This window comes from Phocoena sinus, chromosome 18 (genome assembly GCF_008692025.1).
Source record: "Phocoena sinus isolate mPhoSin1 chromosome 18, mPhoSin1.pri, whole genome shotgun sequence".
In the NCBI taxonomy this organism is placed as follows: Eukaryota; Metazoa; Chordata; class Mammalia; order Artiodactyla; family Phocoenidae; genus Phocoena; species Phocoena sinus.
In genome coordinates this window covers 71,554,044-71,626,132 of record NC_045780.1, presented here as the reverse complement: position 1 = coordinate 71,626,132, position 72,089 = coordinate 71,554,044, and the positions used below count along the sequence as shown (strand labels likewise).

At 40.8% G+C, this 72,089-nt stretch overlaps 1 protein-coding gene across 1 annotated transcript; it reads left to right on the top strand.

Annotated features, from left to right (window-relative positions):
* Positions 1-35,969: 35,969 nt before the first annotated feature.
* SLC10A2 (solute carrier family 10 member 2) lies at positions 35,970-54,604 on the top strand. Its single transcript, XM_032610908.1, has 6 exons — positions 35,970-36,346; positions 43,020-43,138; positions 47,578-47,666; positions 48,863-49,038; positions 51,746-51,903; positions 54,447-54,604. The coding sequence occupies exons 1-6, from the start codon at positions 35,970-35,972 to the stop codon at positions 54,602-54,604; spliced, it is 1,077 nt and encodes a 358-aa protein (XP_032466799.1).
* The last annotated feature ends 17,485 nt before the right edge of the window (positions 54,605-72,089 follow it).

The following is a 72,089-nucleotide window of genomic DNA, read 5'->3' as shown; positions in this document are numbered from 1 at the left end:
CATAGGGTTTCCAGAAGAAGAAGAGAAAAAGAAAGGGACTGAGAAAATATTTGAAGAGATTATAGTTGAAAACTTCCCTAATATGGGAAAGAAAATAGTTAATCAAGTCCAGGAAGCACAGAGAGTCCCATACAGGATAAATCCAAGGAGAAATATGCCAAGACACATGCGGCGAGCCGCTTCTGACCAGCAGAATGACGAATCACCACACGCTAGATTCTTCTCGCATCACACTTTATTGGAGTACAGCTTGGTTTCGGGCGGATGGAAGGAAGACCCCGTACGCTCGAGCCTGTCTGCTTATATAAGGGCTTAAGGACTCGTGTAAGTCCCTGATTCGTCCGTATGGTTATCGCATTTCGCAAGCCGGACTTTGGATAGGCCACTGCTTCAAAACCTGATTAGCATATTAGGTGCATACGCCCTAGCGGCATACTTAGTGCATGCGTAATGGCTATCCGGCCGCGCCCTACATCTCCCCCTTTTTTCTTTTCGACCATTGCAGCGGACATTGACCTGTACCAGTGCTCATACCGGGGTATGTACACGGTGTACCGGTAGTTTCCGCTTGCATTCGCAGACACCCTCCTGCGTGCAATGCTCGCAATCGAACTGCAGGGTGCAAGGGCTGTCTTCACGTGGCATGGGCTCCTCATGGAGGTGCAATGGTAACGAGACCTCTCCGTGCAGAGGCAGCCCCTAGGGCCGATCCCCTATAGAGGTGCAATGGCGGCAAGGCCCCTCTGTGCAAGGGCGATCATATGTTTTTTAGGGTGGAGAGCCAGGCTGCGGGGGACTCGCCTTCACTGATGGCCACAAGCGCCTGAGTGAGCATTATCCTATCTCGCCGGGTTCGAATGCGAATACGACAGACCAACCAGAGACACAACACTATCCCAAACAAACAGCAGGCTGCGAACAGTCCCACACCCACCCATTCCTTAAAAAAGGAAAATGCTCTAGCTAGCCATGCAGTAAATTCTCCAAGAGTCACTGGATCCACTCTGGTTGCATTCAGCTGCAGGATATTCAACTTCTGCTTAAATATCATCTTCTCCGCCTCGCGGGACCAATTTCCCTTTAGGAATTCTCCTATCTGCTTGCTCTTATTCAGAGCATCCAATCTGTGCTTAGTGGCCTAGCACAAGCCGTATTCATCTCACAGCTAGTGGAATACAATACTGGGAGAATGGTACTTTGAGAATGAACGGGGATGGGGACTGGCCAGGTTCGGCTAATTCCCCAAAACGTCTTGATCTCCGCCTTGAGCAGGGGGAAGCTCATCAACAGTATCCAGTCCAGTGTCACTCCTTGAGCGCTCCACATCATTCTTGGGATTATCTTCCACGACTCTTGTTAACCTTGTCGGGACCCAAATCGGATCTTGATCCTGTGGAAAAACACAAAGAGATCCCCTGGATCGCGTGACAACGCGATCCGGGCCCTTCCATTGATTGGACAACACATCTTTCCACATCACTCTGCCGTAATCCTTTTGTTCACGTATCATATGGCGTTCAGCAGAAGTTTCTTTCTCATCATGTAAATTCAAAAAATTAATAGTAAATAAGGCAAGCGACAATTTCTGCTTCAGGGTGCAATTCTCCGCTATTCCCCCTTTTTGTTTTAAAAGCAATTCTTTAAGTGTGCGATTAGTTCGCTCTATTATACCTTGGCCTTGTGGATTGTAAGGCAGGCCCGTAACATGTTCTAGCAATAGCATCAAGGTATAATTAGCAGTAACCCCATATCCCCTGGCAGCCTCTGCAAGATCCTTAAGTATTTTATGATCCACCATCTCATAATATCTTTGACGCGTGGCTGGGTCTTCAAACACCGGAAAAGCTGTGGGTACCTGAGACCAGACTTCTCTGGGTATGAATGTACACTTTGGCAGTTCCCGAACCGCAGCGCCGGGGGGGCGCTAGCAATAAAAGCGGAAGTCTGAGTACATGTTAAAGCTTTTGATTTAGCAGAAGCACAAAATGGCGGACGAGCACCCGCAGAGGCACAAAATGGCGGACGAGCACATGGGGAACTGCCATATCGTCCTCTTTCATATTCGGCAGCTGCTTCTTCCAGATCCGCCTCCTCCTTGGGATTCAACTCATCCTGAGACAAATAAAGCGCTTTAAATTCATCTAAAAGTGGATACAATCCTGGCGTTGCATCCGATTTTTCTATTTGTTTTTCTCTCCTTTTCCTAGGATTCTTAGGCCTATCTACCGTAGTCCCTATATTTTCACTTTCTGACGCACTATCTTGATGTATGCTAAGAGCTTTACGGCCCATCTGTACAATATCTTCGCATTTCCCTTCTCTTAAGCACGAATGTAAACGTGCCTCGAGAGAGCTCCCCCATTTTGTGACGATCAGCCAAGTCCTTCCCCAGTTTTTCCCAAGATGGAACAGTCAGGCTTCCAGACACCGCAAACCATGGGGCGGCACCATCAATATCCTGCAACAGTTTACTAATAGTTTTATGTGAAATCTTAAGTCCTCGATCGTTCAGAAGGGCTTGGATGGGCTCATGGAATCCAACGGTTGGTTCCGCGGATGAACTATTCCCCACAGTTCACTCTCATATATGAACAACTTGCTAAAGCGGGAAGATCTCTGACCTATCTAATGGCCAGGGGAGACACACTCGGTCGGGCTGATGGCACCGTAGCCACACGCAGACAAAAAGTGCGACAGCTACGAAGAGAACGAAAGCGAAAATAAAAATCTCGGGCTCTATTGCAGCAAAAAACATACCTAAACTGGACTACTTAACGGCGGTTCACTCCGTGTGTCGAGTTCTGAATCGGTCCTCCATGCGGGGCGCGCAGATTCCCGGGTTTCGGCACCACTTGCGGCGAGCCGCTTCTGACCAGCAGAATGACGAATCACCACACGCTAGATTCTTCTCGCATCACACTTTATTGGAGTACAGCTTGGTTTCGGGCGGATGGAAGGAAGACCCCGTACGCTCGAGCCTGTCTGCTTATATAAGGACTTAAGGACTCGTGTAAGTCCCTGATTCGTCCGTATGGTTATCGCATTTCGCAAGCCGGACTTTGGATAGGCCACTGCTTCAAAACCTGATTAGCATATTAGGTGCATACGCCCTAGCGGCATACTTAGTGCATGCGTAATGGCTATCCGGCCGCGCCCTACAGACACATATTAATCAAACAGCCAAAAATTAAATACAAAGAAAACATATTAAAAGCAGCAAGGGAAAAACAACAAACAAGGGAATCCCCATAAGGTTAAGAGCTTATCTTTCAGCAGAAACTCTGCAAGCCAGAAGGGACTGGCAGGACATATTTAAAGTGATGAAGGAGAAAAGCCTGCAACCAAGATTACTCTACCCAGCAAGGATGTCATTCAAATTTGTTGGAGAAATTAAAACCTTTACAGACAAGCAAAAGCTGAGAGAGTTCAGCACCACCAAACCAGCTTTACAACAACTGCTAAAGGAACTTCTCTAGGCAAGAAACACAAGAGAAGGAAAAGACCTACAATAACGAACCCAAAACAATTAAGAAAATGGGAATAGGAACAAACATATCGATAATTACTTAAATGTAAATGGACTAAATGCTCCCACCAAAAGACACAGATTGGCTGAATGGATACAAAAACAAGACCCATATATTTGCTGTCTACAAGAGATCCACTTCAGACCTAGAGACACATACAGACTGAAAGTAAGGGGATGGAAAAAGATATTTCATGCAAATGGAAACCAAAAGAAACCTGGAGTAGCAATTCTCATATCAGACAAAATAGACTTTAAAATAAAGTCTATTAGAAGAGACAAAGAAGGACACTACATAATGATCAAGGGATCAATCCAACAAGAAGATTTAACAATTGTAAATATTTATGTACCAAACATAGGAGCACCTCAATACATAAGGCAAATACTAAAAGCCATAAAAGGGGAAATGAACAGTAACACATTCATAGTAGGGGACTTTAACACCCCACTTTCACCAATGGACAGATCATCCAAAAGGAAAATAAATAAGGAGACACAAGCTTTAAATCATACAGTAAACAAAATGGACTTAACTGATATTTATAGGACATTCCATCCAAAAACAACAGAATACACATTCTTCTCAAGTGCTCATGGAACATTCTCCAGGATAGATCATATCTTGGGTCACAAATCAAGCCTTGGTAAATTTAAGAAAATGGAAATTGTATCAAGTATCTTTTCCGACCACAACGCTATGAGACTAGATATCAATTACAGGAAAAGATCTGTAAAAAGTACAAACACATGGACGCTAAACAATACACTACTTAATAACGAAGTGATCACTGAAGAAATCAAAGAGGAAATCAAAAAATACCTAGAAAAAAATGACAATGGAGACACAATGACCCAAAATCTATGGGATGCAGCAAAAGCAGTTCTAAGAGGGAAGTTTAGAGCAATTCAATCCTACCTTAAGAAACAGGAAACATCTCGAATAAACAACCTAACCTTGCACTTCAAGCAATTAGAGAAAGAAGAACAAAAAAACCCCAAAGTTAGCAGAAGGAAAGAAATCATAAACATCAGATCAGAAATAAATGAAAAAGAAATGAACGAAATGATAGCAAAGATCAATAAAACTAAAAGCTGGTTCTTGGAGAAGATAAACAAAATTGATAAACCATCAGCCAGACTCATCAAGAAAAAAAGGGAGAAGACTTCAAATCAATAGAATTAGAAATGAAAAAGGAGAAGTAACAACTGACACTGCAGAAATACAAAAGATCATGAGAGATTACTACAAGCAACTCTATGCCAATAAAACGGACAACCTGGAAGAAATGGACAAATTCTTAGAAATGCACAACCTGCCAAGAATGAATCAGGAAGAAATAGAAAATATGAACACACCAATCACAAGCACTGAAATTGAAACTGTGATTAAAAATCTTCCAACAAACAAAAGCCCAGGACCAGATGGCTTCACAGGCGAATTCTATCAAACATTTAGAGAAGAGCTAACACTTATCCTTCTCAAACTCTTCCAAAATATAGCAGAGGGAGGAACACTCACAAACTCATTCTACGAGGCCACCATCAACCTGATACCAAAACCAGACAAGGATGTCACAAAGAAAGAAAACTACAGGCCAATATCACTGATGAACATAGATGCAAAAATCCTCAACAAAATACTAGCAAACAGAATCCAACAGCACATTAAACGGATCATACACCATGATCAAGTGGGGTTTATTCCAGGAATGCAAGGGTTTTTCAATATACGCAAATCAATCAACGTGATACACCATATTAATATATTGAAGGAGAAAAACCATATGATCATCTCAATAGATGCAGAGAAAGCTTTTGACAAAATTCAACACCCATTTATGATAAAAACCCTGCAGAAAGTAGGCACAGAGGGAACTTTCCTCAACATAATAAAGGCCATATATGACAAACCCACAGCCAACATCGTCCTCAATGGTGAAAAACTGAAAGCATTTCCACTAAGATCAGGAACAAGACAAGGTTGCCTGCTCTCACCACTCTTATTCAGCAATCTTGAGAATGAAAAACGGAGTTGGAGGAATCAGGCTCCCTGACTTCACACTATTCTACAAAGCTACAGTAATCAAGACAGTATGGTACTGTCACAAAAACAGAAGGATAGATCAATGGAACAGTATAGAAAGCCCAGAGATAAACCCATGCACATATGGTCACCTTATCTTTGATAAAGGAGGCAGGAATGTACAGTGGAGAAAGGACAGCCTCTTCAATAAGTGGTGATGGGAAAACTGGACAGGTACATGTAGAAGTATGAGATTAGATCACTCCCTAACACCATACACAAAAATAAGCTCAAAATGGATTAAAGAGCTAAATGTAAGGCCAGAAACTATCAAACTCTTAGAGGAAATCATAGGCAGAACACTCTATGACATAAATCATAGCAAGATCCTTCTTGACCCACCTCCTAGAGAAATGGGAATAAAAACAAAAATAAATTAATGGGACCTAATGAAACTTCAAAGCTTTTGCACAGCAAAGGAAACCATAAACAAGATGAAAAGACAACCCTCAGAACGGGAGAAAATATTTGCAAATGAAGCAACTGACAAAGGATTAATCTCCAAAATTTATAAGCAGTTCATGCAGCTCAATAACAAAAAACAAAAATCCCAATCCAAAAATAGGCAGAAGATCTAAATAGACATTTCTCCAAGGAAGATATACACACTGCCAACAAACACATGAAAGAATGCTCAGCATCATTAATCATTAGAGAAATGCAAATCAAAACTACAATGAGATATCACCTCACACCAGTCAGAATGGCCATCATCAAACAATCTAGAAACAATAAATGCTGGAGAGGGTGTGGAGAAAAGGGAACCCTCTTGCACTGCTGGTGGGAATGTAAATTGATACAGCCACTGTGGAGAACGGTATGGAGGTTCCTTAAAAAACTACAAATAGAACTACCATATGACCCAGCAATCCCACTACTCGGCATATACCCTGAGAAAACCATAATTCAAAAAGTGTCATGTACCAAAATGTTCATTGCAGCTCTATTTACAATAGCCCGGAGATGGAAACAACCTAAGTGTCCATCATCGGATGAATGGATAAAGAAGATGTGGCACATATATACAATGGAATATTACTCAGCCATAAAAAGAAATGAAATTGAGCTATTTGTAATGAGGTGGATAGACCTAGAGTCTGTCATACAGAGTGAAGTAAGTCAGAAAGAGAAAGACAAATACCGTATGCTAACACATATATATGGAATTTAAGGGGAAAAAATGTCATGAAGAACCTAGGGGTAAGACAGGAATAAAGACGCAGACCTACTAGAGAATGGACTTGAGGATACGGGGAGGGGGAAGGGTAACCTGTGACAAAGCGAGAGAGAGGCATAGACATATATACACTACCAAACTTAAGATAGATAGCTAGTGGGAAGCAGCCGCATAGCACAGGGAGATCAGCTCCGTGCTTTGTGATCTCCTGGAGGGGTGGGATAGAGAGGGTGGGAGGGAGGGAGACGCAAGAGGGAAGAGATATGGGAACATATGTATATATATAACTGATGCATTTTTTGGTAAAGCAGAAACTAACACACCATTGTAAAGCAATTATACTCCAATAAAGATGTTAAAAAAAAAAACTTCAGTGTAAAAACAAAAAAAATAATAACTTAAGTTTCGTCTCTTTCTGTTTCTACTACCTGTGTTTATAGATGAAATGCTAATAAGCAGACAAGAGTCATATAGGTCAACTAGAAGAATATAAGAAAAGGGATGAGCATACTCAGAAAAGAATATTCATTCCCCAAATAAATAAGAATCACCTGCACTTCCTATTCTAAGAACAGAGTGGGGGAAAAAACTTTACATTGTGGTAATTATAAGTGATATGTCATCAGATCAAAAACTATTATTTTTCACGAGGCCAATAAATAGTTTTCCTCTTATTTATCAACCTCAATCTAAGTTATATGATGCTAAGCATTGTACTGCAAAGGATTGCAGAACCAAGGACATGGATGGAGGGAGAGAGGTAGCATATCTTCCTCTGCCTAGACTTTTGAGAATAGCCTCATTCATAATAAATCGCTTGAACCATTTCATATCCATCATGCTCACTTAATTCATGTAAATTTTACCTTTGAGCCAAGCATACCTTCTGTTTCTAGGATGTAGATTACCATTGACCACCCACGTCCTGCTCCCCACCTCCACTAATGCAACTGCCCCTGCGGATTCCCAGAAAATGGCACTCACTCCCAAAGGAGGACAGCAGCCATGAGAGAAGCTACATGGGAAGTTCAATCCAGAAAAGGAAGCAGAGAAGACAAGACAGCAAAGCTCCATGGGAACAGTCAGAGATGGTCACAGCTTTGAAGGGAGCTTATAATTCTTAGGGGGAAAACGAATAATGCAAGTTGGATGTGCCTGAAATCTTTGCCTGGTGACTCACCTTCATAAGGATTGACCCAGCTTGCCTACGGATCTACTTATGGGCCAGGGAAGAGGATAACATGGGCTTCTATAGACAGTATAAAGTGAGACTCTACCTGACAGCTTCTGGAAGACAATTATTTGTACAAAGCAGTAGCTGTTCTATAAAAGGTCAATGCTAGACAAATACGCATTCAACAAACATGTTTACCCAGTGCCTAGGTAATGAAAGAATATACGTATTATTATGATGATGATGATGATCACCTATACCAGACTGCACTCTGACACAGACCTCTGCCTTGACACTACTCCTGGCCCTCTGGAGATTTGCTCAAACTATCAATCTGGCTTATCAGAGCGGGAACCCAACACTTCTCTCAAAGAAGAAGGAAAGCTTCCACAATTACTTCTCTCACAGCAACAAGGATCACTTCATATTCCAGAGGAGTAGTTTCCCTCTTGTGGCTCAGCACATAGCTCCCAAAGTGTGTTTACTCACTAGGCTCTCCTGAGCATCCATTTCTTTAACAAGTGCTTTGCCCTTACAGAGCTGATGCAGACAGATGTGTAAGGGCCTCTCACCGATGTGCCTTAGATCTTGAATGTCCTTCCAAACAAATGCCCAGTACCCGAAAGCCCATTTATTGTAGAGACAAATGCATTTGTTCCTACTGTAGAGCTACAGGCGAAGCCCAGCAGTTTGGAAACAAGTAAAGGAAAAACATATCTTTACATCTTTATGTCCTGTGTACGGTTTCAGTCAGAGTAACAAGACCAGCCAAGTAACAAGTCCAAACAAATTTACACCAAAGACCTCCTTCACCAATTTTAACATGTGTGTGCATACAGCTTGTAAAAAGAAAAAATCTGTTTCGAAGACCGAATCTTCATCTTGCAAGTACCCAATCTAAGTAACCACTTATTTATGTTAATTTAATAAATCCTTGGTAATATCCATGTGTGATTTGTACCTGCATTTCTATGACTTGAATACTGAAACAATGCCTTTATTATTTTTTAATGTTCCTAGACTATTTACCTTCATAATTGCCTTTTTTTTCTATTTTCCTTTGTAAGCTAAATTCTAACTTCACCACTCCCAGCCTGTGTGGCCTTGATCAAGTCACTTCCCCTCCTTCTGCCTCAACGTCTTTACCTATGAAGTTAGAATATAATAGCCCCAAACCCCTAGGGTTGGTGAAAGGATGGAACGTGGTGATACACTGAGAAGCACAGAGACCTGGGACATTTTCAGTTTGAATATCCATTCAGGGAGAGATCAAAGCCTCAGGTGACAATATCTGAAACTTCAATATTACAAAGTGAACATTAAAGAAGTATTAACTTTTGTTATTGTCACCCAAGGGCCCAGCACCCGATAGTAGCATGTTCAAGGCATCCAAATCCTAGACATTCTTATGTCAGTAAATAATTTCCCATCCATGATATTCCCATCATTAGCTGACTCCTGACTTTCTAGACTTTCCCTCTTTTCTGGTACCTGGTCCTGATGACAATTCGGCTCCTGCGGTTTCACTTTTCAAATTCCCTGTAGGGAAGGTTTTGTCCTCTGGCTTCCTTCTCTTTTAACTGTCTTGAGTTGTGCGATGCCTGTCCTCCAGTGCCTCCCTCATGACACCCTTGCCTTGCCAAAGGTAACTAGCCAATGAGAAATAAGTACCTGGCAATGGAGGCACTGGCTCAAGTGCATCCTGGGAGGGCCTCCTGAGTGGGACCAGGTGAATCAGCAGAGATGCACCTTTGGAGCTTGTTTGAACTCAGTCTTTCTTCCAGCACTTTGTGGTTGAAAGAGTGATCAAAAACATTTTATAATGAAAGCAACATTACATAGAAGTAGAGAGAAAATTAGCCATCAACTAGATGCAATCTTGGCATGTGCTCTAATCCTGTTCCGCTTTCTTGCTTCCCAGAAAGCCTAGAAGGGAGCAAGTGTTCCGAAGAGAAGCGAGACACACCTAAACTAGAAGCAGCAATGAGCTGACTGGTTCAGACCAGCCAGTCCCCCGTGAATGCCAGCATCAGGCTCCACAGCTTAGGCTCTCAGATCTCCACCCCGAGTGCCACCAACCTCCTTTGGGGCTTCTTCAAAGCTCTTTTCCAGTTCGTCCCCACCTGCCTGTCCAGCCCTGTCTCCTTTGATTACCTCCATACATAATACGCTCCAGCAAGGTTGGAATATCTGATGTTCCCCTGTGATCTTTCTCAGTGATTTGTAATATTGTTTCCACCAGAAAGTTATTTGCCCCCATCTTACTCATTTTGCACATCAAATTTTACTTTCCCCCCTGACCACAATCACCGTGTCCTCCCACTCTCACCACAAGATATAATCTCTATCAAACCTCTCTTAAAACTGTGGGTAAGGGCTTCCCCGGTGGCGCAGTGGTTGAGAGTCCGCCTGCCGATGCGGGGTACACGGGCTCGTGCCCCGGTCCGGGAAGATCCCACGTGCCGCGGAGCGGCTGGGCCCGTGAGCCATGGCCGCTGAGCCTGCGCGTCCGGAGCCCGTGCTCCGCAGCGGGAGAGGCCACGACAGCGAGAGGCCCGCGTACCGCAAAAAAAAACAAAAAACTGTGGGTATACCTCTCCTTGGGCCCTATTCCATTCTGCTCTATGCTATAATCATTCACATACTGAATTTTTTGTCTTGCCACCATTAAACCATATTCAGCTTCAAGGTAAAGACGGTATCATTGTATCCCCTGCTCTGCCCAAAACAGAGCTGGGCATGCTGAAAGCCCTGAGTAAATATTTTCGAAGTTGAATTGAAGATTGTATTATGGATAGATATCCTTTGATTTACTTTATATTTATTTAAAGTTATTTTGTTTCATTTTGCAAATATTACTGACTCTATCAACTTAATATTTACCTTTCCCTTTTGTTCCTCTTACTGGCAATGAACAATATTCTCTACAGAGTGTGTATATATGAAACCCACAAAGAAAAACGAAAGCGAGAGAGAGAAAAAAATAGAGAAAGAAAAAAAATGGTGAACCAACCCTTATGTTTACTCTCCATGTTTTATATTTCCAGATAAAAGTCCAACAGCACCTCCATGTTCTCGGATAACCTGTGTAATACACTAGGCTATGGCTCCACTAAAAAAAAAAAAACCAATATTTAAAAAGTAAGGTTATATTATTCTTTGAGACCATACTTCTCAATTATCCTTTGGTTTGTCTCTAGATCGTCTTCCATCCCCATGAGGTTTAGTGTTCTCTCCCTTTTTCCATTGTAAACAATTCGCTTCACAAATGCAGAATGAAGTTAGGTTTAATCATAGAAGGTTATGAATGCTGGTAGAAGATAAATCATCGCTCTTTATCCTCCCTGTGCTTTGCTTCCTGGTCTCTGTGGCTTCTTCTTTCTGGATCTGTGCCTCTTCAATGCCTTAAGGTCTAAAAGTTGAAAAGTGGCAAAGATGAGAAGAATTTTTGTTAATGAGAACAATTGGGTACTGTGACTTTGTAGTCAATGTTCTCAATACAAAGCAAAAGAATGCTAATTTCACAGCTAGCTTAAATGTTTCATCTTGTTGTTCAACAGAACACCTAGAAGAATGTACTGTTTTTGTTTAAATAGATTTTTATAAGGCCCAACGTAGCCCAGCATATTATGATGAACAAAAGGTTTTGAATAAAGACAGTATGGTAAAGATAAAAATTGTCAATATTTTGTTTTCCAGATTATTTAAAAAACATTGAATCACAGAACGAGTAAAGGAAAAGAAAGAAAGAAAGAAGAGGGAAGAAAAGGAAAGAAAAGGAAAGAAAGGGAAAGAAAAGAAAAGGAAAGAAGAGAAAAAATGCTGATATGGGAGAATTAATACAAGCTGTCTTTTATAGTAAGTAAATTGAAAGAGCAAAGACTTTCAACTAACTTCCACAGTACCTCTCAAAGTCCAGGGTTGAGTCTATCTAAAAAAAACAATATGGTCAGTTTCTACATTAAAGAGCTCTAATAAAGCCATCTGTCTAAATGTTTGTTCATTGTGACTCATGTTTTTCCTGAACACCCTGTCATGTACCTAACTGTTGTATAGTCAGCAACATATAAGGTATCTTTCCAGGTGCAATGACCAAAAGGCTAAGTGTCTTGGAAACCTTTTGTCTTCTACCTTCTATAGCACTTGTGCTGAAGGGGAGAGAATGAGGTGGGTGAAGGGTGTTCAGAAACTAGAATATGTATTTTTTAAAAGTAAATCAGTGAGGAAGAAGAGGTACATTGGAGACATTTTCCTCCATCACAATTCTCCATTCAGATATTCCTATTCAAAGACTAAAATTCTCATAAAAGCAAAATTTCTCCCTATTTTTCTCTTGCCATTTCCTTAACTTAAGATTCCATCTATTCTCTATACCTCTTATTTGGGTTGCTGGATTTTGCAAACAAATATACAGGATGTCCAGTTAAGTTTGAATTTCAGGTAAATAACATAATTTTTCAGGACAAGTACATTCCATGAAAGATTGGGAAATCTTATACTAAAATAAAAACCTCATTGTTTATCTGAAATTCAAATTTAAACAATGAATCATTTTTTAGTATAAGTATGTCCCAAATATTAAACAGGACATAATTATACTGAAAAATTATTTTTTGTTTATTTGGAGCTCAAATTGAACTGGACTTCCTGAATTTTTATCCGGCAACTTGGCTCTCGTGTAAAATCTTCCATTATTCAAGCCCAGATCAAATCCTATTTCTTCAGTGAATGTTTCCATACCTATCTTATTTTGAAGGGATTTATGCATTTATCCATCACCCCCCCAATCAACAAATATATATTGAACACCTGTTTTCCTCCAAGAACTGTGTTAAGGTCTATAGCTAAAAGGCAGAGGGTGGCCTGGAAGGCAGCAACAATGACACAAGGGAACAAGTGCCATAGAAAGAGATGCAAAGGGTACCAAGGGAAACCCCCAAATGAGCCTCCTAGAAGGACATCTCTTTTATCTCCTTTCTAACTGTATCTTGTCCAAAGCCAAACACTGTTCACATCCCTGGTTACTACCGGACAACAGCACATCTGCTTGATCTGAGAAAAGAGAGTCATGAAAAGCTTTTTAAGTAACTGTTTAACTTAAGGTTAATTATCATGTAATTAAAATAAGTAAAAATATCCTTACACATTTGGTAAAAAAATTTAGAGAAAACCAAACATGGTGCACAGAGATATACTTAGGATGGCGTATTGCAACGTTATTACAAACCTAAGTATGCTGAATGCTCTAAAGTTTTAGTGACTTGATGAATATTAAAAATATCCATTTTTCGGGCTTCCCTGGTGGCGCAGTGATTGAGAGTCCGCCTGCCGATGCAGGGGACGCGGGTTCGTGCCCCAGTCCAGGAAGATCCCACATGTCGTGGAGCGGCTGGGCCCACAAGCCATGGCCACTGAGCCTGCGCGTCCGGAGCCTGTGCTCCACAACGGGGGAGGCCACAGCAGTGAGAGGCCCGCGTACCGCAAAAAAAAAAAAAAAAAAAAAAAAAATCCATTTTTCCATTTGCATAGAATGAGGATACTTAAAACATAAAAGATTAATTTGGAAGCACTCCAAACCTTCATTCTCTAAAGTGGGCTCTGCATGTTTCCCACTTTTTGATGGCCAGGGTTTGTAGCAAATATGTCATGATTTAAATTTCAGCTACCTGGGATACCGGTGGGAACCAGAGATAAAACATTTTTTACCATGGAAAGAGATGAGGAACTGACAGTACTCATGAAGAGGTTTTCATCTTCAGGAAATCATCTAGGTCTATGAATAACAGAGGTGGTGGTGGTATGGTCTCAGTGTTTATGACCCACTTAGTTTAATGCAGTAAATCAGGGGAAGTATAATCTTTGTTAATAAGTTAAGGTGTTAAGCAAAATTGTTGGGAAGAGCTGTTTGTCCCCACATGGCATACGGATACCAAAGCTAAGACTTCATTAACTGTGAAATATAGTCTATGGCTGCTTTCATTTCAGAGTCAGAAATGGGAAGGAATCATAGCAAATTTTGTTTAATACTCATATAAATCACATTTTGAAATCTCAAAAATACACAAAATCGTCTTACTTTGGGTAAATTTTCCAACATATAAATTAGGATGAACTTCATATATAATTGATAATAAATAGTATGACATTTAGAAAAAGATAAAATGTCAACAGAGACATCTAGAGCGAACACGTCACAAAAGCCTGTGTTTATCACAATAAAAGATAAATAGATTTGGGGGAATAATAGAATCTCAGAGGTTGAAAGAATTTTAAAGGTTATCTAGTTTACTCACCCTGAGTTTTAATATACTCTCCAGTATCTTCTCCCGAATCTGGTTTAAGTATGAGTGACTGTACAGTGTCACCCAGGCGTCTGTAGCCTGTTTCCACTCAAAATCATCACTGAGACTGACTTATTGAGAAAAAGCAAGAAAATGGGACCAAGATGGGGAAGGGACTTCGAAAGCACCTGTTATCCACCAATTCCACAACAAATAATCCTTTTTGTCTGTCTTTCAACTACCACCCACTTTGTCTTCCAACCTTTAGAAAGAGAACATGGGCCCTTGGAGAAGTACTGGGAAGCATGGATGGGAAAACTGGTAAGAAAGGAGAGTGAGGGTAAAAACAGGCGTGAGGGTCAGTGGGAACAGTGCACAGTCCTGAAGGAGGACAGCAAGTGTCTTCACCTTAGTCTGAAGCTGGGGAAAAGCAGTGTGATCAGAGACTTTTCTTTTCTTTAATTGTGGTAAAACACACATAACATAAAATTTACCATCTTAAACCGTTGTCATTTAATAATAGTCCATCATCGTGGTTCATACGTCATTCTCTTGTGAGTTGTTTTAAGGTGTCAGTCTTTGAAAAGTTGATGAACTCCAACCACCCTGCACCAGCAAACCAGAAGATAAGACTCTCACAGGGGCATCTCCCCAAAATTCTGCCACTAACGGCATATTCCATGCGCAGCTGAACTCTGTCACAGGCTTATGTGTGGTATCTAACTTCCACGTAGGGTCAAAGGATATCTATCTATCTATCTATCTATCTATCTATCTATCTATCTATCATCTATCTATCTATCATCTATCTATCTATCTATCCAGCAATAATAAAGAATGAATCTCAGTGGGAAGATCCACCACAAGCTATGAAAGTCAAATTTATTTCAACCTGAAATAAAGGATAGAAACTGGGACAGTAAAGGATAAAAGCTTAAGTTGGGAAATGGTCACAGTCATTAAAACCAGGACACCCAATAAAAATGAAGAAATAATTTAGACAGTCCCAAGCCATGACAGGCAGGGCTGGAAAGAAGCAACAGCATGAATTAGGACAGATGTGTCTTTGACACCCTTCATCCCTCCCCAGTCAGCAAAACAATCCTGTCCGCCATTTTCACCCCATTGTCCCTTGATGTTGAACCTTTCTTCCATCCCCTTTTAGGTGCAACTCTCAGAAAAAATATATATAAAATCAATCACTTACACCTTAACGTGAATTTTATTCTACTCAGTAGGCTCTGAGGATTCCTCATATGTTAAGCCCTACCTTCTATGATTAGGCACCATAATGAATTGAGTCCCTGGAAATAACCATAGAGGTATTTAAGCAGTCAGATGGCAGGGGAACCAAATGAGGTAATCAATAGGTGTGCTAGGCCCAGGTAGGCTAAGTAGGTTCAGAAGCAGGAACCCAGGCAAGCCAGAAGCTCAGTTTAGAGCCTGGTTCTGACCTCTCTGCCTGGATTTTGTAACAGACATCAGTCATTGACTGCAGCTTTTATTTTGCTTTCTGAGGTTTTGTCTGTTTGTGGTTTTGGTCTGTCTGACATCTTGAGGGTCGCTGGTGAGGTTGGGGTGAGGAGCGGAGTGTATTATTCCTTCTCTAAGAGAAAAAGACAGGGATGACAAGGGCTCTGAAGCCTAGTTTTAACCAGTTATTATAGCATCTATAGCCACCTCCAAAAAGACCTGGGGTAGCCACACACACAAAACACAAGGACGGGGCTTCCCTCGTGGCGCAGTGGTTGAGAGTCTGCCTGCCGATGCAGGGGACATGGGTTCGTGCCCTGGTCTGGGAAGATCCCACATGCCGCAGAGCGGCTGGGCCCATGAGCCATGGCCACTGAGCCTGTGCGTCCGGAGCCTGTGCTCCACAACGGGAGAGGCCACAACAGTGAGAGGCCCGTGTACAGCAAAAAAAAAAAAAAAAAAACACAAGGACGCACAAAATTACATTGAATGACTTTAATACTTTGTTCCACAACTCATAATCTAAAATAACTCAGTATGCCACCTCTGCCCTGTTGCTATCTGCACCTATTTTAATGGTTGTTCTCTGTTACTTTAAAAATCCACAGAAAGACGAACCCAATTATGCCAAAAGAAGGAAAGAATGTAGTCCTAAGACCAGCTTTGAAAAAACAATGTAAAAGGCAAGAGCCATAAACAAAAGTTGGCCCAGGCCATCTATTCTACCTTCCTCATTCTGTGGCCATCACCCTGGTTCCTACTCAGTAGTGCAATCCCTCTACAACATCCTGAGTTATACAGAAACCCAAAAAGTGGCCAACAGCTTGGAATAAAGATGGAACTCTTATAGTAAAAACAAACAAACAAAAATACCTCAAAAATTATTTTGCCACACAGGCAACAAAAATTCAAAATGCTCTCCTCAATAATTATCAAATGTTAAGATAATTCTCAGTGAAGCAGATGGAATAAATTATAGTTAAATATTTAAACATTTATTGGGGCTGCAGCAACTTTCCAGACAGTCCAAAATCCCACAGTAATATTCCTCAAGATGTAGTGGATTTTTTGGAGTTCTTACCACATCTGAGAAGCTCTGCTATTTCTATTAGGTCCTCAGGAACAGGGAAGGGCATTCTGATGGGTGACTTCCAAATCAATGAGATTTTTCTGTTTATGGAAACAAGATATGCCACAGGAAAATCAAATTCATATGTGAGTAAACTATGGTGTCTCACATTTCTTTATGGGAATTGACATCCATTGATTTTTTGAAAGTATACATTTAACCAGAACTCAGGAATGTTTTAAACAAGGCTTTCTCACACAGTATCATCAGCTTGTCACTCTATAATTAGATTCAATTAACATGTCCCAAATGTCAGAAGGGTTGGCAATAGTAACAACATTTAGTACAGTTAATGTGTAAAAATTAAAATGTTTGCTCTCCATAACATTGAATTACATATCATATGCCTCTTTACTTCTCTAATTTTTCTTTCTAGGAACCTTGAGAATTATGGTTTCTTGTAGTGGGTCATACATTGCGACATATTTTAAAGACAAGTTCACTAGTAGATTACATAGTATGAAGACAGAAAAACCAACTCATAATAGAAGTGAGAAGTTTCCATATCCAACCCCTCTTTCTTGTCAATTGCCTGGTTGGAATTAAGCTTCCTGGAAGAGATCACCTTTGAGGATGAGAGAAGAGTAGTCTGAAAAGATGAAATATAATATTCCTCAAGCTATGTAATAGCAACCTCCAGTTCTGTCAAATAAGAAGTATAAAATAAAATAAAATCTAAGTACAATCATGCCTATAATATTTAGTGGATTCATAAGCATGAGGAAAATACCATGTTAAGAGTGCAAGACAGAAAGCAAACAGCAATAAACTATAGTGTGAGGTTTCAGGTTAGTACAACACACTCTGCCACATTATTTTCAGAATAAAGTTTACGCATGAATTACTAACTCCAAATAGACTAACTCATTGACAGAAATAAATTCACATACAAATATTAATCAATAAAAGAGAACAAAAAGAAGGGAGAAGTAAATAAATATTTAATAATTTGTCAACATAAATGTACCAATGTTACCACAAAGTAAGCAATTTTGAACAACATTCCAATGAGATTAAAATAAGTGTCAACACCTTTTTAAAATCTGCTTGAGGATAAGAGAGCTGATAAGACAAGGAATGTAGAGCTGCAAGGAGGTTAAACAAGTATTGGTGATCACATTCTCCCAAGGTTCAATTCTAAAAGAGAACATAGAAAGGAATGGCTGCACGGTTGACACTTTTTAGGGATGGAACACTGTGCTCAGAGTCTAGCACATAAAAAATAACCAAGAACTTAAGAATACGGGACAAACTAAAGCCCAGTGGGAGAAAAGAAAGGCACCGGAATCAGATGCATGGTGGTTCCAAATATTGTAGAGTCTGTATTTGAAAAGAAGTATGACTACTGTTTTCAACAAGATTGCAAACAATTGATAGTTATGATCTGAGAACTGGCCAATTTCAAGATAATGAAAATTCTAAAAATAAAAGGCACAATAACTGAAATTAGGTAGATATGAATCAGCTTAGCAACAGAACAAACACAGCTAAATGAAAAGAGAATTGGTGAACCGGTAGATAGACCAGAAGAGAAGATTCAAACTAAAGGTTAGAGAAAACATTACAGAAAATATACGACAGAATGAGCAATTCAGAAGGCACAATAACGAGACCTAAAATAGACATAATTTGTGCCTGAGAAAAAAGAGGACAGAAGTAATATTTGCAAAAGACAATGGCTGACAGCTTGCCAAAATTGAGGAAAGATGTCAAACAGCATATTTAAGAATACGATAAAGTCCAGGCAAGATAAATAAAAAATATATGTAAATACAACATATAAAATGCTGACAACCAAAGACAAAGAGAAAATATTAAAATCAGGGAGATGGGGGAGGGAAAAAGGCAAATACTTTCAAAAGTACAACAATAAGATTTACAGTTAATTCTCAACAAATGCAATGAAATTCAGAAGAAAATGGAATTATTTCAAAGCTCTGAAAGCAGGTAACTGCTGAAATAGAATTTCACATCTAGTTTAAATATCCTGCAAGAATGAAGATGAAAATCAAAACTAGAAGAATTTTGTTAGACGCTCCTCCTTAAAGAAAACGTTGAGTGCTCTTTGCAGGCAGAAAGAAAATCATCCCAGATGGAAGCTCAGAAATGTAAAAAAAAAAAGTAAATAGAAAGATTACAAATAAAAGAATACAAAAAGATGTACTGTGCAAGCAGTAACGAGAAGAAATTTATCATAGTCATATTAAAAATTGAGAAAATTTATTTTTTGACAAAACGTATTACCAGAGATAGAAACAGCTGTAATAAAGAAATGTTTAAATCATTAAGAAGACATAATTTTTTTTGTGTGTGTGTGGTACGCGAGCCTTTCACTGTTGTGGCCTCTCCCGTTGGCTCAGCGGCCATGGCTCACGGGCCCAGCCGCTCCGCAGCATGTGGGATCTTCCCAGACCAGGGCACGAACCTGTGTCCCCTGCATCGGCAGGCAGACTCTCAACCACTGCACCACCAGGGAAGCCCAGAAGACATAATTTGAGATTTCTATAATTTAATAAAATAGCTCACAATACATTAAAACAAAGCTGATAGAACTTTAAGAAGGTGTAAGTATATTCACAATTACCATAGGATATTTTAACGTACCTCTCTATATAACTAATAGAACAAGCAGACAAAAAATATGGTGGAAATACAGAATATTTTAAAAATATGATTAACAAATGTGACCTAAGTAACACTATACTCAAAATTGCAGGGTACAAATTCTTATCCAGTACACACAGAACATTTACCAAAATGGAACATAGGCTCATTCATTAAACAAATTTCAAAGGATTAAAGCAAAACATGTCTCTTAACCACAATGCAAGCTATAAATTTCTTAAAAAGATAATTAGGAAACTATATATTTGGTAAATATTAATATATACCTCTAAATAAACCTTGTATCAAAGAAGAAATTTTTTAAAAATTAGAAAACATTTGCCACCTAAACATGCCTCCCTAAAGACCATAGTACGGTTTTGCTTCTTTTTTGCATTTTAAATAAATAAAATCACAGACTATGGGTTCTGGCAATGGCAGAGGGGCTCATGGTAAGCTCATCCTCCTACAGATATCAATTATAAATTTTGGCAAAAATATTAAAAAGAACTATTTGAAGGTAATGAATAGCCACCAAAGGCAGGAAGAAACCAAAAGACATTTGAGTTTTGATTTAAAAAAAAAAAGAAAGGAACCACCTGGGTGAGATCTATGATGACAAAGCTTCTTTCTGAAGGCAGCCATCTGTCCATGCAGTATGGTGTAGAATTAAAGCAGAAAGCCACACAAGCTTGAGATGTCAGAGAAAAAGAAATTGGGATTGCCAGAGAATCTAAAAGTTAAGGGAAAATCCCAGGAAGAAGGAAGATATAGGGAGATTTCCCCAATTCTCCATATAATCTTCCCGAAATCCTTGGCTAACTCCTCAACAGCTTATGTGCGGGGGAGCCTCCGAGGAGCGAGGCCAAAAGACAGAGCTGGGAGTCCGAAAGAGGTGGGCATAGTTTTCAGCTTCTGCCCACCACAGAAGAAACAACTTTCGATTTGAGTTCCTACAAATTAGAGGGGTTTTGTAAACACTTCAGACTTCCCATCAAAATCAAAGAAGGGCCATGCCTCAAAAATAAAATCTATGTCTCAAGACTAAGAGTCTAGCCGTTAAGATTAGACTAAGTATGAAACGAAGAGCCTCACTCTTACAAAATGAAAAGCCGATACAAGTTCAACGTAATAAGCCAGTAATTTAACTGTCTACTGGGTCAATAAGAAACACTCTTCAGAAGAAGATCCTATAATTAAGGTCTCTGCAACATGTAATGTACAATATCCAGTACACACTTGAGAAAATAAAACCTAGACATGTGAAGAAACAGGAAAATGTAACCCATACTCAAGCAAAAATGTAATGATGTCTAGAAAAGACCTCAAAATGTGACATTTAGTCTCAAAAACTAGTAAAGTCCAGCACCCTTCCTCAAATAAAAAAAAGTCTAGAAACAAACAGGTTGGATACATAACCCAAAGGTAAGAATTTCAACATGTAGTATCCCATCAATGGGTGAATAGATGAAGAAGTTATCTATCTATCTATATATATATATATATATATATATATATATATATATATAAAATGGACTAGGAATAGTACTCAGCCATAAAAAAAAAAGAAATCTTGTCATTTGCAGCAACATGGATGGACCTTGACAGCATTATGCTAAGTGAAATAGGCCAGATGGAGAAAGACAAATAATGTATGATTTCACTCATATGTGGAATATAAAAAACTCATAAACAAACAGAATAACAAAATAAATGAATAAAGCAAAACAAACAAGCAGATATAGAGAACAGGGTAGTGGTTACCAGAGGGGAGTGGGCAGGGGAGAGGATGAAGTGGGTAAAGGGCATCAACTGTATGACAATAAATTTTTAGGGTGAGTGCACTGTAGGATATGCAGAAGTAGAAATATCATGTACAAATGAAACTTATACAATGTTATAAAACGATGTTACCTCAATAATTTTTTTAAAACAAGAATATTTTACCTAGTCAAGTTGCTCTTCCAATAGGCAGGCAAAAAGGTATTCATTCTCAAACAGGAAAGAACAGGGGATGAGCCTTTCTGGATAAAACTAATCAATTGAATACACACAATTAAAAAGATAAATCAAAATCCAAAAATCATAAAAGGAGAACTCAAATAATCTGTGATGAATTAAAATTGGCCACAATTTCTTTTGTCATTTCCCCTAACGAAAGATGAAGGTTTGGGCTTCCCTGGTGGCGCAGTGGTTGAGAGTCCGCCTGCCGATGCAGGGGACACGGGTTCGTGCCCTGGTCCGGGAGGATCCCGCATGCCGCGGAGCGGCTGGGCCCGTGAGCCATGGCCGCTGGGCCTGTGTGTCCGGAGCCTGTGCTCCGCAACGGGAGAGGCCACAGCAGTGAGAGGCCTCCGTACCGCAAAAAAAATGATGAAGGTTTTTCTTCCCTACCTGGAATCTGCATCAGAAACGGCGCTGTGCCAGTTCCAGACATAGATTTCAAGGGGACTGGGATGCTTTCTCTCAGAACCCAAGCGTCACGATGCGAGAAAGTTCTAGCCACATGGAGCGGCAGTGTGTAACTGTTACAGGCAACAGCTCCAGCTGAGCTTCCAGCCAACAGCCAGCATGTGAATGATCCATCCTAGATGCTGTAGTCAACCACAGAAGCATGGGAATTAATGTTATGGTTATTGTTTGAAATCACTAAGCTGTGGGATATTTTGTTACACAGCATTTTAAAAAAAACTAAAACACTAATATAGAAGAATTGATAGTAAGCACTAAATCCATTTTTTAAAAATCTAAACATCCATGAAACATAATTATAAAGCAGGATGTAAATATTATAATGACTGCAATGAGTAAAAGAATATTACGACTCATCATGGCTCATACTTCACTTCGACTATAAGCCAACATCCTTACAATGGCTTATAGGGCTCTGCTTGGTCAGCCCTTCCAATCTGTAAACTTCTGCCCTCTTCTGTTCCTCTCTTATTCACTCACTCCTGTCCAGCCCTGCTGGCCTCCTCACTGGTCCTAGAACTGCCAGGCATGGCTGAGGGATTTAATCTAGGTTTCCTATGGCTAGAATGGGTACACCAGCTATCTGACTCCACTCACATCTTTTCTGCAATCTTGCCTTCAAAACGAATTATTCAAGAGAATAAGCTTCTCTCAACACCCATACCTGGCACTCCAACTCCTTCTTACCCTTTGTTTTTCTGTTTTTATTTACTAAATTATCATCATGTTTAATTTCATTATTTATCTTCTCTCTCCCTCTGACCATACTACAAGCTCCACAAGGACAAAAATCTATTCATTCTATTCATGGACGTATCCCAAACACCTAGAACAGTTCCTGGCTGAGAGTAGGTGATCAAATATATATTAAGTTATACAGTCGGAAGCTGGCAGATTGAGAAGAAATGTGAGAATGCTGATTTTTCCTATCTTTTATGCTAGGGAGTCAAAATTGCATAAAATTCATTATGAGTTTTTAAATGCATTCAATGTCTTATGCTTTCCATAATACCCTCTCAATATTTACTTGAAATCCCTTATTTTACATTTTTCTGATAAACTCATATGAAATCACTTTAATGCATCTAATTTTTACAAGAGTGTGCATACATGATCTCATTTTTATAAGCTTATCTCTTTCTGTGCCAGCAGAAAGACCTTACCCTTCCCTCAGCTTATCTGCATGGGGACACATTTGACCTGATGCTCATTTAATATTAACAAAGGTTATTTCTGGAGGCTGGTATTTGGACATTTTTCTTACTTCCTTCTTTGAACCTGTTTGCATTAATCGAATTCTTTATAATAAATATTTATCAGTTGTAAAAATTATAAAGTTAAATTTAAAAGATAAATTACTTACTGCTTAATGAGGTATCTGTACCCAAATGTCCCCAAGGTAGCTCATATTCAACTTGTACCAAAAAAACTGACTATCCTCATCCTATTTACCCCAAGCTTGTTTTCTTGTGCTTCATTGAGGATGAGGCCTGCTTATGAAATTGCAACTTGAAATTTAAATCTCTCTTTGACTCTGTCTTAACAAGGCACCTAGTTACCAAGCGTTCTTTGTTTATAATTTTAATTAGTGTCTCAGATCCATGTCTGCTCCTCAATTCCATTGCTGTGATCAAAACCCCTGTGCAGGAAGCAGTGCAAATTCCTTCATACATCACTGAAATATCTGATCATTTGTCCTTAATAGCTTTTCCTCTCTGTCATTGTCTCTCCCCAGCCTAAGCACCCCTCCTGAATTCTTAAAAGCCTGGACAATTTGCCTATATGTAGGCTTTCCTGTATTTTATTAGTTTTGTTTTCTCCTCTCTTTGTATTTACTCAAGTATCCTTCGGAAAGTCCAGTGTTTCAAAGTGCAAAGGAAAACAAGCAAAGATTGTCTGTCTGTTTTGTTGTCTTGGTTTCCCCCCAACCTAGAAGTTTGACAGGAGCTAGAGTACATGAAGATGGTGAAGAGGTGGGGAACCAAAGGGAGAAAATCTGAGAAGGAAGACACATCAAAGGGCATATTCCAGTGTTAACGCCATCTGCTTAATTAGCTGCCCCTGCCACTTGGAGAGATCTATTGCCCGGATACCACTGCTCCAGGTTTGGTGGGTGTGTGTTTTATTAGAAATCTTGGTACCCTGAACTTTGTTTTTCAAAGTACAATTGAACATGGCCTCCTGACATGATTGACATATAATTGGCATGCAATGGCCAGGCCCTGGGTCCTCTCTGAGGTCCAGGCAGCGGTGAAGCCACCTCCTAGGGCATCATCTCTCATGGGTCAGAGGTCAAGCTGTGGTGGACATGACCAGTTCTTTGAGGACCAGGAGAGACAACGGAAATCCAGGCAGTTGTAGAGAAGCATCGGAAGTCAAAGTGAAACCATGTTCAAGGACTTGTGAGGTCGGGGCTGGCAATAAAGCTGAGGTCAAAGAGGGGTGGAGGAGAGTTGCTGAGCAAGGACAGTAGGTCCCAGTCACGTAGCAAACTGATAGGCGAGGCAGGGAGGACAGGTGGAGATGACTGATACAATCAGGACACAGGAAGCTGCATATGGGCATCGACCATGGAAACCCCCATGACAGGGGTTATCACAGCCTGATACAAAGCACTAAGCAAAGGTCCAACTGAATGTGTGCAGGAAGAGAATATTCTCATGCATTTAGTTAGCAAGGACATCTTTCCTGACACCATTCTGGTGCCAGATATACAGTAATGAGCAAGCAAGAGCCATTCCCCAGAAGGAACTCATAGGGTTGGTGCTATGGATTAAACTGCGTCCCCCCAAAATTTGTGTGTTGAAGTTCTAACCCCCAGTACCTCAGAATGTGGCCTTATTTGGACATACAGTCTCTACAGATGATCAATTTAAGATGAGGTCATTAGGGTGGAGCCTAGTCTAATACAATTTATTTTTAGGTCTCATTTCAAGTTTTATTTTTTTACTTTTTAATTATGTTTTATTGCAGTAGAGTTGATTTACAATGTTGTGTTAGTTTCAGGTATACAGCAAAGTGAATCAGTTATACATATACGTATATCCACTCTTTTTTAGATCCTACTCCCATATAGGCCATTATAGAGTATTGAGGTTCTTATTAGTTACCTATTTTGGGCTTCCCTAGTGGCACAGTGGTTGATAGTCCACCTGCTGATGCAGGGGACACGGGTTTGTGCCCCGGTCCGGGAAGATCCCACATGTCGCGGAGCGGCTGGGCCCATAAGCCATGGCCACTGAGCCTGCACGTCCGGAGCCTGTGCTCCACAATGGGAGAGGTCCACGTACCGCAAAAAAAAAAAAAAAAAACTACTAAGAGATATCATCTCACACCGGTTAGAATGGCCATCATCAAAAAATCTACAAACAATAAATGCTGGAGAGGGTGTGGAGAAAAGGGAACCCTCGTGCACTGTTGGTGGGAATGTAAATTGATACAGCCATTATGGAGAACAGTATGGAGATCCCTTTAAAAACTAAAAATAGAACTACCATGCGACCCAGCATTCCCACTACTGGGCATACACCCTGAGAAAACCATAATTCAAAAAGAGTCATGTACCAAAATGTTCATTGCAGCTCTACTTACAATAGCCAGGACATGGAAGCAATCTAAGCGTCCATCAACAGAAGAATGGACAAAGAAGATGTGGCACATATATACAATGGAATATTACTCAGCCATTAAAAGAAACGAAATTGAGTTATTTGTAGTGAGGTGGATGGACCTAGAGACTGTCATACAGAGGGAAGAAAGTCAGAAAAAGAAAAACAAATACTGTATGCTAACACATATATATGGAATCTAAAAAACAAACAAACAAAAAAATGGTCATGAAGAACCTAGGGGCAAGATGGCAATAAAGACGCAGACCTACTAGAGAATGGACTTGAGGATATGGGGAGGGGGGAGGGTAAGCTGGGACAAAGTGAGAGAGTGACATGGACATATATACACTACCAAACGTGAAATAGATAGCTAGTGGGAAGCAGCCACATAGCACGGGGAGATCAGCTTGGTGCTTTGTGACCACCTAGAGGGGTGGGATAGGGAGGGTGGGAGGGAGGCAGACGCAAGAGGGAAGAGATATGGGGACATATGTATATGTATAACTGATTCACTTTGCTATAAAGCAGAAACTAACACACCATTATAAAGCAATTATACTCCAATAAAGATGTTAAAAACAAACAAACAAAAAGATAAAAATAAATAAATATATTACATGCCCCAAACCAAAAGACACTGACTGGCTGAATGGATACAAAAACAAGACCCATATATATGCTGTCTACAAGAGACCCACTTCAGACCTAGGGACATGTACAGATTGAAGATGAAGGGATGGAAAAAGATATTCCATGCAAACGGAAATCACAAGGAAGCTGGAGTAGCAATACTCGTATCCAATAAAATAGACTTTAAAATAAAGACTGTTACAAGAGATAAGGAAGGACACTACATGATAATCAAGGGATCAACCCAAGAAGAAGATATAACAATTATGTATGTTTTTGCACCCAACATAAGAGCACCTCAATACATAAGGCAAATGTTAACAACCATGAAAGGAGAAATCAACAGTATCACAATGATAGTAGGGGACTTTAACACGCCACTTACACCAATGGACAGATCATCCAAACAAAATAAATAAGGAAACACATGCTTTAAATGATACAATAGACCAGATAGGTTTAGTTGATATTTATAGAACATTCCATCCAAAAGTGGCAGAATACACTTTCTTCTCAAGTGCACACAGAACATTCTCCAGGATAGATCACATCCTGGGTCACAAATCAAGCCTTGGAAAATTTAAGAAAACTGAAATCATATCAAACATCTTTTCTAACCACAACACTCTGAGATTGGAAATCAATTACAGGAAAAAAAATGTAAAAAACACAAATACATGGAAGCTAAACAGTGTGCTAGTAAATAAGCAAGAGATTAAAGAAATCAAAGAAGAAATTATAAAAAATACATAGAAACAGATGAAAATGAAAACATGATGACTCAAAACCTATGGAACACAGCAAAAGCAGTTCTAAGTTCTAAGAGGAAAGTTTATAGCAATTCAATCTCACCTCAAGAAACAAGAAAAATCTCAAATAAACAATCTAACCCTACACTTAAAATAACTAGAGAAAGAAGAACAAAGAAAACCCAAAGTCAGTAGAAGGAAAGAAATCATAAAAATCAGAGCAGAAATAAATGAAACAGAAACAAAGAAAACAATAGCAAAAATCAATAAAACTAAAAGCTGTTTCTTTGAGAAGATAAACTAAATTGATAAACCCTTAGCCAGACTTATCAAGAAAAAAAGGAAGAGGATGCAAATCAATAAAATTAGAAATGAAAAAGGAGAAATCACAACTGACACCACAGAAATACAGAGGATTATAAGAGACTACTACAAATAACTATATGCCAATAAATTGGACAACCATGAAGAAATGGACAAATTCCTGGAAAGGTACAATTTTCAAAGACTGAACCAGGAATAATTAGAAAATATAAACAGACCTATCACAAGTAATGAAATTGAAACCATAATTACAAATCTTCCCACAAACCAAAGTCCAGGACCAGATGACTTCACAGGTGAATTCTATCAAACATTTAGAGAAGAGCTAACACTGATCCTTCTCAAATTCTTCCAAAAAATTGCAGAGGGAGAAACACTCGCAAATTCATTCTACGAAGCCACCATCACCCTGATACCAAAACCAGAAAAAGATATCACAAAAAAAGAAAATTAGAGACCAATATCTCTGATGAACATAGATGCAAAACTCCTGAACAAAATACTAGCAAACAGAATCCAGCAACACATTAAAAGGATCATGCACCATGATCAAGTGGTATTTATCCCAGGGATGCAAGGATTCTTCAGTATATGCAAATCAATCAATGTGATACACCACATTAACAAATTAAGGAATAAAAAACATAAGATCCTTTCAATAGATGCAGAAAAAGCTTTTGACAAAATTCAACACCCATTTATGATAAAAACTCTCCACAAAATGGGCATAGAGGGAACCTACCTCAACATAATAAAGGCCATATATGACAAACCCACAGCAAGCATCATACTCAATGGTGAAAAACTGAAAGCATTTCCACGAAGATCAAGAACAAGACAAGGATGTCCATTCTTGCCACCCTTATTCAACATAGTTTTGGAAGTCCTAGCCACGGTAATCAGAGAAGAAAAAGAAATAAAAGGAATACAAATTGGAAAAGGAGAAGTAAAACTGTCACTGTTTGCAGATGACATGTTGCTATACATAGAAAATCCTAAAGATGCCACCAGAAAACTACTAGAACTAATCAATGAATTTGGTAAGGTTTCAGGATACAAAATTAATGCACAGAAGTCTCTGGCATTCCTACACACCAACAACAAAAAAACATAAAGAGAAATTAAGGGAACAATCGCATTTACCATCACAACAAAAAGAATAAAATACCTAGGAATAAACCTGCCTAAGGAGCAAAAGACTTGTACTCAGAAAACTATAAAACACTGATGAAAGAAATGTAAGATGACGTAAACAGATGGAGAAATATACCATGTTCTTGGATTGAAAGAATCAATATTGTAAAAATGACTATACTATCCAAAGCAATCTACAGATTCAATGCAATCCCTATCAAACTACCAATGCCATTCTTCACAGAATTAGAACAAAAATTTTACAATTCGTATGGAAACACAAAAGACCCCGAATGGCCAGAGCAATCTTGAGAAAGAAAAATGGAGTTGGAGGAATCAGGCTCCCAGCCTTCAAACTATACCACAAAGCTGTAGTAATCAAGACAGTATGGTACTTGCACAAAAACAGAAATATAGATCGATGGAACAGGATAGAAAGCCCAGAGGTAAACCCATGCACCTATGGTCACCTAATTTATGACAAGGGAGGTAAGAACATACAATGGAGAAAGGACAGCCTCTTCAATAAGTGGTTCCGGGAAAACTGGACAGCTACATGTAAAAGAATGAAATTAGAACACTCCCTAACACCATACACAAAAATAAACTCCAAAAGGCTTAAAGTCCTAAATGTAAGACCAGACACTATAAAACTCTCAGAGGAAAACATAGGAAAAACCCTCTTTGACATAAACTACAGCAAGGTTTTTTTTGACCCACCTCCTAGAGTAATGCAAATAAAAACTAAAATAAACAAATGGGACTTAATTAAACTTAAAAGCTTTTGCACAGCAAAGGAAACCATAAATAGGACAAAAAGACAACACTCAGAATGGGAGAAAATATTTGCAAATGAAATAACAGACAAAGGATTAATCTCCAAAATATACAAACAGCACATGGAGCTCAATATCAAAAAGCAAACAATCTAATTAAAAAATGGGCAGAAGACCTAAATAGACATTTCACCAAGGAAGACATACAGATGGCCAAGAGGCACACGAAAAGATGCTCAGCATCACTAATTATTAGAGAAATGCAAATCAAAACTACAGTGAGGGGGCTTCCCTGGTGGCACAGTGGTTGAGAGTCCGCCTGCCGATGCAGGGGACACGGGTTCGTGCCCCGGTCTGGGAGGATCCCACATGCCGCGGAGCGGCTGGGCCCGTGAGCCACGGCCACTGAACCTGCGTGTCCGGAGCCTGTGCTCCGCAACGGGAGAGGCCACAACAGTGAGAGGCCCGCATACCTCCAAAATAAAAAAATAAAAAAACTACAGTGAGGTATCACCTCACACCAGTCAGAATGGCCATTATCAAAAAAATCTGGAAACAATAAATGCTGGAAAAGGTGTGGTGAAAAGGGAACCCTCCTGCACCTTTGGTGGGAATGTAAACTGATACAAGCATTATGGAAAACAGTATGGAGGTTCCTTAAAAAACTAAAAGTAGAGCTACCATATGACCCAGCAATCCCACTACTGGGCATATACCCTGAGAAAACCATGATTCAAAAGGAGACATGTACCACTATGTTCATTGCAGCACTATTACAATAGCCAGGACATGGAAACAACCTAAATGTCCATTGACAGATGTGAAACATATATACAATGGAATATTACTCAGCCATAAAAAGAAATGAAGTTGAGTTATTTGTAGTGAGGTGGATGGACCTAGAGTCTGTCATACAGAGTGAAGTAAGTCAGAAACATAAAAACAAACACCGTATTCTAACACATATATGTGGAATCTAAAGAAAACCAAAAAATGGTACTGATGAACCTAGTTGCAGGGCAGGAATAAAGATGTAGACATAGAGAATGGACTTGAGAACACGGGGTGGGAGGGGGAAGCTGGGGCGAAGTGAGAGTAGCGTTGACATATATACATTACCAAATTTAAAACAGTTAGCTAGTGGAAAGCAGCATAGCACAGGGTATAGCACAGGGAGATCAGCTCGGTGCTTTGCGATGACCTAGAGGGGTGGGATAAGAAGGGTTGGAGGGAGGCTCAAGAGGGAGGGAATATGGGGACATATGTATGCATATGGCTGATTCACTTTGGTGTACAACAGAAACTAACACAGTATTGTAAAGCAATTATACTCCAATAAAGATCTATTAAAAAAAAAAAAAGGAGCTGATACTCCCAGGTCTTCCACATCTGCTTGTGTGATCTGAGCATAAGGAAGGCTTACTTCCTCTGAGCCTCAGTTACTTCATCTGTAAATTGGGGGTGATAATACCTTCCTTACAAGGAGATAGACTATTATTCTATGTTACAATGTCATGATCTTACTGTTCCAAACTTGACAGATGATAACTGAATAATTTAAGACCCTGCTGATCTTCTCTAAGAAGCCAAATTTCACTTAATCTATTGATGGTATACAAATTTACAGAGTAAATGATTGGAGAGCTGAGATTATGAAACCATTCCTTGAAATTACGCATCTACGTTTCCACCAGCTCTTGATGATGTGATCACATGGTTGAAGATTCTCAGAGAATCTGGCTCAGGTAGGAACACAAGTTCTCCATTTTTTTTAAAGATAGTGTCAACTTTCAAGTTTAGCACCACTTTGAAATCATTGTGTGGGTTGCAGTGTGTGATTAGCTGTATTTGTATAAAAATGTTTGCAGGTTTGAACCATTAAAAACTAAAAAGCATACCCAAGAAATAGCGATGGTCATCCTCCTAATAAGAGAGGGCATGACCCAGAAAACAAACTTATGGTTACCAAAGGGGAAAGGGGGTGTGGGAGGGATAAATTAGGAGTTTGGGGTTAACACATACACGCACTACTATATATAAAATAGATAACAAACAAGGACTCACTGTATAGCACAGGGAACTCTACTCAATATTTTGCAATAACCTATAACAAAAAAGAATCTGAAAAAAATATATATGTATATGTGTATAACTGAATCACTGTGCTGTACACCGAAAACTAACACAACATTGTAAATCAACTAAACTTCAATAAAATAATTTTTTTTAATATTATGGGTCACTGAGGAAGCAAAAAGGACAGAAGCATTGCCTTCTATAAAGAGGATTTGCTTGGAGGTTTATCTAGAATTAACCCAAAAGTACTTTATTAAAGATTCACAGAGATTCATGTTTTTAGACATTTAGAAAATGTTTAATTGATCACCACAAAGTTACTAAGCCATAGTTAGTTAGTTAGTCACCAGAGGATGGTTAATAGAACCAATCCTTGCTAAATGATAAGAGCAAAATATCCATCTCCCTACCTCCCTCCTAATCTTGATCCTCCCCAAACCCCCCACTTCTACCCCCTGCTTTATTCTCACATGAAATCATCTCAAGTCTAGTGTTATCTTCTGTCACTTGACTTCCCTAGGACAGGACGTATATCTCCTCCCAGGCTGTTCCTACCAGGACAGAAGCATTGTTATTTTTCACTTCCTATTGAAGTATGGCATACTTCTGACCTCTTCAGTCTCTTTTCTCCTGCATCCAAGGGTAATACCATCCCGACCTCTAACACCATAGATTAGCGCCGCCTGTTTTTGTATGGGCTCTTGTGAGTCTGGTCTCTTTCACTCAACATTAACCTTGTCATGGTAGATCATCCATCCTAATTGATGTATAAAATTACACTGTGTGAATAGATCACAATTTATGTACCCATTCTACTCCTGATGGACTTTTGAATAGTTTCCAGTTTGGAGCTATTATGAATAGGGCTACCATGAACATTCTAGTCCATGTCTTTCAAGGAACTCAATTTATGCATCTGTTTAGGTCTTTACCTGGGACTGGAATGACTGGGTCAGAGTCCATGTGTATAACTTAGCTTTAATCCTTTTTGAAAATGGTTGCACCTCCTCCAGACTTTTAATAAGGTTTCACGTTCATTCATAAAAGCCTTAAGAGTCGGCCCAGTGTTTCCCACAGAAGAAGACCTAGAACTCAGATCTTCTGATTCCAAGTCCAGTGCTTTTCACATTCAGTAAATTCTAAACCCTTCTTACTACTTCCTCTCACCAATACTTCGCTGTTTTTTTCCTTTAACGCAACTCAGATGCGTGGACAGCTAGTCATTCATAGGCTGTTCTCCCCAGGGTATTTTTGCCTCAGAGAGGGTCCTTGGAGACTCCAAATAATAACTCTAATTGTGGACTTGCAGGTTCCACAAAAGGATGGGAGAAAGGAGAGAGGAAGGTCATTTCAGTCAGAGAGAACAGTTCTCCGGAATCTCTCAAGTCCCAAAAGACTGCTGGTCTGAAGAGAGCCATCCCTGATGAAACACAATAGAAAATAGAAAGCTCATCTTTTATCATATGAACTTCAGAGCAAACACCTTGAAAAGCTATTAAATCCTCATTTCTCCAGAGCGATGCACCAGAACCAGAGGGAAGCCTGAGCTGTCAAGTTGACTCACAACCCTTGGTTTCTCCACCCAGGCAGCTAGGAACAGAAATCTGCTGCTGGTTTCTTGAAGACTGCCTATAGCTGAGCCCAGGGCATGAAGAAACTGAGCAGAAAAGATTGAAAAAGATGACAGTGGAAATCAAGCCCCAGCCTCCTGACGGCCCACTCAGGTGTGCATCTGTTCCCCGATTCTGTGTCGTAATGAAAGCAAATGATTTTTTTTTCATATTTAGATCTTTCCTGTTCATCCTGGTCTGATGCCTGAATTTGAATGCAGCTGAAGTTCAGGGTATTAATTAATTGTGAATCTCTCCGATACTTGAATAGAAGGCCTCTCGAGCCTTAATGTGCAAATTTATGCAAAAACAATGTGAAAATTAGAAATGCATTGGCACATTTGTTTTAACAGAACTGTAGCACTCTGTCTAGTCAAACAGACTGCTCATTTGCAAGTTGTCTATATGCAAAGCATTCTGCCCCTGGGAGCCTCAAATCTCCTTAGCAAGTCGTCTGAAATTTGAGCAGAGCTTTGTTCTGATCCTACCCTCTCTCTCTCCCTTCACTTTCTCTCCTGCGGACCAGAGGCTCAGTAGGCTTTCACCTGGCAACTCCAGGCACGGCCAGAACATGAAGCCCCTCCCGGGAAAAATCCTAATCCTTCACCCCACCCGACAGGACCCCAATTTCCCTTTCCAGACCAGACCCAGTGAAGTAAAACAGGCTGTTTGCGGGCAGGGCCTGGGCTAGCTTTCAGACTCTCGGGTGATGCTGGAGGTCAGAGTAGGGCAGCTGCTTGGACAGCTGACGGACCCTGGGTATGTATGTGTCAAGTGCATGATTCTGCAGCTCTGCACCAGGCTGCCCCTCACCGCCCCCCAGCTTGGCTGGAGAAGAGCCAGCACAGCAGGTGCCAAGGTGCAGCGGCAGGGGGCGCGTTCAGCTCATGAACTTACTCTCGGTGAGCCGAGAAGTAGGTCAGAGATCCGGAGATGCTAGGAGCCAGCCAGCAGGGCAGGGCCAAGCCACTCCACGCCTAGGAGTGGGAAGGGAGCCCTGACAGGAACGAGCTAGCTAATCATTTGGCTGTGGGAGTGAGAAGGGTGATGGGAGAGACAGAGGATCTCCAGGACCTAGCAAGCAGTCAGGCAGAGCTGATGGCAGCCCACCCATGCGGGGAAGGCAGCTGAGGAAGAGCGCTCCTGGGACAGGGGGCTGCACCAGCAGTGAGCGTGAGTCACTGTCACCCTTTGAGGACGGGGCTCAAGGTTTTCCCAGCAGCTCAATCCAAGATGAGGAGGCCATCGTCAGGGACCCCAGGGGCTGAGGCTTTTGGCTCAATTGGCTCCTCTGCTTGGTGGCCCCCCTGCTGCCCATAGCTCATGTTCATTCAAGTTATGGAATCAAGTTGCTCTGTAAACGCTGTTTTCAGGAAGTTCTTCAGTAAGTAAGTGACCAGTACATTCAATTTTTACCAGCTTGGGTGCAGTTAGGGTCACCCTCATGTCAGTAGCCTGAGACCAGTGTGGTCCCTGGGTCAGCATCATCACCGTGACCTGTGAGCTTGTCAGAAACGCGGACGCCTGAGGTCCACCCCAGACTTCCAGATTCAGAATCTGCCTTTTAACAAGACCCACCCGGGAGTTGTGGGCACGCTGAGTTTGGAGCAGCTCCTTTCTAAGGTATTTCTCTCAATCGCCTCCAAGCCAAACTGAGTTCCAGTATTTCCAGTTATCTGCTGGGTAACCTTGAATAAAGCACTTCATTTCCTAGGCTCTCAAGTCCTCATCTGTAAAATGGGGATGCTAACCCTATTTAAGGTGATTAAATTGAATAATAAATTAGAATTTGTCCTATAAACCGTGAATCATGATCCGAATATTCAATTTGTTTTGTTTTGTTTTGTTTTGTTTTGTTTTTTTGCGGTACGCGGGCCTCTCACTGCTGCGGCCTCTCCCGTTGCAGAGCACAGGCTCCGGACGCGCAGGCTTAGCGGCCATGGCTCACGGGCCCAGCCGCTCCGCGGCACGTGGGATCTTCCCGGACCGGGGCACGAACCCGTGTCCCCTGCATCGGCAGGCGGACTCTCAACCACTGCGCCACCAGGGAAGCCCCAAATATTCAATTTTATTCTTATGCCACATCCTGACCCAAAAATTGGATTATAAGCTCCTAAGAATAGGAAGAATCTCTCCTCTACTTCTTTTTTATCTTCCCTATATGCTGAGGACAGCTTTCTGCTCATAATACGTTTGACCATTTGACATGCACAGAAATCAACCTCCCTTGGAACCTCAGATTCCCGCCCCCCGCAAAACAATTTCTAATTTCCATTCCTGATGTCAAGCACAAAGAGCTCCCATCACTTTGACCTAATCCTCTGAGGTTCATCCCTCCAAATAATTGTATTGTCTCTTGCTATGCAGCACTTTGTTACCATGGCAACACATACATAATTGTGTGTGTAAGTAACTGAGGGGGGCTTTCCTGGCCGCCTTCCCACCAGACAGTACAGAAAGCATCCTACCCTCCTGAATGCTACTCTCCCACAGGTTTGCATCAAAACCCTACAAGTTTCTCAAACGTAAATATTCTTTATGCACACTATAGACCAATACACACAGACAGAATAATACAGTAGGAAAACTAGTAGGGGAGGAAATTGATGGTCTGGGTTCCAGCTCAGAGTCTGATACTAATCGGCAATTTGATTTGTCACAAGGCACTGGACTTCTCAGGACCCAATCGCCCCCCTTGCAAGGAGATGCTTTCCTGCGGCCTAACCCCTACAATGTTCTGTAACAGTCTGAGTTGATTTTAAGCGTCATTTAACTGAGATTATTGAACAAAGCTTCCCAGCATTAAACATTAACACAGCTCTTTTTATATGGCACAGTTCATTATCATGTCAATAAATGATTAATTAGAATTCTCTGTCTGGACCAATAATTTGGCAGGACTTTTATGATCCATAATTTGTGCTGTGTTGTAAGGTTACCTCTCGAAACTGACATACTAGCATTTATTGTTTTTTATTGCCTCTCTGAGGTGGCTTTTGAAGGAGACACCAGGTGACATATGTTTAAAAAGGGTTTAAGAGTTTGATGCAGTTGGAGTAGACAGTACTCATCTAGTGAGGAGTAGAGGACAAGCGCTTCTGTGGACTTCTGTGAGAATCTGAGCAGAAAAGCCAGCAATGAATAATTCAACGGTCTGTTTGGCCAACGCGACAGTTTGCGATGGCGCGTCCTGTGTGGTGCCAGAGGACGATTTCAACACCACTCTGAGTGTGGTCCTGAGCACGGTCTTAACCATCCTGTTGTCTCTGGTGATGTTCTCCATGGGATGCAATGTGGAAATCAAGAAATTCCTAGGGCACATAAAGCGGCCATGGGGCATATGTGTTGGCTTCCTCTGTCAGTTTGGAATCATGCCCCTCACAGGATTCGTCCTCTCAGTGACCTTTGACATCCTCCCCATCCAAGCTGTAGTGGTGCTCATCATGGGATGCTGTCCGGGAGGAACCACCTCCAACATCTTGGCCTATTGGGTTGATGGCGACATGGACCTGAGGTAAGATATCTAAACCTCCCAGTACTGCAATCACATTGAATTAATCTTCTCAGAAGCCTATGGCATTGTGAATGCCCGTCTGATCTGCCATTGATCTAGGGTCCAGCTAAGAATTGAAACAGGAGACGAAATGCCTTGACTCGCCTTCCTATGCAGCTGCTTAGCTCTGCGAATTTAGGGGTTCTATTTTGTGTTTGTGTTTTAAAATCTAACTCAGTTAACAAGGAGTTGTATAATTGCTGTTTCTCTTTGGGAAAAGAGTCAAAGTTTTTCAAAAAAAGAAATCCTTTCCAAGCCACAAGCTGCAGCTGAGAAAGTTTTCCTTGTTGGTATCAGAAAAAAAGAAAAACAAGAAACACTTTCTTTGTGGTGATCAGGAGCTTTGAATGCAATCGTGAAACTAAGTTGTTCATTAAAAGTTAGACCCTAGGATGAGACAACGGCCAAGCACAGCCAGTTTTTTGGACAAGCTTTTTCTTGGTATAAGGTGTAAGAAAGGTTTTGTACATTTGCTTCACTTCTACTGGCATTAAACAAAAAAAAATAAAGAAAGAAAGAAAAAAGAAAACCTCTACAACAGCTTTTTTAAAATTATGCTTACCTTCCTATAAAATAAACAGAAAATGGTTTCTCTGCTTCCCACAGAGTAATCTAAATTGCAATGCTTGCCCAATTCATCCTGTGCCAGTCTGAACTAGCACTGGAAAAAAAAAAAAAACGAATAGGAATAAGACAAAGCAGTAATGCAAGGACACCAGGAATTTTAACACTGCAAGTTGAATAGACAGATGTCTTTTTCCTTCCCTCACCATTCCTCATTTCCTGTGAAAGGTATGCCTTTCTGCAAACCTGCCAGGTGTCAGTGTAACGAGTGCTTATTAAATACTGTACAGTAGGCAATGGGCTCTGTGCATCACGTTGTAACAGTCAGAAGCAAGAAGCTCACGTGTAAAAACGTCAGACTGGATTCCAGGTTGATCCAGTTCCTAGTGGGCAACTGGAAGCCTGCCACTTGAGCCCGGCTGGTGAGGATTTCTCCAGAAGCTTTAGAAAAGCCATACAAACGATATACCTTCATGTGACATCTCTCTCCCATAAGGAAATACCATCTCTTCCTTGCAATAGATTTTTTTTTCTAAGGAAAGTCTTGTGAGGAGCAAAGGATGGCAAGTGCGCTTCAGGTTTAGTTCATCTGTGAACCACCCTATAGCGATAAGGCCTTGCTAGATTTCAACTTGGTGTGACCTGGGTGAAGGCACAGAGGTGAGAATTCTACAGGCAAGTTGAGGGGAGTGAACTGAACTGAATACAGGACTTTGCCACCAAACATCTTTTACATAATATTTGTAACTTTTTAAGAAAACAGAAGAGCCTTGTGCCTCCACGAAATGCCACACGTGTCATCATTCTGTAAGACAGAAAAGTGTGTGTGATGCTGAGTTGAGCAGCTACTGGGGCAGATTCCCTTCTGGGGGCTGAAACCGTAAAAACCTAACCTAAAAACTCTAAGTTACACTTTCCTGTGGTTTTAAGGAAATCTTAGTTCTCTGTAAACAGGAGATGATTATGTAATCTTATCTCCCTCGCATAACAATTCCTGTAAGACATAAGAACCAGAATTAGAATTTGAAACCTTGGTGGAAAACCCCCAGCTGAATCAGTATAGGTGAATCCTTCAGCAAGTCCTCTAATGGGACACGTGGCACTGAAAATTGTTAATTTTCATTCTAGAAAGTGTGCACTCCACAGATCTCCCTTGTCTTGTAAACAACACCAGCACACATCCAGTGCAGTCATCACCTCTCTAGCAACTTCACCTATCCGGAACTCAAACAAGACCCAGTGAAAGACTCTGCACACCCAAAGTAAATCATTCTTCATCTCATAGACGTTCCTCACACAGCACCCACTTACTCTCCCGATTGTAAAGCTCTAAAACTTTTTCCCAGCACAGAGGATGAAAAACAAGAAGTAGGGTGGAGCAAGTTGTTAGAAGGGGCAGGCCTATGTCCCACAGCAGCCAGTGGCCCCAAAAGCGTGACTGCAAAGGAAAAGATCAAAATGCCTCCAAAGCGAAGAAGCTAAGTCAGAAAGCAGAGCAGCTCTGCATCAGTATTTTAGGGACAAACAGCTCTGTAAGCATATCACCCAGAAGACATCACCGCATTTTAGTGGAACAAGTAATAACGATAACCCACGATCACTGAAAGGACGTTAAATTACGCCTCTAGGAAGATGATGACATTATGCATTGCACGTGTTAGAGGAAAAACTGTTGAAATATTTCTTCAGAGCAAATTAAGAAAGTGACACCTCAGCTACTGGCAAACAGTTTTCCAACACTTTTTCTTCTTCTGGAGTGAGCAGTGGATAACTAAAGTCTCATGATCATTTATGTAGATACAATTCTATCTACCCTTTATATTTCCGATTCTGTCCTCTTGGAACTTTACCTTCTCCATTTCTACTTGAACTCTAGCAATGGCAGCCAAGATATGACTGTTTATACCAACAGGTATCTGCACTAGTTGAGCAGATACCATATAACACCGGCAAAACAACTCCATCTGGCTTTAACTTCCTGGATGTGGTTCCTGGGAGAAACCGAATCATCTCCCCTTCACGCTGTCATCTCTTCCCAAACCTGGGAAACCATTGCATTCTGCAGTCTCTGGTGACTTCAACACAAACACACACACACACACACACACACACACACACACAAATAGCAAAAAAAGCAGACCTTACTAATGGAATCCAAGTAATATTTCAGCTCCTTCTTAGACCACTCCAGCCTAGAAAGTTGTGGGAATCTGATCCGTGAACAAGTATTTTCACCTGTTCTAGCTCTGCCGTGGGCGCATTATGAACAAAATGTCTCAGGGAGAAATGAAGGTGGTGCTCTCAGGTGAATTTGCTGGTGGCCCACAGTTTGGGGAACAAACACAGAGACTTCCACCCCCTTGTGTCTTCTGTATACCCAAAGACTCCCCACTTTTTAATCTTTCCTTTCTTTAGCAATGGCCTCGGTCACACCACACAAGGATTTTCCTTTATTTTTTTAAATTTTTGTTGGAGTAGAGTTGATTTACAATGTTGTGTTAGTTTAAGGTGTACAGCAAAGTGAATCAGTTATACATACACATATATCCACTTTTTTTTCTTTGGATTCTCTTCCCATACGGAGTATTGAGTGGAGTTCCCTGTACTACACAGTAGGTCCCTATTAGTTACCTATTTTATATATACTCGTGTGGATATGTCAGTCCCAATCTTCCAATTTATCCCTCCCCAACCTCTTAACCCCTGGTAACCCTAAGTTTGTTTTCTACATCCATGACTCTACTTCTTTTTTATAAATAAGTTCATTTGAATCCTTTCTAGAGATTGTCATACTGAGCGAAGTAAGTCAGACACTGAAAGACGAATGTCATATGATATCGCTTATATATGGAACCCATTATCCTTTCTCTGACTTCTTCTTTGGGGAATCCCTGCCTATGCATCCTTTCTTCAGTTTCCCCCAGTTCCTTCACTGCTATGCACTGTCTACACTCCCTTTGATTATTTTCTAGATTTAAGAGTTTCTAAGTCTTCCTACTACAACCTTTGTTCTTTTGCCGAATGTTGGTTGTATTTTTCATCTTCCAACTTTGTGTTCACTGTTATTTTAGTTGTTCGAAATCCCTGACCCTCTGGCTTATCACAAATTCAAAGCAGTTCTTCCCATTTCAATGACACAAATGTCCAGCTCCTCTCTGACCTAAGAATTAATCCAACACTATTTGAATTCCCCTTTATTTTCCCTCAGAGGAACCAAGCTTCGTTTTGCTCTGCAGCATTTCTTTTTATTTACTAGCTAACATTTAGTGGACACTGTTAGGGGCCACTCACAGTATAAGTCCTCTAGGTGTATTTTAATCCTCATACTAATCCTCTGAGGTTAGTACTATTATTTTCTGCCTTTAATAGATGATAAAATTAAGGCTCCTATCCTTGACAGAGGTCATAGTCAGTACACGTGAGAGTCAGAATCGGAATCCAGACCTATTCACTTAGCCCTGTCCGGACTCTTAACCTCTGTTCAACACTATTCCTGTCAGTCATCATGTCTCCGCCTTCTAGCCCCACCTGTATACACTTCTTTTGATCTTTCAAACTTGGTGTTTCACTTCTAATATGATTATAATCTTTGCATTCCTTATCACGGACTTCACCAAATTCCTCAGCATTCACTGAATTCTCATTTATTGCTTCCAAAAAGAAAAAAGAAGGAAAACAATTCTCCCTGGCAATAAATAGGACTAAGGAAAGAATTTAAACCAAGAGATTTTTTTCTGATGTTTTCTCTTATTCCAATATAAATGCAGGGTATAGTGTTTCCATTGTTGACATCTTTGCTCTTTGTAGAACTTCAAATTTTTTATGTAAGATGATTTCTCCTTGCTAATTTTTTCTCCTACATTGTTCCTTAAAATCGTTTATCTGAGTTGGTTTTCATCTCATTTGGAGTGGCTCTGGCCATCTTTCCTCTTGCCTCTCTGCAGCATCTCATGGTCAATGTGGCCACTGAATCTAAACCACTCCCTTCTCCAACTCCTGTTTTGTCGCTTCTCGTGGGCTTTAAGAAACCATTCTTGCCAAACTCAAGCCAGGACAGAACTTCATAAGTTGTCTTAGCAATGAGACAGAATTGAAGCTTTCAGAAGGAAATTTGAAAGAAAAACAAGGGGAGAAACAGACTTCCTTCTAACAGTTGTTCTCATGGTTTCAAACAAAAAATGGTCAGCCTTCTCTTCATTGTGATGCAGGTAATGAACACTGCCCCCCCCTCCACCCCCATCCCATCATCTCCACTCTGGAAAGCATATTGGATGCACTGGAATAAAAGTAATTTTATTATGGGGATAACTTTAAATCCATCCTAATTTATTTCTTTAAATAAAAGATGAAAAGGAGAATGGCAAAGGAAGAGAGAGAGGGGAAAAGCAAACTCCAGGATCTTACTTATAAGTGGGACAAAGCACTATTCGTAACAAATTAACTTATTATTCTGGTGTGGAACTCTGCCTTTAGCATCCTATTGCATATCTAAATTAAGTTAACGTGTCACCATAACAGATCGAACTTCTTGGAAATGCTTTACATACATCCCCAGCACTGGTTATTGTTACACAATTTTAGCTCTACTAAGACAAGTATTTTCTTCTAAATCCTTTAAACATGTCTTAAGCGACTTCATTCTGGTTTTTAAAAAAATGATTATTATGCAAGGCAAGCCCCCTGATAAACACCGCCCCATCCTTCATTTTGCCAAAACTGCTTAGTTAGATGCAATGAAACGAGCTTCCTCACCTCCAGCTATTTTCCTTAGCAATGTGTAGGGTGGTTTGTGGTTTTGGGTTGTTTTTCCGGAGGGAAGGCAGATGTTGTAAATAACTTAATATTTCCTTGAAGTCCACATATAATTCCTTTAAGAACTTACTACTCTGATAGTCTCAGTGCTACGGCTATTAGAGAAAGGGCCTTTCAGAAAAATCTCTCTAGCTTCCTGATTCTGTATTATGCTGAAACACAACACAGACATACACACACACACAATGGCTGGATAGGGTTAGGGTTAGGGTTAGAGTTAACTGGCTTTTAATGAGCGCCTTGCGTTATTCTAAGTACTGGACTCATTGGGTCCCTTAGTCCTCACAGCCTATGAGGTAGTGATGATTATGATTTTTTTCATTTCACAGATAAGGAAACTGGCAAAGGGAACTCAAGTAAATTACCCATAGTCATAAACGTGGCCACGCCTGCTTCCAAGCCAGCCAGTGTCCGGCCCAGCCGTTTAAGGGCTCTGTTTCCCAGGAAGAGAATATGCCCCCATACACAGGGCACTTTTCAGGGACCAAAAGACCCGCTACCCAAAACCTCTCCTCCATCCGCTGCAGTAGTGCTAAAAATAGCATCACTCCATGCCCTGCACTCCAAAGCCAAAGTCCACTTGCTCAACCGTGTCCACTCACTCAAACACTGATGCTTCAGGAGGAGCGCTACCCGACCCTGGCGCTACTGGGCACCATCTGCTAAATTTCTTAGCAGAACTAGAACCCAGGCCCACCCTGCCTGCTTGCATGTTTTGCTTGGTTTTTGAAGTCAGCGTCCTCTCCTTCTCTCAAGCTTCGGGCGTTAGGGGAATAATCTGTCTGCTTTAAGGAAAGACATTGAGGCTTCCTCCCTTGGACGTGCATTCTCCTCCAGGGGCCATGGAGGCCCGTCTCATCCCGAGCAGACACAGCAAAGCCCCTGATGTCTTGGCGGGTATAAATGTGTCTGCTGTTCTCTGATTGGAGGTTCGAAGGGTGGCATGTCCAAGCACCTTGTACCTTGTTTAACAATGAGTTTATACAGTCACAGAGTATCTTCTCTGATCCTTGAGAACCAATGGGGAGGGAGGGGTGGCACAAGACAAAGTAGAAAGACACGAAATACAGATCTCACCATCTTGCCCCCGGTGTGGCCCTGCACAGACCAGGGTACGTGTGTATTTCTGTCCATCGGACCGGATGGTGCTGCCGGCGGAGGGTCTTCGGCAGGACTTTCTAATCACGCACCGAAAAATGAAACAACCTCTCCCGTAGAAAACCCAGGTGGCTGTATCACCCTGCCCGTTTCCTTTCAGCATCAGCATGACCACATGCTCCACGCTGCTTGCCCTGGGGATGATGCCGCTGTGCCTCTTGATCTATACCAAAATGTGGGTCGACTCCGGGATAATCATAATTCCCTATGATAAAATAGGTAAGTCATCGCTCCACGAGATTGCTTACCCCGGCCCTCCTCCCCTCTGCTTGTCCCTGGGTAGATCCTCAGGCCAGGCTCAGACCCAGCTAGACCTTACCGCTCGCACCAGCAGTAGTTTGTGCCCAGTTAGGATTTCAGGACCAGTCTCGCCTGCGTTTGAATGAGGGTTGGCCGAATGTGAATTCTAAAGCTTGACGCCGTGGGAGAACCGGTTTTGTCCTCCACTGAAATCACCAGGGAGGTGCTGACGGAATGGACCCCCGTGCACAGCCATCTGGACCTGAGGAGGCTGGGGCTGCCGACGCACAGGAGGCTCTGTCCTTCCCTTATCCCAGGGCTCAGCTGGTCCAGGGTGCTCCGGAACACTCATATTGAACAAATACAAAAGGCATTCTATTTATGGTTTCAAAATAGGGCATCCAGTAAGCAATGGCCACGAGAACCCTCCACACATAAATAGTGAGTTCCATGAGAAACACACTATTGATAACCCTCCACTGGGAACCACGTCGTGATTCAGAAGTTGATCTACTGGCCCAGCTTGTGTACCAGGCCCTGGGAGTCAAATGTGCAAGTTATATCTCTGTCTCCACTCAGCTCCCAGATGGTCACCCCCAGTCCCAAAGGGCTTTATTTCCTGTTTCTGGGAGAACAAATATTGGTGGGAGGTCAAGTCATTGGTGGAACATGGGGTCAAGGGCAGGACAAGATAGTTCCTGGTCTACCCAAACCAAGCATCTGCTAGAACCACGGTCATCAAAGATGAGATGTAGGGGCTTCCCTGGTGGCGCAGTGGTTGAGAGTCCGCCTGCCGATGCAGGGGATACGGGTTCGTGCCCCGGTCTGGGAGGATCCCACGTGCCGCGGAGCGGCTGGGCCCGTGAGCCATGGCCGCTGGGCCTGCGCGTCCGGAGCCTGTCCTCCGCAACGGGAGAGGCCACAACAGTGAGAGGCCCGCGTAACGCATAAAAAAAATAAAATAAAATAAAAAAAAAAAAAAAAAAAAAGATGAGATGTAAGTGAACTAGTACCTCAGTACCAATGGCCAGCTACTTGACATGCTAAACAGTCTTTTTTCAGCTGACCTTGCAGACCAGTGTCTCCCTGATGGGCTGCCTCAAAGAGGTGCAGGGGTCCTGTGGAAGGGAACACGTGAGCAAAGACTGAACAGTGCCTCAGAAAGATGTTTGTAAACAGGGTTCCTGTTGACATGGGAAGCTGGACTGGATGGCTTCCATTTCTAAGAAAAACTGTTTCTGTGATAAAAACATGATTCGGGTCTACACAACTGAGTTAGAACAAACTTTGGAACACTCATGGGGGACAATCTGTTTTGCAAAATTTTCACACAGAGTCTACTCTATTCCTACCATGGCCATTAGACATCCTCCCCACACATACAAAAAAGTGGTCCTTTTCGGCACACCTTGTTCAGTGTGGGATTTCTCCTCACGTGGTCCTTCTACAGACCCCAGGGAGCTCCTTCCTATCAGATGTCATCTCCTGCAAGCAGGCTTTAGGGTGACCCTGTACAGCCACCTGCCTGCGCCTCTGCTGCTCAACTCTCAGTCTGCTCCCTGGGAGGACACCTTCCTTCGAGGAAAAGAGTGCAGTTTGCTTGAGTGGTGTGCACTGTAGGCCTCTCACAGAATGTGTCTGCTGAATGAGGAGCTTTAATTCTATATTATTTGTTGTTGAAGAAAAAAATGTAAGCCTTAAAATAGTCTCCTCTTGATAGCATTCCCTCCTGGAAAATGCCCCATGGCAATATTGGGAAATTCTAACTACAGTGTGAATGACTGATAGCACCTTCTTCAATGTGAATAAATTTTGAAAGGAAGAGAAAGTGAGTCATTAGTACCTGAAAGGAGGAAAAGGTCATCCTATGAGGCATAAAGGGCAAAAAGAAAAGAAAAAAGAAAACAGAAGGGGAGAGAAATGAAGAGGAAAAGATAAAAAGTTTTAAAATGAGAGTTTGAAAAAACAAAAGTATTAACTCTGCTTAGTCACCATTTTGTCCTTGTCCTTTTTCCAACCTAACCTTCTTGCTACCCTTTAATGTAGAAAATACACAACCTAATTAATTCACAAGATGTTTTCGATACTTTTCAATGAGGCAATTAAGTAAGGCTGGGGGTATGTGTTTAATTTGTCCAAGATGACCAGGGAGCTGGAAATAAGCCTCAGCCTGCTCTCCACTCTGCTCCGTTGGCCGGCCTATTGGGCCCAGTTTCCGTACGGTGCTCATCACGTTCTGATGATTCAATAAACACCCCCTGAGCCCCTTCAGATGGTGACATCTAAATGGAGGAAGGAGGCAGCTTGCGCAGCTGGTACCACTGCAAACACTGCAGAAAGCTCCCATGCCACCTCTTCCATCCCCTGCATGTCTAGGACCACAACCCGTGTATCCACTTCCCCATCTGATTCTCACAACAGCAACATGCATTAGACATAATTCTACCCACTTCACAAACGAGGAAACTGAGGCTGGGAGGCTTAAATGATTCACCTGGTTCTCACAGTTTGCGAATAAGGTTCAGCTCCGAGTCTGTCTGGCTCCAAGTTCTACCCCATGACTCTGTTTCCCACTCGCTTTTCTTCTTTTTTCTTTGTCCCTTTCTTCCCTCCTGTACCTGCCGCGTAACCTTGATTACAGAGCAAGCTATGGGAACAGTGCAATTGTAAGCGATGCTCTCTCATCTCAATGGACAGGCATTTGCCACAGAGAGCTCAGGCACGTCGTGGGGAATAAGAAACACAAATCTCTAGGCCTCTGGAGAGTAAAGAATTCCAGGTGGGAGTCACACACTCTGAGTGGGATGAAGGGCAAAGAGTGTCTTTTCCAGCCAACTTTGAGTCCCGGAAAATCTTTATCCGGTCTCGTCTGGTCAAGAGGGGAAATGCAATTCTGCCATTATCTTTGGCCACTGGTCCTGCTTGTGTGTTTATCTGGTAGCCTTGGGCTGCCCCCAAGAGATTAAGACTCAGCAAAGAGGGGCCAAACACGGGCTGGGCTGCCTTTGCACAGATCCAACACATGACAAATACATTACCAAAACCTAACCGCACTCACATTCCAATCACAGTATTGGCACCCAGATTTAAGCGACCGCAGTGCAACCAATTTGTATCAAGACGGCTTTCCTTTAAGGCCTACAAACATCCATTTAGGGAATAGTCTGGACACCCAGAGGAGGAAGTCTCCTCCCAAAGTAGCAGGATGTAAGGATACCCAAAGGGGATTCTTCTGCGGGCTCTAACCAGCACATCCATCAGTGACCTTTTTCATTTCCTTTATTCCACCATTTTCTCCTTACTCTTTCATCCCTAAATTTGTTTTTTCTTTTCCTGCTCTTGGTACCCTTAGCTATTACTTAATCCCATTGAGTAATTTCTGGGAAAAAGTAATTGCAGACCCTTATATCCCCAGGAGGGCCAGAAGGCTACAAAGACATATGTCTTCATCACTGTTATATTCATTCTAAATTGGTATTTACAGCCCTGGAATCTAGAATCCATTTCCCAGTCCTAGTTCAATCTACTCCAATACCAAACAACAACCACTCTCAGAATTTCATTATTCGATTCCACTTTCTCCTAATACTTTAAAAGGATGTTTGAAAGAGAAACAGCCTGTGAGAAGTTAGAAGTTGTTTGGTGCCATATTATATAAAAGCAGCCATCGGACAAATGAGTGTTAAATAACATGGAGAAACAAACCACATGTCACAAGAACAGCAGTAAGTTTAACACAGAGAAACTGAAGCATGACTCTTTTATCTGGCTGGGTGAGCACATTCCTGCAAAGAATTATAATTACTTGAGAGGTCGACAAATATGTTATCTCATGGAAAATTTAAAGCATGCTTTTTCAACCTATTCTTTCACTTCTCTGCTGCAGATATGAATCACCCAAGTCAGTCTTAACCGGAAATCATTAGCCACAAGATGCCTGGAGAATTTGGAACTTTTTTCTTTTATTTCTACTACCGTGAAGTAACAGACATGTTAAATATCATCTTCGTACACCCCAAGAATACACACACACACACACACACACACACACACACATACTTTGAAAAGGTATTTTTCCTAGGATATCAAGATCCCAAGGCCACATAAGCCAAGATTCTGACCAATTGAAACTAAAAGATATTGATTGGCAGTATAAAGAACTCTAAAAAAAATTAATCCAGGATTTAGGGAAAGGACTTATATCATCAATATTATCAATTTTCCACCAGAACTATTGAATTATTTACTGGAGTAGGTAAAGAAGTAGAGTTTGGGGGGTGGGTTGTTTTTTAAATTATTCAGTGTATTCAGGAAGGGAGCCTGATCTACCTCCTAAACGTTCTTTGGGGCCGCTTACTCTTGTTTTGCTCTTGGCTGTGCTGTATTCTGTTGATCAAATTGCCCTCTGTCACCTTCAGGTATATCTTTGGTGGCTCTTATTGTTCCTGTTTCCATTGGAATGTTTGTTAATCACAGATGGCCCGATAAAGCCAAGATCATACTTAAGGTAAGTGTGCCATGCCACAGGCAGCATGGTCAAGTGCCCCAGAGTGCACACTGCAGTGATGGGTCTCTCCATCTACCGAACTGGTGTTTCTCACTGTATTATAAAGCCCCTTCTAGAGGGTCTTAAAGTTATTAGACATGCAGCCCACTCTTCTAGAACACCCTTGAACCTAGGGGTAAGACAGGAATTGTCTTACCACAACCACAGGGCAAGTTTCTATCCACGCTCTGAGATTCCCAATGCAAACTTTACCTCTTGGTTTTATTCTACTCTGTACACTGACGGCACTTTGCTTTTATCTCTGTTATGTGGGTTTGTATTATAAAATATATCGAGACAGCTGTCTTAGAAAAGAAATCGTACCTTTCTTATCCCTGTATCTATATGGCCAGTTCTGTACCTGGCAATTGGTAGATTTTTATATACACATTTATACATACATAAAAATAATAATATATAACTATATATATAAATGATGATATACACAATTAGCAACAATTCATTCCCTTTTACCAACTATATTCTAGCCACCTGATGGAGATAGACAATATAGATGATATAGACAAATATAGACATGGATAGATTCCACTTCTCATGGGGGCAAAATAAGGCACTTGGTGTCCTCTGTTTCTCTGGACCAGAAAAAAAAATGTTAACATCCCCGATTTTTTTTTAATGTGAAAAGGAGAAAGCAATAACAGTGTTTTGTTTGTCCATGCCTTTTTAACTTTTATAGAATTTTTATCTCCATTTTCTCATTATCATAACAATCATAAAATGTGACTCAGGTAAGATTTCATCCTCAATTACAGATGAAACATCTAAGACTCAGAGAGGTTTCATGATTGACCTAAGGAAGGCAGGCAGGAGGACTTGAATCTGGAAGCCAGCTCTTCTAGTTCTTATTGGAGTGGGTTTTCTTCCTCTCTGACAAGGATAATTTGCAACTAGAACATCTTCTTCAGGCTGAGTACGGACTCTCAATTGCTCCTGTTAATCTTCTTAAAGATTAAACCGTGGGAAAAGCTCCAGCATTTCTGGTGGGTCTACCGCGGCCATCGGGCAAGGGTTACACAGAAAGGTCACTTATTCTCACTTTCCCAGAGAGAAAGAGATGCTTAGGCTTCTTCTCTGACGAGAATATTTGCATTTGCATTGCCTCACGATTGCTGCATCTGCTTGTGTCTTTCTTGCAGGTTGGGTCCATCACAGGCGTCTTGCTTATTGTGCTCATAGCTGTGGTCGGAGGAGTACTGTACCAGAATGCCTGGATCATTGAGCCCAAACTCTGGGTTATAGGAACCCTATTTCCCTTGGCCGGTTACTCCCTAGGGTTTTCTCTGGCCAGAATAGCTGGTCAGTCCTGGCACAGGTATGGTGTTTTGGTAAATCAGACTAGGAATCTGCTTCTGTAATAGCTGCTGTATTTGTTTGCTAGGGCTGCTGTAACAAAGCACCACAGACAGTGGCTTAAACAACAGAAATGTGTCTCCCAGTTCTGGAGGCTAAATGTCCAAAATCAATGTCAGCAGGATTGGCCCTTTTGGAGGGATAAAGAGGATCCGTTCCAGCCTCTCTCCTTGGCTGGTAGATGACCATCTTCTAGCTATTTCTCTCCACATTGCCTTCCTTCTGTGCATGTCTCTGTGTCCAAACTTCCCCTTTTTATAAGGACACCAGTCATATTGAATTAGGGTGCATCTGAATCACCTTTTCTTAGCTAATCGTATCTTTAGTGACCCTATTTCCAAACAAGGGCACAATCTGAGGTAAAGAGGGTTAGGACTTCAGCATATGCATTTGGGAAGATACAATTCAACCTACAACAGCTGTACATACTGATGCAGATTCAAAGTTTCTCACCTGTAATAACACTACCCTATTTCTGAATACATCATTCTATACAGACTCATTCATCCCTAAATTATGCCAAGTCCCCCAGAAAGAAAACACTGACTGCCTCTGTTTCTGTTCAGATCCTCCTGGATCATTCCCCCTAGGTGCAAGTTGGCCTCTTCCATTGTCACACGTCCTTATTCTCCAAACAAAGTGACTTCAACCGAAGCACCCAGGTTGGCCTTGTGATCCACAAGGGTTCCTCAGGCCAGAAACAGGATGCACTCATGATCCACAAAGTGCTGGATATTAGAACTTGTTTTAGCATGTATGGGCTTTCCTCTCCGACTAGAGCATCGGAATCAATAGGCAGAGAGAAAAGCAGGTGTCGGAGCTGGTACGTGTATGAGGGCAGGGACGAGGTGGGAGGTACTGGACAAGGGAAAGGGTGTGATGTGAGTCAGGCTGACCCACCACTCACCCACAGTGGAACCCCACGCCAGGCACTTACTCTTCCTTTGATTTTCTCATCTGTGGGATGGGGCCAGTAATGCCCACCTTGCAGACTTTTGATCAAGATTTAACCAGAAGAACACAACCAATTTAACAATAAAACAACTATGACAAATACTCTCCCTTGAGTGTTTTCTCAGCCTCTGCTCTGTGCTCTGCTCTGTTACCAAGGACATAATTAAAAAGAGTGACACGAACCCCCTCTGCCATTTATGGAACATTACTATAAATGAGCCTGCTCCTTTCAGATATATTTTTTAATTTTTATATATATATTATATATATATACACACACATATACATGTATATATCTGCTTTCAATGTGTATATCTTTATTCAACATTTAATTTTATTTTATAAAGAAATATTTAATCAATATTGTATTTAATAAGGATATATTGCTTATTAATAAACGCTATCCATATACTAAATATAATATAAATAATCTCTGTGTATATATGCACATATAGAAATAGATGACACAGATACTTCCACTGCTCAGAGGGCAAAATAAGCTAATTGGTGTTCCTTGTTCCTCTGGACAAGAAAATACTATAATCCCCAATTTTTTTAATTTGAAAAGGAGAAAACAGTAACAGCGGCTTTTGTTTACATAAAGCTTTTTAACTTTTGTAGAGGTTTATGTCCATTTTCTCATTATCATAACGATCATAAGGGTGACTAGAGCAAGATTTTATCTATGTATATGTAGAGAAAAAGTGATAAAACATTTATTTATATTATAATGTATTATCTAATAATATGTTAATGAGTTACATATTTGTTTAATATAAATAAAACTATATAGTGAATAAATACATACATTAAAAACAGATATATGTATACGCACACACATATGTACTTGTCCTCATATCTGCTTTTTTTCCGGAGTAAATATTTTTTTAAATTGAGGCTTAATTGGCAATGTTGTGTTAGATTCAAGTGTACAGCAAAGTGATCGTTATACACATATGCATATTATTTTTCAGATTCTTTTCCTTTATAGGTAATTACGAGATACTGAACATAGCTCCCTGTTCTAGACAGTAGGTCCCCTTGCTTTTCACCTATTTTATATATAGTTTGTGTATCTATTAATCCCAAACTCCTAATTTATCCCTCCCGCCCCCCGCTATCCCCTTTGGTAAGGGTACGTTTTCTACGTTCATATCTGCTTTTTTTTTTTTTAAACAGCAGTCGGGAAGTCTGCTTCCCGACTATTGATTATACTCCATCTTTATTGGAGTATAATTGCTTTACGATGTTGTGTTAGTTTCTGCTTTATAACAAAGTGAATCAGCTATACATATACATATATCGCCATATTCACTCCCTCTTGCGTCTCTTTCCCACCCTCCCAATCCCACCCCTCTAGGTGGTCACAAAGCACCGAGCTGATCTCCCTGTGCTATGCGGCTGCTTCCCACTAGCTATCTATTTTACGTTTGGTAGTGTATATATGTCCATGCCTATCTCTCGCTTTGTCACAGCTCACCCTTCCCCCTCCCCATATCCTCAAGTCCATTCTCTAGTAGGTCTGTGTCTTTATTCCTGTCTTACCCCTAGGTTCTTCATGTCTGTCATACAGAGTGAACTAAGTCAGAAGGAGAAAGACAAATACCATATGCTAACACATACATATCTGCTTTTAATGTTATACAATAACAAAGCAAAACAAGTACACCCCAAACAAACAATGAAAACACAGGTTCTCGGAACATTTCTTTCAGGTGCCGAACAGTTGCTTTGGAAACAGGGATGCAGAATACACAGCTGTGCTCCACCATCGTCCAGCTCTCCTTCACTACCGAGGAGCTCAACCTCATATTCACCTTCCCACTCATCTACAGCATCTTCCAGCTCATCATGGCAGCAATATCCGTAGCACGTAAGGAACACTGATCATCACATTTCATTGTGATGTGCTTCTTTGAGAAATCCTGGAGTTGCTAGTATGGCATTTTTTAATTCCCTTTTTCTGGCAGTGAAATCAGCAGGTGGGAAAGGCCACCGATAATATTATCACGACTTCCCGACTGCTGATGAAAATAATTATAATCTTACCAAAACGTTCTAGTAAAGGGTATTTTTAAGTGAAAAGTAAGGGAGGTTGATTCTCTCCACTGACTTTCTTTTTCTCAGTAATTAAGGAGCATATTAACCTGTTAGGACCATTTTATAGTGTGCCTTCCTACCTGCTTCCAGGAACCCTGAACTGGTCATTTTTCTCAAATCATCACCTTGATATGCTTAGTATATATGTAGGATATTTATCAGAAAATTAGTATACAAGGGATGTTTATCAGGCTAAGTTATATTGGAAGACATGTATGTATGTGCATATATGTGCGTATATATATATATTTTTTTATAATAACCATACAATTGAAATAGTTGAAGCAAACGTTCTTTATTTCAAGTACTAAGAATAGCCAACTTGATTTTTAATTTCACTCTAATGTAGCATATAGCTTTGATCCATTAGCCCCTGCCACCTGCTGGCTTTCACCTACTTGAAACTTTTCTTTATATTTTGTTTTCTAAGGACTGGTCATATTTGACCTTTATTTTCAAATTCTGGGGTTTTTTTGGGGGGGGGTTGGTTTAATAAAGAAACTTCCTCTTAAAGCTTAGTGGCATTTTAATGAGGATCGTATAGTGAAAGTGAATGAAAAAATAATATGACTCTTAAGTGATACAATGACCAGAGGTACACTTTTGTATAGGTTGAGGTTTGGTTTTTCACTTAGCTCCAACAGATGTTTAACTGGCCCATAGGAGTTAATCACTCTCTGTGCTATCATCTTGAATGTCATTCCCGAAGCAGAGTTGTCCTTTCCAGTACAGGACCCTCTGGACCCATTAGAAACGTTCCACTGACTTATCACTGGCACAGGAGGGAGGGCTCCATGGCCTAATTACCTTGTTTACCTGTATGATGGAGATGTACCAAGTTTGGTACACTGTGGGATTTTCCCAAATAATACTAGTGGTGTCTACTAGCCAAACCAGAGAAAGTAGATTGGTGATAGGACAATTACATAGATTTACTAGTTAAATAACTAATTCAAAAGGGATTAGTAGATAAGCTGAAGGAATAATGGAAAAGTGGGCAATAGTATTGCTCTTGTATTTTCCCACAGTTTTAGCAGCAAGAATGAAAACAAGGATATGCAATGCCTGGAAACATATTTTGGTGTAAGGATTGGAAGTCTAAATACTTTGGGGGACAAGAAAAGGAAAGAAGGAAGGGAAGAAGGAAGGGAGGGAAATAAATAGTTTGGTTAAATAAAATCAGTGATAAGTTGAGGGATTCCCGGCTCAAAACAGTTTATAATAAAAGTGTTGGGATATTGTAATTAACCACAAGCTCAAATCAATAGAGTCAATAGCTCAGTGGCTTCGAAACTAATATATTAGTAGAAGGGCAGAGACCAACCAAGGGGATATTGACCTTGACATATTAAGACCTTGGAAGCAGGCTATTGTCTCTCTCAGCTGTGTATCATCACAAGAGTTACTGTTTACTGAGCACTTACTACTCTGGCAGGGCTGTGCTAGGCCCTTTACCATTTTATCTCACAATTGCCCTATGAGATAGACAGTATTATTATACCAATTTTAAGTGTGAAGTACTGGAAACTGAAGGTGCCAGTAAATAATACTTTCTTTTCCCCTGTAGCCTTTGGAACCAGATGAGAAGTAGAAGAAAAAAGAATCAGATATTTAGATAACAAAATAGCACTTTTATTATAGATAAAGCTTAATTAAAAAATATGGCTCAAAACAACGACCACATGGGCTTGGTAATACCGTCCCTCTCCGCTGCTTCCTACATGTGCATTTAGCACACACATACACACATCAACTGCAGGCCAGGCTGTCCAGGTGTGAGCTGACCTCAAATATATGCTGAGAAATGGCTGCCACCAGGGACTAGCAGCTTCATGGAAGAAAGGAAGGCTGGTCACCCATCAGCCAAGGCTCCCCCATCATAGGAAAGAGAGAGTGAAGGCTGGGAGAGAGTTATTCCAGCTCAAGTCCTCCAACACAGACCAGTAGACCAAGGTCCTGACAACACCCCTTAGCTTGTAGCATATTACTGAGGACTAGTGCATAACTGGGAGACAGTAGGGACAGAATAAACGTTGCTGTTGTTGTTACTGGTGAGTACCACCTACAGGGCTGATGCCTGCAGAAATCAGGTGAGCAAATAGCCCTTAACTGTGTGCTAGGTCTTTCTGAAGTGCAGTCACCCCTCTTACCATGAGCGATCATGGAACAAAGAATGGTGATCACGCTCTCTAAGTAGCCTCCAGCCCACAGAAAATGCCAACTTCTTTTTGAGACATAGATTATAATCACTGTCCAAAGTAAGTTTGTAACTTATTATTATGAAATTTGCTTAACCTGCTGTGTATTGTTTTCTAGTCTATGTAGCATACAAGAAATATTACAGAAAAAACAATATGGAACTTCCAGAGGGCAAAGGCAATGAACCAGTCCCTGAGTCATCATTCCAAAAGGAGAATGAAGGATTTCAACCAGATGAAAAGCACACACCAGTGGACCAAAAGGAAAAATTCTAAAGAACACGCTTCAGCTATAACAATATTTAATTATTTGTTTTGATGGGATATTTGGCAGAAAAAACGTTAAGGAGAAAATTTAAGTTTGAATTGAATTCATGTATTGGTTTTGGTACCATGTGACTGGTGGTCCAAATCCTTAATGTGACAAATATTTATACATATATACATATATACATATATATATATATATATATATATATATATATATATATATTCTGTCTTTGAATATGCCCCCAAAATATCCTCAAACCTCAGACTAAACCCAACATAAGAAACACTGAGAATTTAATAACCAAATTAGAATCAAGCCCATAACTCGTCAAGGGTTTTGTATAAGCATTGCTCTGACGTGGGAGTCCAATGATGTCCACTTGACTTTTTTAGGAAAAACAGAATTCTTTCAAATGGCTTGAATTTGGCAGCTCTTCAAGCCCTGGAGAGAGACTTCCTCTAGGCTTGCCTGTGTGACACTGGCTACTATTACAGCTATTTGGTTCATACGAAGCTCCCACAGTAGGCAACATAGAGCAGGGAGGTGGTGGAAGACACAAAGACAGAAGTATTGGCAGAAACTCGACTGCTCTAGTGGGTGAACTCCATTCCATGGGAAATACATGGAAAAGCACAGATAACAGAAACTTGCTTGCAATGCAAGACGAGAGTCAATTAGGTGTGCAGAAGTAGCGGGTAAGAATGAAGTCAGGGGGCCACGCGGGAAGTGAGTAAGTATTAAACAGTGTTTCAGGAAGAAGAGGACAAGCCCAGGGCCCAGACATGGGAAGAGCATCACCAAGTGAGTCCCTGGGATTCTGTGAGCCGGTCTAACAGGAGGAAGCAAAGAGGATTTGGCCAATTGCTGCAGAGTCTCATGGCAACGGGGAAGCAGCTGGCCGACAGTTGGGTGTCTCCATTACGGGGCTAATTTAATCTCCTTTCCCTCATTCCACAGCAAGATGTGGTACCTCCTTAATTCAGTTCAGAGTGGTCTAGTTCCATTTGCTATTCGGACGTTTTCACTAACTCACCCATTCCCTTTCCAATGCGTTGGTTTCCAAGGGCCTTTTGCACTTGGTTGGTGTGAGTTCAGGTCCAGCTGGTGCCCCTCAACATTACAGGAACATGAATATCAGCTCTAAACTTAGTTCTTCCAATACCGAGGGGGAGGGATTCTGCTTTTAAATGTTGTAGTATTTATGCCTTTTTATACCACGTTCACATTTACAATTGAATAAGGCCTCTATATTTTTTCATCATTAGACAAATATATTAAAAGGAACTGAGGATTTTTTAAAGGCTAGTAGAGAGGTGGTACCGATCTTCCTACTAGGGAGGGTCAAAGACTATGCTTCCAACACTGCAAAAGGAAGATTTTTCAATCTATCTGTCAAGTCCCTCCTATACTTTCCTCACCAAATGGAAAACAGGCAGGTTCATTAAAGGCACACTGAATTCATATCATAATTTCAAGACACCCAAAGTCAAGGGCCTGGATGCCAACAGCTGCAGCAAGCAGCTTTTTCCTCCCTGTTGATCCAGATACGTAAGTCAAACAGAATCTGGCTCGCTTATACAATGTGGTATCTTGTGAGCGTTTTTTTTTTTTTTTTCCTAATGTGCTAGAGGGAAGAAAAATAGATGAGCTTTTTCAAATGAAAACTCTCTATTTTTAAATGAGTTTGAAAAGTTGATTAAATTATGTATTTTATTGCCTCTGTGAGTATCCTATTAAATGAATATTTTATTTTAAAGGCTTGAATAAATGAAAATAATTTTTGTAATGGTTGGTCTATTTGGGTCTTTTTGACAACTGTCAAAATGTCTTCACTCTTCAGTTCGAGAGATATAAATAAGGTGAATATTTTTAAATGTTAAATTGCTTTTTGAAAGGTGCCTGAAAGAAACTCTTAATTAAATACTCTAATAATTAGGTCTCCCACTGATACAGACTGAGGTGGTCCCCAAGAAAATCATACTGGGGGAACATTAATCAAATATTCTTAAAGACAATGTGATGATACCTGATTTTAAATAATGGTAAAAGTATTATGTGTACTTATAAGGCCATCACCGCCTTCTATGAAAAAAAATATATATAGAGAGAGAGAGAGAGAGACAGAGACAGACAGACAGAGAGATGCAGAGATACAGAGAGACAGAGATACTTCAATTATGGTCCTGGTGCATTAAAATCTCTCATTAAAAAGAAGAAGAAATTCAGGTTATGAACCTCATTTGACTACTCAAAGACATCACTCTGTTCTCCATCTAGGAAACTCTCACTCTCTTCCAGAAGGAAACAATTTATCTTTCTGGGAATATTTGGCATCCCATTGCCTATTAAGCCTTTACTTCTCAAAAACCACATTAGCTTAGAACAAGGGTCTTCAGGTCTGTGGTATGGATATTCCCAGTTCATGACATTTCCCAGGAGTCTGCAGGCATGGAGGGGAAGCAGGTCCCATTTCTTCAACCTGCATGCGTACACTTTCCCAAAACTACCCTGCTTAAACGCCCCAATGCTTGAGATGTTCTCCCTTTCTACCTCCTCCTTCCTGGCAAGACGCTCCCCCTTGAAAAAGGAAAGCCTTATTCTCACCAGCCCTCATCTTACTGTGGTGCATCCGCCCAGGGTAGAAGAATTTTGAACACAAACTAAAGGAACAATGCAGAATATTAGTGTCTAAGAAAGGCTTCTCATCCTTCTCAATTTTTAGAAACATTGACAGAAGACACTTTTGTTTCATCTAAGAGATGACAAACTTATGGCAAATATCCGAACTTTATCTATCTTGAAGTTGGAATTCAAATGTGAGGGGATTGACACAGGGACCCATACTGATGTTATTTGTTAGAATTGAAGTCAAACATTTTTTTTCTGACAGGAAGTGTGATTTAGCTAATTGGTTTGACAACGGCCCTTGCTTTGCCTGTTAGGAAACTCGAAGGGCATTTTTCCATGAATTAGATGAGCAAAATCTGTAGCACCAGGGTTTTAAAAAATATAGTTAAAAATGTGATAATGTAAAAAGTACATTACAAAATGATTAATCTAGAATATATAAAGACTCTTACAATCCAATAATAAGAAGGAAAAGGACGATTAAAAATGAGCAAAAAATCTGAACAGATTCTTGAGCAAAGCAATAAAGCAAATAAGCACGTGGCCATGGCAAACAAATACATGAAAGGATGCTCAACACCATGAAGAGTCAGATAAGTTCAAATCAAAACCACAATGAGGCACTGCTGCATCCCAATAAAATCGCTAAAATTTAAAGATTACTGATGATAGCAAGTATTGCTGAGGATATGAACACTCAGAGATTGCTGGCGGTAGGGTTGCTTCAAAACCAATTTGCAGTGTTTTATAAAGTTAAACACACACTAACTGTATAACTCAGCAATCTCACTCCTAGGTTTTTATCCAGATACTGGAAGTAAAACATAGTAACAGAAAGATAAGAGGCCCGAAACCTGTAGGAGGCATGGACTGAGACAGGAATGAGGGAACATTTTTGGTGGCGGAGATGCTCTATATCATGATGGTGGTGGTTATACAACCTTAAAACATTTGTCAAAATGCACGGAACTGTACACGTAAAACTGGTGAATTGTATTCTATGTAAATTACACCATTAATAAAACTGATTAGAAATGTTATTGGTCAAGATGAAGCAGGTAAACTTATTCCATTCCCAATCCTGTCTGAGAATACTGAGTTAAATTTGAAGCCCGTAAGTGAAGGAGTAATAGGCTCTAAGAGCTATTCGATAGGGCTAGTCAAGCTTTCTGCAGTCTGTTTCCTAGGAATTGAAACAGTGAATAGCGCAAGTTCCAGAGACATTTTGAAAACCAGGTATTTCCAATTCTTTGCTTTCAACAAAACTGAGAGGTTCTGGTCAAGTTGTCAATCTTGCATAGCTTCCTTGATAGACCGCTGTGATTTCTTTGGCAGTTAACTTGGAAGGAGTTCAGATTCGAGGCACAATAATACATACCAAAGTCCTTTCACTGTTGTCTCTCTCTTTATGTGAAACAAGGTTGATCAGCACTTAAATCCATTTCTTTTAAATTTTTTTTTTTAAAAAGGAGCAAAGTGGGGCTTCCCTGGTGGCGCAGTGGTTGAGAGTCCGCCTGCCAATGCAGGGGACACGGGTTCGTGCCCCGGTCTGGGAAGAACCCACATGCCGCAGAGCGGCTGGGCCCGTGAGCCGTGGCCGCTGAGACTGCGCGTCCGGAGCCTGTGCTCTGCAACGGGAGAGGCCACAACAGTGAGAGGCCCGCCTAACGCAAAAACAAAAAACAAAAAAAAAAAAAAAAAAGGAGCAAAGTGGATGCTGAACCCTATCTCAGTCTAACAATAACAACAAAAGTTTACCTGGTGCCACTGCGTTCCAGGTTTTCTTTAACTTCCATACTATGTGAACTGATTTCGTCTTCACAGCAATCCTATGGCACAAGTAATATTTTCTCCCTCTTACAGAAGAGGAAATTTAGGCACAGAGAGTTCAGTAACTTTCTCAATATCACACAGCTGGCAAGTGGCAAAACTTGAACTCAAGAAACCCAGCTCCACATTCTGTGCTGCTGACCACATTGCTAACCTACAACATATTCATCCACAGGTAAATGGAATCTCACAGTTTTCACAAATTCTTTAGATTAGAATCATACTCTTCAGTGGAAATGAAATTAAAATATAAATTCAAGTAGAAAGAAAAACAATGTGAAATTCCCAAATATGAACGCAGAACTTGTCCATATTTTTTTCCTTTTTAAACAGCTCAATTGAGATATAATTTATTTACCATACAATTCATCCATTTAAAATATAGTTTTATGATTTTTACTATATTTACAGACCAGTGAAGTTACCTCCATATTTTGAAACAATTTCACCACTTCAAAAATAAACATTATGCATTTTATCTGTCACCCACCTATTCCTTCATCCCTCCCAGCCATAAGCAAATGCTTAATCTACTTTTTTGTCTCCATAGATTTCCTTATTCTAGATTTTCATATGAATTAAGTCAGGTAATATTTAGATTTTTTATGATGGTTTCCTTTCACTTAGCATAATGTTTTCAAGGTTTATCCAAACTTCCACATATACCAATACCTTGTTCCTTTTTAATGGCCAGATAATATTCTATTGCATGGATACCCCAAATTTTATTTATCCAGTCATTTGGCTGAATGTCAATTGAAGGCAGAACTTGTCCATATTTTTTTTAATTGACAATGGGTATCATGCCTATGATGTATGCAAATTCCACTGGATACATTTAAAAGTGATGTAACAAGTTAATTTAAAAAGTTCAGTATTTACAAAATTGTGTTTGCAACTATAGTCAGAAATTGAATTTGTAATTATTTAATCTTATGATGACACATGGCAAATAGCACCTAAAGATGTATAAGGTATTCATAGGTTTTAAAAGTTATTTGGGGGGTATGAAATCTAGTTTTCTTTTTTTTAATTCTAGTGTTCTAGCCGTCTATTAACTTGCTGAGTATTGCATTTAAAAGCCTGGTCAGATCTGCCTGGGAAGATGGCGGAAGAGTAAGACGCGGAGATCGCCTTCCTCCCCACGGATACACCAGAAATACATCCACACGTGGAACAACTCCTACAGAACTCCTACTGAAGGCTGGCAGAAGACCTCAGACCTCCCAAAAGGCAAGAAACTCCCCACGTAACTGGGTAGGGCAAAAGAAAAAACAGAGACAAAAGAATAAGGACGGCACCTGCACCAGTGGGAGGGAGCTGTGAAGGAGGAAAAGTTTCCACACACTAGGAAGCCCCTCCGCGGGCGGAGACTGCGGGAGGCAGAGGGGGGAGTTTCGGGACCGCGGAGTAGTGCACAGCGACGGGTGCGGAGGGCAAAGCGGGGAGATTCCTGCACAGACGATCGGTGCCGACCAGCACTCAACAACCCGAGAGGCTTGCTGCTCACCCGCCGGGGCGGGCGGGGCTGCGAGCTGAGGCTTGGGTTTTGGTTTTGGACGGAGCTCAGGGAGAGGACTGGGGTTGGCGGCTTGAACATAGCCTGAAGGGGTTAGTGCACCACGACTAGCCGGGAGGGAGTTCGGGGAAAAGCCTGCGCCGGCCGAAGAGGCAAGAGACTTTTTCTTCCCTCTTTGTCTCCTGGTGCGCGAGGAGAGGGGTTTAAGAGCGCTGCTTGAAGGAACTCCAGAGACGGGCGCGAGCCGCGGCTAAAAGCGCGAACCCCAGAGACGGGCGCGAGCCGCGGCTGAGGGCGCGAGCCCCCGAGACGGGCGCGAGCCGCGGCTGAAAGCGCAAACCCCAGAGACGGGCGCGAGCCGCGGCTGAAAGCGCAAACCCCAGAGACGGGCGCGAGCCGCGGCTAAAACCGCGGACCCCAGAGACGGGCGGGAGACGCTAAGGCTGCTGCTGCCGCCACCAAGGGGCCTGTGTGCGAGCACAGGTCACTCTCCACACCCTTCTTCCGCGGAGCCTGTGCAGCCCGCCACTGCCAGGTTCCCGGGATCCAGGGACAACTTCCCCGGGACAGCGCACGGCGGGCCTCAGGCTGGTGCAACGTCACGCCGGCCTCTGCCGCAACGTCACGCTGCCTCTGCCGCCGCAGGCCGGCCCCGCACGCAGTGCCCCTCCTTCCCCCATCCCCCAACCCCCGGCCTGAGTGAGCCGGAGGCCCCGAATCAGCGGCTCCTTTAACCCCGTCCTGTCTGAGCGAAAAAACAGACGCCCTCCAGCGACCTACACGCAGAGGCAGGGCCAAATCCAAAGCTGAGCTCCTGTGAGCTGTGAAAACAAAGAAGAGAAAGGGAAATCTCTCCCAGCAGCCACAGAAGCAGCGGATTAAAGCTCCACAATCAACTTGATATACCCTGCATCTGTGGAATACCTGAATAGACAAGGAATGATCCCAAATTGAAGAGGTGGAATTTAGGAGCGAAATCTATGATTTTTTTCCCTTTTCCTCTTTTTGTGAAGGTGTACGTGTATGCTCCTGTGTGACATCTAGTCTGTATACTCTAGCTTCCACCATTTGTCCTAGGGCTCTATCCGTCCATGACTTTTTTTTAAAAATTCTTTTTCTTAATAATTAAGTTTAATTGTAATAACTTTATTATACTTTACCTTCGTTCTTTCTTTCTTTCCTTCCTTCCCTCCCTCCTTTAGACAACGAATCACCCCAAATTGAGGAGGTGGTCTCAGGGAGCAGGATTTATGATTTTTCCCCCTTTACCTCTTTTTGTGAAGGTGTATGTGTATGCTTCTGTGTAAGATTTTCTCTGTATAGCTTTGCTTCCAACATTTGTCCTAAGGTTCTATCCGTCCCTTTTTTTTTTTTCTAAATATTTTTTAATTCAATAACTATATTATACTTTATTTTATTTTTACTGTATCATCTTTCTTTCTGTCTTTTTTTCCTTCTTTCCCTCCTTCCTTCCTTCCTCCCTCCCTCCCTCCCTCCCTTCTTTCCTTCTTTGCTTCTTTCTTCCTTCCTTCCTTTCCTCCTTTCCTTCTTTCTTTACTCATACTTCTACTAATTCTCTCTACTTTTTCTCCCTTTTATTCTGAGCCGTGTGGATGAAAGGCTCTTGGTGCTCCAGCCAGGAGTCAGGGCTCTGCCTCTGAGGTAGGAGAGCCAACTTCAGGTCACTGGTCAACAAGAGACCTCCCAGCTCCACATAATATTAAACAGCGGAAATCTCCCAGAGACCTCCATCTTAACACCAGCACCCAGGTTCACTCAACGACCAGCAAGCCACAGTGCTGGACAACCTATGCCAAACAACTAGCAAAACAGGAACACAACCCCACCCATTAGCAGAGAGGCTGCCTAAAATCATGATAAGGCCACAGACACCCCAAAACACATCACCAGACGTGAACCTGCCCACTAGAGAGACAAGTTCCAGCCTCATCCAGCACAACACAGGCACTAGTCCCCTCCACCAGGAAGCCTACACAACCCACTGAAACAACCTTAGCCACTGGAGACAGACATCAAAAACAACGGGAACTACGAACCTGCAGCCTGCAAAAAGGAGACCCCAAACACAGTAAGATAAGCAAAATGAGAAGACAGAAAAACACACAGCAGGTGAAGGAGCAAGATAAAAACCCACCAGACCTAACAAATGAAGAGGAAATAGGCAATCTACCTGAAAAAGAATTCAGAATAATGATAGTAAGGATGATCCGAAATCTTGGAAGTAGAATGGACAAAATGCAAGAAACAGTTAACAAGGACCTACAAGAACTAAAGATGAAACAAGCAACGATGAACAATGCAATAAATGAAATTAAAATCACTCTAGATAGGATCAATAGCAGAATAACTGAGGCAGAAGAACGGATAAGTGACCTGGAAGATAAAGTAGTGGAAATAACTACTGCAGAGCAGAATAAAGAAAAAAGAATGAAAAGAACTGAGGACAGTCTCAGAGACCTCTGGGATAACATGAAACGCACCAACATTCGAATTATAGGGGTTCCAGAAGAAGAAGAAAGAAAGAAAGGGACTGAGAAAATATTTGAAGAGATTATAGTTGAAAACTTCCCTAATATGGGAAAGGAAATAGTTAATCAAGTCCAGGAAGCACAGAGGGTCCCATACAGGATAAATACAAGGAGAAACACGCCAAGACACATATTAATCAAACTGTCAAAAATTAAATACAAAGAAAGCATATTAAAAGCAGCAAGGGAAAAACAACAAATAACACACAAGGGAATCCCCATAAGGTTAACAGCTGATCTCTCAGCAGAAACCCTACAAGCCAGAAGGGAGTGGCAGGACATACTGAAAGTGATGAAGGAGAATAGCCTGCAACCAAGACTACTCTACCCAGCAAGGATCTCATTCACATTTGATGGAGAAATTAAAACCTTTACAGACAAGCAAAAGCTGAGAGAGTTCAGCACCACCAAACCAGCTTTACAACAAATGCTAAAGGAACTTCTCTAGACACGAAACACAAGAGAAGGAAATGACCTATAGTAGCGAACCCAAAACAATATATAAAATGGAAATAGGAACATACATATCGATAATTACCTTAAATGTAAATGGACTAAATGCTCCCACCAAAAGACACAGATTGGCTGAATGGATACAAAAACAAGACCCTTATATATGCTGTCTACAAGAGACCCACTTCAGAACTAGAGACACATACAGACTGAAAGTAAGGGGATGGAAAAAGATATTCCATGCAAATGGAAACCAAAAGAAAGCTGGAGTAGCAATTCTCATATCAGACAAAATAGACTTTAAAATAAAGACTATTAAAAGGGACAAAGAAGGACACTACATAATGATCAAGGGATCGATCCAAGAAGAAGATATAACAATTGTAAATATTTATGCACCCAACATAGGAGCACCTCAATACATAAGGCAAATACTAACAACCATAAAAGGGGAGATCAACAGTAACACATTCATAGTAGGGGACTTTAACACCCCACTTTCACCCATGGACAGATCATCCAAAATGAAAATAAATAAGGAAACACAAGCTTTAAATGATACATTAAACAAGATGGACTTAATTGATATTTATAGGACACTCCATCCAAAAACAACAGAATACACATTTTTCTCAAGTGCTCATGGAACATTCTCCAGGATAGATCATATCTTGGGTCACAAATCAAGCCTTGGTAAATTTAAGAAAACTGAAATTGTATCAAGTATCTTTTCCGACCACAACGCCATGAGACTAGATATCAATTACAGGAAAAGATCTGTAAAAAATACAAACACATGGAGGCTAAACAATACACTACTTAACAATGAAGTGATCACTGAAGAAATCAAAGAGGAAATAAAAAAATACCTAGAAACAAATGACAATGGAGACACAACGACCCAAAACCTATGGGATGCAGCAAAAGCAGTTCTAAGGGGGAAGTTTATAGCAATACAAGCCCACCTTAAGAAGCAGGAAACATCTCGAATAAACAACCTAACCTTGCACCTCAAGCAATTAGAGAAAGAAGAACAAAAAAACCCCAAAGCTAGCAGAAGGAAAGAAATCATAAAAATCAGATCAGAAATAAATGAAAAAGAAATGAAGGAAACAATAGCAAAGATCAATAAAACTAAAAGCTGGTTCTTTGAGAAGATAAACAAAATAGATAAACCACTAGCCAGACTCATCAAGAAAAAAAGGGAGAAGACTCAAATCAATAGAATTAGAAATGAAAACGGAGAAGTAACAACTGACACTGCAGAAATAAAAAAAATCATGAGAGATCACTACAAGCAACTCTATGCCAATAAAATGGACAATCTGGAAGAAATGGACAAATTCTTAGAAATGCACAACCTGCCAAGACTGAATCAGGAAGAAATAGAAAATATGAACAGACCAATCACAAGCACTGAAATTGAAACTGTGATTAAAAACCTTCCAACAAACAAAAGCCCAGGACCAGATGGCTTCACAGGTGAATTCTATCAAACGTTTAGAGAAGAGCTAACACCTATCCTTCTCAAACTCTTCCAAAATATAGCAGAGGGAGGAACACTCCCAAATTCCTTCTACGAAGCCACCATCACCTTGATACCAAAACCAGACAAGGATGTCACAAAGAAAGAAAACTACAGGCCAATATCACTGATGAACATAGATGCAAAAATCCTCAACAAAATACTAGCAAACAGAATCCAACAGCACATTAAAAGGATCATACACCATGATCAAGTGGGGTTTATTCCAGGAATGCAAGGATTCTTCAATATACGCAAATCTATCAATGTGATAAACCATATGAACAAATTGAAGGAGAAAAACCATATGATCATCTCAATAGATGCAGAGAAAGCTTTCGACAAAATTCAACACCCATTTATGATAAAAACCCTCCAGAAAGTAGGCATAGAGGGAACTTTCCTAAACATAATAAAAGCCATATATGACAAGCCCACAGCAAACATCATCCTCAATGGTGAAAAACTGAAAGCATTTCCACTAAGATCAGGAACAAGACAAGGTTGCCCACTCTCACCACTCTTATTCAACATAGTTTTGGAAGTTTTAGCCACAGCAATCGGAGAAGAAAAGGAAATAAAAGGAATCCAAATCGGAAAAGAAGAAGGAAAGCTGTCACTGTTTGCAGATGACATGATACTATACATAGAGAATCCTAAAGATGCTACCAGAAAACTACTAGAGCTAATCAATGAATTTGGTAAAGTAGCAGGATACAAAATTAATGCACAGAAATCTCTGGCATTCCTATATACTAATGATGAAAAATCTGAAAGTGAAATCAAGAAAACACTCCCATTTACCATTGCAACAAAAAGAATAAAATATCTAGGAATAAACCTACCTAAGGATACGAAAGACCTGTATGCAGAAAATTATAAGACACTGATGAAAGAAATTAAAGATGATACAAATAGATGGAGAGATATACCATGTTCTTGGATGGGAAGAATCAACATTGTGAAAATGACTCTACTACCCAAAGCAATCTACAGATTCAATGCAATCCCTATCAAACTACCACTGGCATTTTTCACAGAACTAGAACAAAAAATTTCGCAATTTGTATGGAAACACAAAAGACCCCGAATAGCCAAAGCAATCTTGAGAACGAAAAAAGGAGCTGGAGGAATAAGGCTCCCTGACTTCAGACTATATTACAAAGCAACAGTAATCAAGACAGTATGGTACTGGCACAAAAACAGAAAGATAGATCAGTGGAACAGGATAGAAAGCCCAGAGATAAACCCACGCACATTTGGACACCTTATCTTTGATAAAGGAGGCAGGAATGTACAGTGGAGAAAGGACAGCCTCTTCAATAAATGGTGCTGGGAAAACTGGACAGGTACATGTAAAAGTATGAGATTAGATCACTCCCTAACACCATACACAAAAATAAGCTCAAAATGGATTAAAGACCTAAATGTAAGGCCAGAAACTATCAAACTCTTAGAAGAAAACATAGGAAGAACACTCTATGACATAAATCACAGCAAGATCCTTTCTGACCCACCTCCTAGAGTAATGGAAATAAAAACAAAAATAAACAAATGGGACCTAATGAAACTTCAAAGCTTTTGCACAGCAAAGGAAACCATAACCAAGACCAAAAGACAACCCTCAGAATGGGAGAAAACATTTGCAAATGAAGCAACTGACAAAGGATTAATCTCCAAAATTTACAAGCAGTTCATGCAGCTCAATAACAAAAATACAAACAACCCCATCCAAAAATGGGCAGAAGACCTAAATAGACATTTCTCCAAAGAAGATATACAGAATGCCAACAAACACATGAAAGAATGCTCAACATCATTAATCATTAGAGAAATGCAAATCAAAACTACAATGAGATATCATCTCACACCAGTCAGAATGGCCATCATCAAAAAATCAAGAAACAATAAATGCTGGAGAGGGTGTGGAGAAAAGGGGACACTCTTGCACTGCTGGTGGGAATGTGAATTGGTTCAGCCACTGTGGAGAACAGTATGGAGGTTCCTTAAAAAACTACAAATAGAATTACCATATGACCCAGCAATCCCACTACTTGGCATATACCCTGAGAAAACCAAAATTCAAAGAGGGTCATGTACCAAAATGTTCATTGCAGCTCTATTTACAATAGCCAGGACATGGAAACAACCTAAGCGCCCATCATCGGATGAATGGATAAAGAAGATGTGGCACATATACACAATGGAATATTACTCAGCCTTAAAAAGAAATGAAATTGAGCTATTTGTAATGAGATGGATAGACCTAGAATCTGTCATACAGAGTGAAGTAAGTCAGAAAGAAAAAGACAAATACCGTATGCTAACACATATGTATGGAATTTAAGGGAAAAAAATGTCATGAAGAACCTAGGGGTAAGATAGGAATAAAGACGCAGACCTACTGGAGAACGGACTTAAGGATATGGGGAGGGGGAAGGGTGAGTTTTGACAGGGCGAGAGAGAGTCATGGACATATACACACTAACAAACGTAGTAAGGTAGATAGCTGGGGGGAAGCAGCCGCAAGGCACAGGGATATTAGCTCGGTGCTTTGTGACAGCCTGGAAGGGTGGGATGGGGAGAGTGGGAGGGAGGGAGATGCAAGAGGGAAGACATATGGGAACATATGTATATGTATAGCTGATTCACTTTGTTGTAAAGCAGAAACTAACACACCATTGTAAAGCAATTATACCCCAATAAAGATGTTTAAAAAAAAAAAAAAAAGCCTGGTCAGTGTTACAGAGGTGGTAGGGGAAGCTGAAGAAAGATCGTTTTTTCTGCAAATAAAATAATACAGACACAAACACACACACACACGCACACACACATATAGTGCAAGAAGTAATAAAAAAGATAGTATCATTATTCAAAATTAAAATAGTGGCTTGGGATGTTTAAACACAAAGATTACTTGCATGTTGGACCAGCAGGGTTTTTAGCTGACTTATTGATGTTCATTCATTATATTGAATTATATTGATGTTCACTTCATTATAAAAGTTCTTAAGTCACCATAGTTACATCATTCTCAAACCAGGCGAATTTAAAAGAATAGCTTTTCAAAAATAACAAATATGATTCAGTCCTTCTGCTACTGTGGATTTAATGACTTTTTGGCAAGTAGTCTCTTGGAACTAAGGAACGTTATAATGGCTACTCAATGTCTATCCTTTAAAGGAATCAGTAAGGACAATACAGATATTCATTAAGGACAAAATGAAACAGCAAGGTGGACAAGGTTATGAAATAACGTTAAGTACAAAAATAAATTAGTATTTAATTATATTTACACTGAAGTACATGCAAACGATACGGGTCAAAAGGAAAATGGAAACATGAAAACTGCTTAAGGAAATGGAAGTGAGAGATGATTTTTCAGTATATTTCTTTATTAGTATATAATATGTGAGAACGAGATAAACTCAAGAGGGAAAGAAAGAAACATACATTAAGAATCGCCTCGATGGATAACCTAGGTTCGCACATGTCAATATACGGATCTGGGTGAATGTGGCTGGAGGGGGAGAAATACACGCCTCTACTGGTTTTAACATCTTCTGCCGCCTGTGTCTTTTCTCTTCCCGGCAGGTCCCCATAAGTCTCTGTTCCTAACCAGTGGAGCACAGGCTCTCCAGGTATGGCCAACACTATCGTCTGGTTAACCCAACACCCATTTCTGATTCCCTTCTCCCATCCACCCCCTCAACTAAAAACTCACGCTCCCCCCCTTTTTTTTTTTTTTTTTTTTTGCGGTACGCAGGCCTCTCACTGTTGTGGTCTCTCCTGTTGCGGAGCACAGGCTCCGGACGCGCAGGCTCAGCGGCCAGGGCTCACGGGCCCAGCCGCTCCGCGGCATGTGGGATCTTCCCGGACCGGGGCACGAACCCGCATCCCCTGCATCGGCAGGCGGACTCCCAACCACTGCGCCACTAGGGAAGCCCTGCTCCCACTTTTATTTGCAGCTAGGTGGCCATATGCCACAGTTCTAGACAATTACATCTCAGCAGAAATGTCCAGGGAGATTGTAGTAAAGCCTCTGGTAATTTTTTGTTGATGTTGCTGTGAGGTAGCAGATGCATCCGGCATTGCTCCTTCTTCCACATCCTTCTGCCTTCAAGACAAATGGGTGCCTGATGCCGCTCTAGTGACTAGGAGGGAACAAACAGGGACCCGCACAGACACCAGCCCTAGGACCGCTGAGCCACTGAACCAATGCCACCATCCACCTGCCTCCGGACTTACTGATATCTGAGAAGAATAAAACCTACTTTTTAAAGCTGCTGTTACCCTGACATGTTATTACTTGCAATTAGAAGCATTCCTAACGTATAGACCTGGTAATTACTGTAAGTGGAGCTGTCTTGGGTATAAGACTTCCACACAAACATCTGAGGACACAGTGAAGGTGGACAAGAAGAGGCTGAAAGTCGTAGGGGGACAGTCAAGACAAAGTCTCTCCAAATACAATTTTGTTCGGGGCACAACAAGGTGACAAGTTCTGTAAAGGCAATGATTTTTTTTTTTTTGGCCTTACCGCGAGGCTTGCAGGATCTTAGTTCCCCAAACAGGTATCGAGCCCAGGACCCTGGCAGTGACAGCACTGAGTCCTAACCCCTGGACCACCAGAGAATTTCCAGTAAAGGCAATAACTATAACATTTAGTTTGCCTATCTCTTATCACAAAAGAAACTCAGTACATATTTGCGACATTGAATACATTGGCTCTGAATCAGATTATGGAAAATGTTGCACATTTTCAAGCCAAAAGAATCTCCCCATAGACTTAAAATTAAAAGTAATAAACACGGAAGTTACAGATATAAGGACTACGAATATTTTATATTATTTCCAAGTAGCTATTGCCAAGCTATATGTTGGAATATTTCACTTTGTACTACATAGCACAATTATAATTTTTATTAATTCTTCCCAGACCATGCAAATTTCTTTAAAGTATATTTACACTATTCATTTGCTCTAATGTAAACAAAAGTCCTACCCTACAGTGATCGGATGGGATTAGAAAGACAAAACAAAAATTCAAATTATATAATTCTAATGTGTAGTATAGCATTTAAAGCTTTCAAATACATACTTATCACATTGGGTTTCCAACTGCACATAGAGTCATGACTCAGACGGTTCTTTTATTGAGTAAATATGCATTAGGTGCAATTTTAAGCACTCATCATTAACTCATCGAACCAGAACAAACCCAATAACAGTGAGCTTATCTGGTTCATCAAGTGAATCTAGACTAGGTTTTTAGGAATATGCTTAAATGTTATATTTATTCATTAGACCTCGCTAGAATCACAAAGTAACATATTCATTATGCCAGGGATTTTTAATGGACCGTTGCAAGTGATGTTCTCCAAAATGCTGAAGTGATATAATACGATTAACTTTATAAGCCAGGTGTTAATTCTCATGATGTAAAGGACCATGAATGAATCACCAACATTATAAAGAATTTTGTTACCTTTGGTCTCTAAGCTCCCTATGTGATGTCTTCCCAAACTTCCAACCCCCAGTCTCCATTCACCTTAGAAACCTGGATCTCTTTCTTCTTTACCTGGAGATTCTATGGTTGAACCTGAGAAATTTCCTGAAAGCTGATGCTTCCCCCAGACCACCAGCCAAGGTCCACTGCTTGGGGCTTCTCCTAAATCCAGGCTCCACTGATTTAGAGCCTGAGGAGGTGAGAATAGAATCTCCTGATACCAGCATGAACTGGTATCTCTAAAAATATATATATCATTTTATCTTACATAGCACATACGACATTGACCAAAATGCTGAAAATGATTTAGTTTTCAGATTTGGTGATCTCCTTACTATTCTCTACCCATAGATTTTATATCTGCACTATCACTTGGCACTTCCCAAAGGCTTATGTGGTTAGTTTTCTTTCTCCTTCCCCAAGCCTCGTAAATAGGTAGGGTTTGATGAAGATTCATTGAATAATGGCTATTTTAAAGTACTACAGATCTTTAAAACACTCAAAGTGTCTTTATTCCTTTTTCATGCCACCTGGCCAAAATTTTCTTATTCTTGTGTTTCAAAAAGTCATTAGTCCTACAACATATTATTTCATAACTCATGAAATATACATTGGTTCCACACGTAGGTATCAGCAGCCCACTTGCAGTTACACCTTCCTGTTCCTACCTAGTGTTTCCAGGCTCACAGACATTTACCTAAGGCTCACACTTCGCTGAATTACAAAATCCTTGGAAAGACCTTCAATGATGAGGGCAATTACCAAAGGGCACACTGCAATTATGCCTGTGTGCGTGCATTCTTGCACTCACACACGTTTCGTGTGTCTAATTAATGCAAACAGGATCCTGATATTTACAGGGAAGATGTCTTCCGTGAGAAACAGCCCTATGCTTGCAAAGGTAGGATGCATCTTTGCAAGGGAGAGACCTTTGACTATAACGTTAGGGTGTGTTGGCCACCTTATGAACCTTGCTTGCCTTTGTTTATTGCACTCATTTCTGACAATTCAGAAAAGGCCGTGTGTAGCAGTTAACATCTACTCAGCAGCTTCATTTCCTGAGAGAACGTGCCTTAAGGACACTGCCCCACCTCTTCTACAACTCCCTTCTTCAAGGACTTGAGCATTTTATAGACTTGTAAAAAACTGTGTGATATCAGATGATGACGATGTACATCTGTCATTTACCTAAAGTTCTGTTCCTTCCACACTCCATCTTATCTCTTTTTTTTATAACTCTATTTTATTGTTATTGGGATTACTGAATCATAAACCTAAGAAGAAAAATGTTTCATTTCAAAATATGTTTTATACTATTGGGGGATTACACCCATACTTCGAAGCTTCATCACATATTGCACAGCAGTTCTTTAAAATGTCTGTGTTGTATCACACAGCATGAGGGTATTTCAACCTCTCTTGCATCCCCCCCCCCAATATATAACTTCCATGTGGTCAGGGACATTTATACTCAATC

Bases quoted from the DNA above. Each gene is read 5' to 3' on its own strand.
- SLC10A2 (XM_032610908.1), top strand. From the start codon at position 35,970: ATGAATAATTCAACGGTCTGTTTGGCCAACGCGACAGTTTGCGATGGC. The intron at 49,039-51,745 runs GTATGGTGTTTT...CATTTCTTTCAG, and splicing joins GCTGGTCAGTCCTGGCACAG to GTGCCGAACAGTTGCTTTGG. The intron at 51,904-54,446 runs GTAAGGAACACT...ATTGTTTTCTAG, and splicing joins GGCAGCAATATCCGTAGCAC to TCTATGTAGCATACAAGAAA.